Source organism: Dermacentor silvarum, chromosome 1 (assembly GCF_013339745.2).
Source record: "Dermacentor silvarum isolate Dsil-2018 chromosome 1, BIME_Dsil_1.4, whole genome shotgun sequence".
Lineage (NCBI taxonomy): Eukaryota > Metazoa > Arthropoda > Arachnida > Ixodida > Ixodidae > Dermacentor > Dermacentor silvarum.
In genome coordinates, this window is record NC_051154.1 from 310920945 (window position 1) to 310993033 (window position 72089).

Sequence of the window (72089 nt, forward strand, 5' to 3'; positions counted from 1 at the left end):
CATAGTTGGGGCCTCGGGAATAATCTGAACCACCTGAGCTTCTTTAATGTGCACCCAAATTTAAGTACACTGGTGTTTTCGCACCCCCCGCCCCATAGAAATGCGGCCGCTGCGGCCGGGATTCGATCCCGCGACCTCGGCCACACCATTCCTCCCCGAAAGGAGCCATCACCCACCAAAACGCAGCGACCGCGGTAAGTTACCGTGGCCGAGAACATATATACGGCAGCGCCTACATAGATAACACGGAACTAGAGCTATAACCTACTGCGTAGGCAATCGACGGCACAACACGATCTATCGAGGGCGCCATGACGGCCTTTATTTACACAAATTCGAAAGAAGCATACCGCGCCTGCTAGCACCACTATAGCACAAGTTCGACAGTTTACAACATCAACACAATCTGCGAAGCAGCTATTGCTGTGCCTGATGAACTCAAAGGAAAAAAAAAGAAAATAGTCATCCACTGGGATACCGGGCAACGCCAGCATTCCAAGGGCCGAGATGGCTTCCAAGGCAGCGCGAGTCCTTGTTTCCATGTCCTCTCTCTTTCCCCACTGCTTTCTTGTCTCTAACCGTTACCGCTGGAGGCACAACCACGGATATGATCCTCGGAGAACTTGTCCCACATCGAAGCGGAGAGGAAGCAGTGCCTCCGGGAAGTCACGCCGCAGAACTCGTACTCCCAGCGACTCGGTTTTCCACGTGCTGATCCAACCATACTCCAGAGATTGCAGTCTCGCTTTGCTCTAACTCGGGACGTAGTAGAAAAAAAGAGCAGTTGTGCTCAAATATACAAGGAGATGGCGAAGATGACCTTCAGAAAATCATACTACAGACTGCAACCATGGCTAGAAAACATCAAGCATTGATGGGACTTCAAGCCACACGGTATGGCATAGGCAAGAATAATTCGGCAGAAAGAGTATCGCAGGCTACGAAGAGCAAATTCGGCTCAGGAATTCCTTTTGACATTCGCCAGGAAGCCGAGGCTACTAATCCAGTTGCAGATCATCATCATCATCATCGTCATTATCAGCCTACTTTTATATCCACTGCAGGATAAAGGCCTCTCTCAGCGGTGTCCAATTACCCCTGTCCTGCGCTAGTTGATTTCAACTGGAGCCTGCAAATTTCGTTATTTCAATACCCCACCTAATTTTCTTGCATCCTCGACTGCGCTTCCCTTTACTTGGGTCCCATTCTGTAACGGTAATGGTCCACTTGATAACTACCGAACGCATAACATGGCCCTGGCCAGCTCGATTATTCAGGGTGCAGCTCTTAGGTGGCCGTTCCTGCGGTGAGCGTCGGCGTCAGCGTTGTCCCTCGTAACCGAGCGAACTAACACAGTGAAGAATGAAAGTGAACGTGGAGCATCGAGGGAGATGAAAGACGGCGATAGCGAAGAGAGCGCGAAGAGGAAAGCGGAGGAAGAGGGTATGGCGAAAGTGCGAGAATAAATCGCGGTGCCGCGCAAGACGGGCTTTCCGGCGACGATTGCTACGAGATGGCGCCAGAGTAGCGCGCGTCGTCTGTATGGAAGCAAAGCGATGCATGAGCGGACATTTGTCTGCGGTGGCTGCGTTGAATCGCGCCCGGGCATCACCCACGCGCTGCTTCTCGTGATCTGCCGATTAGCGAGGCAGTCGAGCCACACTTCGCTCCGTTTTCAACGCGCCGCACGAGACAGATTGTCCGCGCCAGCCAATATATCGCGAAATGAAAACACGTATGCAGCTGTGCTCAAATTTTGCAATAAGGAGTATCGTAATCATCGCGGAACTTTTTCACCTAATGTCAACTGGAATATCGGCTATCCCTGTTTGCTTCCTGATCCACACCGCTCTCTTTTTGTCTGTTAATGTTACGCCTAACATTTTTCATCTCATCGCTCTTTGCGTGGTTCTTAATTTGTTATCGAGGTTCTTTATTAAACTCAAAGTTTCTGCCCGATATGTTAGCACCGGTCGAATCCAATGAGTCAGGATTTGGTTATGCAACCTACTTTTATTCTTCTGTAAATTTCCTTCTCATGATCAGGTCTTCTGTAAGAGATTGACCTACATAAACTTACTCCTGCACAGACCCTATGGGCTGATTGGCGATCATGAATACTTGCTTCCTTGCAAGGCTATTGAAAATTACTTTTGTATTCTGCATCATCGTCATCATCAGCCTATATTTATGTACACTGCAGGATGAAGGCCTCTCCCTGCGATATCCAATTACCCCTGTCTTGCGCCTGCAAATTTACTAAGTTCATCACCCCACCTAGTTTTATGCCGTCCTCGACTGCGCTTCCCTTCTCTTGGTATCCATTCTGTAACTGTAATGGCCCACCGGTTATGCATCCTACGCATTACATGGCCTGCACAGCACAATTTTCCCCTCTTAATTTCCACTATAACATCCGCTATCCCCGTTTTCTCTCTGATCCCTGTCTCTTAACATTAGGCCGAACATTTTTCGTTCCATTGTTCTTTGTGTGGTCCTTAACTTGTTCTCGAGCTTCTTTGTTAACCTCCAAGTTTTTCCCCACATGTTAGCACCGGTAGAATGCAATGATTGTGCACTTTTCTTTTCAACAACAGTGGTAAGCTCCCAGTCAGGATTTGGTAACGACTGCCATATGCACTCGAACCCAATTGTATTCTTCAGTAAATTTCTTTCTAATGATCAGGGTCTCCTGTGTGTAACTGACCTAGATAAACGTACTTCTTTACAGACTCTAGAGACTTTGGCGATCCTGAATATGTTGTTCCCTTGCCAGGCTATTGAACATTATCTTTGTCTTCTGCATAATAATCTTGAACACTTGCTCGGTTAAGGTCTACAATCATTTGCTGTAATTCGGCCCTAGTGTTGCTGAACAGGACAATGTCATCTGCAAAACGAAGGTTGCTGAGATATTCACCATTGATCCTAACTCCTAAGCCCTCCCAGTCTAAGAGCTTGAATACTTCTTCTAAACATGCAGTGAATAGCATGGGAGAGATTGGGTCTCCTTGCGTGACCCCTTTCTTAATGGGTATATTTCTACTTTTCTTGTGGGAAACCAAGGTAGCTGTGGAATCCTTGTAGATATTTGCGAAGATATTCACGTATGCGATCCTGTACTTCTTCATTACACAATACCTGTATGATTTCTGGAATTTCTATTGAATTAAATGCCTTTTAAAATCTACGAAAGCCATATAGACAGGTTGATTGTACTCCGCAGATTTCTCGATTACCTGATTGATGACATGGATATGGTTCATCGTAGAATATCCCTTCCTGAAGCCAGCCTGTTCTCTTGGTTGGCTGAATTCAAGTGTTGCCCTGATTCTATTTGAAATTACCTTGGTGAATATTTTATACAATACTGAAAGAAAGCTAATGGGTCTATAATTATTCAATTCTTTAACGTCTGCCTTCTTATGAATGAATACAATGTTAGCGTTCTTCCAGCTTTTCGGTACACTTGAAGTCATGGGGCATTGCGTATAAAGGGCCTCAGGGTTTTCGAGTATATCTCCTCCATCTTTGATTCAATCAACTGTTATTCCATCATCTTCCTCTTTTTCCCGGGACACACCTTTCAAGGCCCTTCTAACTTCATCGCTAGTTATAGAAGGAGCGTTTGTATCCTCTTCATTACTACTTTCAATGAATGTTGCATGACTTCTCTTGATACTGTACAGCTTAGTATAGAACTACTGTGCTTCCTATACTATAACATCGAAACTGCTGATGACATTAGCGAGCTTATCTTTCTCTGTATACATCTTGTCCGGTCCCATGCCAAACTTTCTTCTCCCCATTTCATGCTGCAGCAATTTCATACTGCGTCCTGAAACTTTCCGATATTATAATGTCGAATATCGCTTACTTTCTTCTTGTTTTTCAGCTTTGGCAGTTCATAAAATTCTGTATGAACTCTTGAGTTAGACACTTTCACGCTTTGTCGTATCTTCATTAGGTAAATTGTTACTTGGGAGAGCTTACCTACTCGCTGCCTTGGTGCCTCACCCCCCCCCCCCTCGCCCTCCTTTCAATTGCTGCTTCTGAAATTCGCCTAGTTACAATTTCATTCATTACCTCGATGTTATCTTCATCTTCCTGTTCTAAAGCTGCGCTTTTGTTTGCGAGCACCAGCCTGAATTAGTCTGCTTTTAGCCTTACTGCGTCTAGTTTTATCTCTTTCGTCTTGGCTAATTTTGTTCTTTCTCTCTTTGAATTGAGAGCAACCCTAGACCTCACTAACTTAAGGTCACTGTGCTTTACCCTACCTAACGCTTCTATATACGTCCTCCACTATGTTGGGATTGACAGAGAGTATGCAATATATATTTCATTTCTTGTTCCTCAATTACAACTTTTCCAGGTTGACTTCCTATTACTGCGCTTCCTGAATAAGGTAATCATCCTGCGAAGTCGATTCCTGTCGCGAATTCTGCAAACATTTCTCCTCGCCTATTCCTAGAGTCGACCCTATGGTTGATAACTGCTTGTTGTCCAGCCTTTTTCCACTCCCTTTTCTATTTGTGTCGCCCACGACTGCAGTATACTTAGTTTGCACCTTTCTCGTTGCTAGTTCGACATCTTCATTAAACTTCTATTTCTTCATTATCATGACTAGAGCATGAAGCGTAGGCTTGTGCTACCTTTAATGTACCTATATCTCCTATATATCTTCATTACGACGACCGCTACCCCCTCATTAATGCTGTAGAATATCCCAATGTTGCCCGCTATGCCCTTATGAATTAGAAATTCCACCCCGTGTTCTCTATTATCAGGAAGTCCTCTGTACCAAAGGACGTTACCGTTAGTCAGCACTGTATAATCCTTACCAGTTATTCTAACCTCACCACGAGGAATACGTCTAATACGAATTAGGTCTATTTAAAGGAAGTACCTCATTGAAGAAATGAAGACACACACCGAATTACCACCACCGAAACTCTTGATACTTGAGCTGTGTTCTGCAGGCGGACTCCTCTCTCGTGTTTCTCTCTGGACGCGCTACGCCATCTAGCAGTGCCGTCGCGAAGTCTGCGCGTGGCGCGTGTATGAATAAATATTCAAACATTGCCTCAATATACATGACGCGGGTTCAGTCCCCCCAGCACCGGGGAAAGTTGCAAATATTTTTGATGCGATTGGGTCAAATGGCTCATTGAGCGAAAAAGTCAGCGTCTGTAGCAGCGAAACGGCACCTAGATTCCCATTGGCTGCGACGCCACGTCACGAGCGTCCCTCTACGGAGCCTGCTGAAACGGTAGCGCCAGGTATTGCGTGAGAGGAGAGGGCATCGCCTTGGCATCACATCACCCTCGCTCTCACTCTCGGAAGCTGTTTTATCCGCGGGTTCCTTGTCCGTGCAAGTTTTCGCCTGCGTTCTAATGGCGCCACGGCAAGGCCAAATCGAAAGGCGCCAATCATATCAACGCGCTTGCTTGCCCTCGATGAGTTCCTAACTCAAAGGACTGCTCAGCGGCGTTCAGTTGGACAGTAATGCTTTCGCATTCCCGACTCATAAGAAGCGCTTAGGTGTCCTCAGAATTCTTTGTCATTGAAGAGGCGGCGATACCCCGTGGCACACATCGAGTGGCACATACCCCGTGACCTAAGTTGGCTTGAAATACGTTAATTGAAGAGCGGCACACGCCCAGTGCCACGCACCAGTTTAACCAAGTTGACGTCACAGATGTTCATTAATGTGTGGCACACAGAAGTTGATCCGATGCCTGGTTTTCAACACAGTTCCCTCAGTACAGCAGGTCGATACTCTAACCATCCATGAATTAATCAGCGACCCAAGATGGCGAGAAAGAGTTTAGCTGAGGACGTCCACACCTACTGTAAACTGGTTAAAGTTCCAAAAGAAGGCTAATCGCAAAAAATATAGTTCCCGTCGTTGAAGTCCCGTCGTTCAGCGCTCCTCCAAATAAGTTTCAAAAAGTATGCGGTGCGTCCACCTGCACATTGAGCAAGAAAAGCGCCGAGGCCAATACCGCTGGCGTCTGTGTGCACTTGGGTAGTTGCACGAGGGTCGAAGTGACATAATATAGGCAGCGATGTTATATTACGACGAGGGGTGGTAAAGGCAGTGTCGCATTCTGGGAACCACGATGACAGGTTTCCGAAGCTCACCCTGAGGAGTTTAACGACGGGAGATACGATTTTTACAAAGTTGCGAAGAGATCATTGGAAATGGGATCATAGTCCATAAACACTTGAAAGTTCCCGCACATCGTCGTCAACATAGGGAACTCAGTGAGGGCAGGAAGTTTAGCAGAGTCAGGAAGAATTTTCTTCTGTGATGGGACATGGCCTGAAATAGCTTCCACGTCGGACTGGTATTTCTTAAATTTGAGTTGTTGACCAGCGTCTTCTAGGGATGTGAGCACCTCTTTTAAGCGAAGGAGGTGTGTCGTAAACTCTTGTGTGAGCACAGTGACGTCGTGAAAATAAGAGACATGTATGCCAATTAAGCTCTCAAGATGCCGATCATTTGTTCCAATGGAACAGAGACATAGCAAGGTTCCAAGGCCATGACATTGAATTCGTTTGATCCATATCGAATGAAGAATTCGGTATTTGAAGAATCTTCCGGCATTCGGACCTGACATTTACCGGATCGCAAGTCTAATGACGAAGCGAAAAAAGTTGCAGTTTCGCCCGAAAGGCGAAGCATCGATTGTGATAACAAATTAGTGGACGGCTACGCAAAGTAAGGATAGTAGTTTAATGGCCGTATTAACTTGTAAACATAGGCATACTAACTAAATGAACAAGCATGGTGTCACGCCTGCACAAGCAAACATGAACACATCTCACGCAATGACCGCGGAAATTCGCTGTCAAAACACTGGAGTGAGCAAGCGCAGCAGCAGCAGCGAACAAATTGACCTTGGTACTGCGTCTCGCATCAACACGAACTAAGCAGCCGCGAACATACAGACCATGGCGGACTGTGTCCCCGACGCGGATGGCTTTCAAGATACAGCAGCCCGGTCGGGCGCGGGCGGCCGCCCGGGCCGGTGGAGTAGAACGCTTTCACTCGCACATACAGAACTTTATACGGAACCACACGGCGACGTAAAATTTGCGCCTGGAGTGTCTATATAATTGCTATAGCAATAACATGCACACTGCAAGCTGTCTAGAGCATCGTCATTGCAGTTTTTTTGCGGGTGACCTTTTTCAATCGGCTGTAGTGTCCACAGATATCATGGATACATCTTTTGATGCGAAATCATCAAATGGACCATTGAGCGAGAAAGCCGGCGTCTGTAGCAGTAAAACTGCACCTAAAGTTTAATTGGCTGCGACGCCACGTCACGTGCGTGCCTCGACAGAGCAGAGCGGGCGAAAGGGTTTACCTGATGCAGCTCTGGCGGGCCAGGTGTCGCGTGAGGGGAGAGGGCATCGCCACGACGCGACGTCATCCTCGCTCTCAAAAGCCTGTTATTCACGTGTTCCTGTCTGCGCAAGCTCTCGCCTGCGTTCTAACTTCACCTCTGTAATCGCTATAAAGAAATAAATTTTTACAAAACCAGAATAGATTCGAAAGGAACAACGAGTAGCGTGTTTCGAACCTACGACCCCACGCTGAGAAGCATAATATCTTAACCACTGCGCCAAACCAGCGGCTCCTATATATAATGCCTGTGCATTCTGCTTAACGACATTATGCTACTTGGACCAAAATTTTCATTGGCAAGCCCGGCGTGCCGAAAGCGGTGACGTCCAAATCACCGCGGCTTACACGGGAGCACCCCATTAGATTCAGTGGCAGTAGGGCAAGGTAACATGACGTGACGGATCCAAGTGCACCGGCCTTGTGCTATCTAGGACGCGTTGGGCAAGCCCCTGAACGCGCTCGCTTGCCCTAGAGGAGTTCGTAACTTGAAGGATCGCTCAGCGGCGTTAAAATGGGCATTAATGCTTTCGCCTTCACTGCTCAAAAGAAATACTTATGTATCCTAAGTTTTTTTTACTAGGACGACGGGAAAGGTCCAGAGGCTGTGGGAAAGTCGAATGACGCCACAGTAAAGCATATCAGCGACCTGCTCGGTAATGACTTCGTTTTCGGCGCAAGAAACTAGGTACGTACGTTGGCGCAAAGGCAGTTGTGAACCAATGCCGATGCCTTGTCGTACAGCGCAAGTTCGTTCCAGAGAAGACTGCGCGATGTTGAAACGACTGCTCAAGCAGCTGAAGCAGTGGTGAGCTCTGTAGAGCTGGAAAGTGATCTGTAATAGGGGAACTGAAGGCAACCATGGATGAAGTGTCTTCAGTGTTAATCAGAGGCCTTCTTTATTTGTTCCTATTTGTCGGATTCTTGTTTTTACGTGTTTGCAGAGGTCTACGACGTCTTCTATGTAGCTTATCAGTTCTCATCGAATGACTGTGCCAGTTCACGAAAACGTTGTTCTGCGCGTAGTTTGCGGACAGCCAGATGACCAAATACATCAGCGAAGGCTGCCTCGAAGGCTCACCATGTGGGAAAGCCCGCCTTGTGGTTCTTAAACCACAGATTCGCAATATACGCAAGGAAAATAACTAGATTGTTTAGCTTGGTGGCGTCATCCCACAGTTTGCGTGTCCTCAGCTTCTCGCATGAAGAGAGCCAGTCTTCGACGTCACTGCCGTCTGTAGGGCTGAATGTGGGTGTATATCTCTGGTGAAGAGCACCAGAGATGATGATAGACTGTGGCGAGGACGTCTGCTTGTCTGCATCTAGCATTGAAGCTCACAGTGTCCGGGAGTGGATTTATAGGTTGGTAGTTGTGATGGATATCCAGAAGCTTCACCAATTATAAAGAGGTTTATTCCTCGGCATTAGTAGTCACTGCTACGACGCACAAAAGCTACTCAGAGTCCATTCTGGAGTGCTTCCATATTGAGCTGCACTTTTGCGATTCCGTTGATTGTCGTGTTGGTGCCCTTCCTTACACTACCTATAACGAGCCATCGGTCATGATAAGGGGGTTCAGTATAGCGCGATGTGCTGCAGCGAAATGCAAGGTGCCACCAAGTGGGGATTGTGCATATATGGTTTAAAAAAGAACACGCCGTCCTTTTTATAAAAAAAAAACGACATGATAGCTTATCTCGCCACGCACTCATATACGAGTAATTTTAACTTGCATAAAAAAATGAACCGAAGCAAGCTTCTGGTTGCCAAACGAGAACCGTTAGAAGACATGAACAAGTGCCTTCAAATGTCGAATGCTTTTAATATAAAGCGATGGTAGATGTGAATATCAGCAATCAAAATGCTTAGATATTTTGACTGCTACAGGCATTAAGAGAATTCCTGCCAGCATCAGTTGATGCGTTTGTTGTGGAAAGTGTAACTTTTTGCACATGCCGTACAAATGCAGCAGGGCTGCATTTATCATAATCAATGACATTCCCATCAACTAAGCGGGTACTTTTACTTGATAATTGTAATTTTAATTTCCTTAAAATCAGCTTTCTCAATGTAACAAACACGGTTTGGATCGACGCATCGGGAAAAGGTATCCAGTGCAATACGGTATAATGCTGTGAATTCCGCTACGATGACCCGGATGTTTCGAAACAGCTCACATTGTCGTAACGGTTATCATTTCCAGACGCCTTCCCCCGGAATCGCACCCACCATGACGAAACCGGGTGCTTTCGGTTTCCGTCACTGTGCATCAGAGGGGCTCGATAAGCCTACTGGCCTTCAGTCTACACGTGTCGGAAGCAGCGTTGAAATACGGCGGTCTACAAACACAATGCGGATGCTTAAAGGCATGGATGCCCCCCCCCCCTTCCACGAAGATATCCCAAAAAACGCTGAACAATATCTTCTTGCACCCAAAGTGGTTACAGGTAAAATCTTACGAAAATGATGCCGCACGACTAGAGGCGCGGCACGTTTTTGTGTTTTGCGGGCTTTCTTTCAGACTGACTGACTGAATAAACTTTATTAAAACCAGCAAGCGGTGGTGGCAGGGCCTAGGCCTCCCACGTGGGGACGTCGAGGTGTTGGAAAAAACATTTATGTGGCATGTTTGGAGCAACAGAATGCCGGATCGCGAGTTTTTCAGGATAGCCTACAATTTTCTCATTCACACTTTTTATCTGAACTTAATATTTGAGCGGTTGATTAGTTTATAATAGCTTATTATGTAACTTAACGAAATACAAAATATAGCTTGACTTGCTCCAAGCGATCGCGAACAACATTACCTTCGTTCTGTCCACCAGCTACGTGGCACTTGCATACGTTTACCCGCCACCGTGGCATAGTAGCTATGGTCTTGCGCTGCTAAGCACAAGGCCGCGGGATCCAATCCCGGCCGTGGCGACCGCATTTCGATGGGGAGGAAATGCAAAAACACCCGCTTCTCGTGCACTGGAGGCACGTTAACGAACCCCTGGTGGTCCAAGTTAATCCGTAGTCCCCCAGTACGGCGTGCCTCATAATCAAATCGTGGTTTTGGCAACTAAAGCCCCAGAATTCAATTCAAAAACTTGCATACTTCTCGATTTTGGCACAAGTTACGTGGGACACCCAATAACTGACAGAGATCAACCAGTAGAATAAATTACAGCATCTAGCGGATCAACCAGTGGAAACCACCAACGGAAATTCCATTTCTGATGGTTGATTTCAAACCCGTTTCCCCCAACAAAGTGTCACCATGCTCTAAATATCAGGCCATGGATGTATGCTCTAAAAAGTCAAAATAAAACACCTGTGCAAATTTACCCCATGCAAGCCATCTGAACGACATCACGATGGAACCACTCAAGCAAGCCCCTCTTCTGGACGTCATCCCTGCCGTACAGCATCATCCACCAGCCCAAAGGCCGTACGACTGCCTGCGCTCGGCTGTGCAGTCCCATTAAGGCACCCGGTAGTCACTGCTCCAAAAGATCGACTATGAGGTATACGGTTCCACCTCGCCCTGTGATGTCCCGCCCCGCGACCAGCAGAAAACCCGTCCCTGCCGGCTTCTTCCGACATTCAAGAGAAGGTAGGTGATCTAGCCGCCCTTGGGCTTTTCTTGCAACGAACAACGGACAGCGACAGCGGAGAAATGTAGACTCAATGGTGCCGGGTTCGGTGCATGTGTCTTCGGGTCTGCACCGATCACTTTGTCGCATACTGTGCCTGATGGCCGTCCGCAGATTCACCCTGCACTCTATCAAGGCATTATCTTGTTGTGAGACAGCACCACCAGTCACCAGCCGGCTCTGCCACTGTCATCTATGCCCACCATAACCATCGGAAACTTATGCCGCGATTTTTATTTCGAAAACAATTATATGAACACTCCAAGCGAATTTTCGCCGTCGTAGTTGCCGTACGCGTCGCCGTCGGCGTGGGTTTCCGCATAAATTTAGGTAATGTATGCTATATGTTTATCCATGCCGTATAGGCGGGGGGGGGGGTATATTGCTACACTACTCTATTGCTAAAATAGCTGATGCCAGTTCTTACATTCTTGACTGACGTATTCCTTATAATTTTGGGAATGATACACTGTAAAAAATTTCTTCAGTTTACGGTGAAAGTTGAAGGTAAAACGTTGCCGGACACTTTTCCGTAAATGAAAAACAGCGTTTCCGTCAAACGGATAGTCTGTAAAATTTTTTTCCGTTGAATGGAAAACGGAGAGTTCCGTCAAATGGAAAACGGTGATTTCCGTCGAATGGAAAACGGAGAGTTCCGTCAAATGAAAAATGGTTATTTCCGTAGTTGTGATCACGGAATTGTCTGTATTTTCCAAATACAAAACGGTGAGCTCCGTAGAACGGATATTCTGTAAATTGAGCACCGTACTTTCCTAATTAAAAACGGACAGACCGTAGTGAGGAAAGGTATGCACATAAAACACACAAAAAGAACAGAAAGGAAGACAGAAACACCTTTTTTTGTTCTTCTTGTGTCCATGTCTTCTATGCTTGCGTGCCTGTACCATGAATCCGTACGAACTTGTTCAGCTTTATCTTGCTTCGTATCAACAGGTGCAAAATTTGGTTTGTAAATGATGATGCGGGTGTATATCTCCAGCAAATGAGAAAATTGTTTGTTTCATTGAAATAAGTTATGCCAAGTTCTACATTACAACATGGCTAACTCACATCAGATATAGCTTGAAATGGGGCAGAAATCAATGCACATAAGTGGACATACACCACACTGAAAATGCTGTGTGCACGTTTCCTCCTTGTGTAACTGTCTTCTACACCGCTTCATCTTCGTGTCAGTGTTGCCATGTTGCATTTGAGTTCTGTACATGACGTGTACAAAGCATACATACAAATTCGTGCCCAAAAAGCAACAAGCCACCTGAATCTGAACGAAACTGCGTGTTTATTGTGCTTTACTGAAAAAAACTGGCAAGATAAGACACTAGAAATGGGCTGACTAGAAGGATTGGTTGAGAATCGGAATGATTGGTTGCTTGCAGATGCCTCCTGCCTTTGCCTGAAAAGGAAAAAAAAACAATCAATTAAGACTCTTTATTAGTAGTAAAATCTCATTACAAGAGACACTCGGTTATGAGAGACATTTCAAAATGGTTTGGTTGGTTTTCCTATGTTCGCCATGTTAACAACATTGCATACAAGAGACATGGTTACAAGAGACACTCGGTTACTAAGGACAACTTTTTTTATGTCGCTAGAACAAATTCTTCACTATTTATAAGAGACACAACCCAGACACGCTCACGTAATGCGCCTAACGTCGTACTAACCGGTATGCGCTGCAATTTTCACTTCCTTGGCTCTATTTTGTTTCGTTCCGCAGCTGGCTGTCATTCCTCACATGGTTGAGACTACCAATTTCACTGAATTTTCTGCCATTATGCTTCTATAATCGTCGCGCTCCCACACCGACTCTGTGACAGAGTACCATTTAGTTGGATTTCTGTCACAGCGTATACGGTGCTGGTCGCTTTGTATGTCGGTAATCAAACTCCGGAGCCATAGCCATGTTTCCATGAGACAGCTCTGTTCGCATCAAAGATGAGTTTAAACACACTTTGGTGCTCATGTATAATAAAGTGGTCTAGTCCGACTCCTCAGTGTTTTTAGAATTTTGGTTACAAGAGACCTTGGTTACAAGAGACATGTTTCCCGAGTCCCTTGGGTGCCTCTTGTAACAAGGTTTACTGTACCACCATCATCACCGTTTTTAGTCAGATACATCAACAATAAATGATTTCCAAGTCACAAATGTAACTACCAGTGCTCTAAAAAAAATGTCATACTCTGCCTTGTTGGTATATGTTCCTAGCCTTATAACATGAACAACTTCAGATGAAATCTACCCAAGTTATTTGATGGCTCACTTGGAACAGGCAAAACTCTCACGTGCACATTGACAGTCAGAGATTACATTTTCTGCATGTAGGTAGAGCTACCACGACTCCCACCATACTGCGGACCATGGCTTTCAACTTTCACTGCTCTAATAGAAAACCTTGCAGATTCCACTGTTTTCCCAAAACAATGAAGCACTCTTAAAACAAGCTCAAACCACTCATGTTGTACAATTCCGATGCAAAACAACCAAGCCAGAGGTACTGTCCAGATGACCAGCTTATAAATTAGCAACGATATGAAGAAAGCATGCCTTGCAATACAACATGTGTGCCTTTCAGCCTCTTTCAGATTTGGTTGGTTTTTGTCATGAAAGTATCAATGTGCAATATACTTTTTACTTAAGCAATGATAATTGAAAGTTATAGTCGTCAGTGCGTCAACATACTATCTCCACTCCCTTAAAAAGTTATAATTATAGTCACACCACCCCAAGGTCAATCCACATAAGTCGCTGTGTTCCCCCAAAAATTTGCCGTTTTGTCAGTCTGTGCTTTTCGAAGTAACCTGTAGCACTTTCGCGACGTAAATGAACCTGCAACAAGTACACATGGACCCCATATGTGGCAGCTACAGGCAGTACCGTTTATTCTGTCCATTCCTTGACTGGCAACCCCAGAACCAAACAAATAATGCAACACGTCGTTCCAGACAGCATTACTTGGGTGACTTGCTTAATTTGGGAATTCCGCCTCTCCTAAAGAAATTTTAAAGTAAAGCTCAAACTAAAGCAATGTCCAAATATGAGCGCTTCTCGTGGATATTGAGAGTCAACGAGGGCAGAGCTATTTGCCCAAATGTCTGCGACTTCAATGGCAACAGGATGGCCAAATTCCGTGCTGTTAATAGATGCAGAGAAAAACACACTGAACTTAAAACATGTGCAATGATGTGTTTTCAAAGTTTTACTTTATATCGTAGCAGGGATACTCCGTGGTAATTAGTTGGAATTCATGCTATTTGCCTGCAGTCTGTGGCAAAATATTCTTAGAGCCATAGCCACAACACTTTTTCTTTGGGATTAATCAAAATACGAATTTGGCAGAATCCAGAAAAAAATGCTTCCAACTGAACAGGTGTTTCTATAATTTATTTTCAAAGACAATTCTTTTTCTTGCGAAACTAACAATGAGGGTAGCTATAGGGGCTTGTTTGTATGGCATCTTTTATTTTATTGCAGCGCAAGGCTGAACAACAGGTACAACAGAAAGGCACATTTGACATGCACAGTGTTAACTTCCAACATCAGATTTATTTCCTGTTCTCGTCACTATATATACCCTCAAAACGTCATACAACACGTGTGAAGGCACGGTAAACATGAACTAAAGAAAACCAGGAACCACACGCATGCAGTTTTTTTAGCCACACAGATTGACACATGTACACGTTTAACGCGAACAAAGATAATCAAGCTCTTTCGAGGATAATGAAATTGAAGGCTTACTGATGCATGCGTCACCAAATGTTGATATGTTTGTAGTGTCTATATAGTTCAGCGCATTATCTTGCACCTGCTTCTATTCATGATGACTGCTTTTTTGAATCTAGGTTTGCACTTATCTTTGGCAATGAAGGGCAAGAAAACCGTCAGCAGCCAGGGTATTTAATTTGTTATTGTTTTCTCATAGCCTGTCATTTATACATCTAACAGTTTGGCCAATGTAGGACCCTCCACACCCAAGAGGAATGCGGTATACAACACACGCGATATAATCAATGAATTTGCTTTTATGTTCCTTCTCGCATGCAGTATCCAAAATTCTTTCTGGCCTTGACTTCCCACACAGGCTCATTAATTTAGTAGGCGTCGAAAAAACAACATTGATGTCACTCCTTCCAGCAATCTTTAATCTGTGGGAGAAACTATATATGTAGGGCATGGCAGCAATCTTTTTCTTTATATCGGTACTTGTACCATATACCTGCTCAGAACCTTTTTGCTGTGCCTTTTTAAGCAGTCTGCTGTGACTGACATGAGCACGTGGCTCGGGTAAACAAAGCCGCTTAAACGTGAGACTTGCCGTTCGAAGCAATCGTGCATTAGGTGCAGGATAGCCATGTGACGGGAAGTTTGGATTCCTTCACATAAATTTTGTGCTCACCGATAACAAAACCTGCTGGGGTTAAGAACCTAGGGCAAGTAAGTCACTTTTACCATTTCATTCCGTGCATACAAAACTTGAAGAGGGGGAATCATGAAGGTGTGTTTCAGTGAAGCGCTCAAGAAGCCATGCCGGCACCTAATGCACAATAGCTTCAGATGGCAAGTCTCACGTTTAAGCGGCGCTGGTTACCCGAGCCAAGTGAAAAAAGGTTCCGAGCAAGGTGAATGGTACAAACACCGACATAAAGAAAAGAAAGGTTGCTGTCATCCCCTACATACATAGTTTCTTCCACAGAATAAAGATTGCTGGAAGGTCTGATATCAACATAGTTTTTTCAGCTCCTAATAAATTGGAGAGCCTGTGCAGGAAGACAAAGCCAGAAAGAATTGCGGATACTGCATGCGAAAATGAACATAAAACAAATTCATTGATTGCATCACGTGTGTTTTATACGACATTCCTTTGAGTGTGGACGGTCCTACATTGGTCAAACTGGTAGATGTATAAATGACAGGCTACGAGAACACAATAACAAAGTAAATACCTGGCTGCTGATGGTTTTCTTGCCCTTCATTTCCAAAGATGCAAGCGCAAACCTAGATTAAAAAAAACAGTTATCATGAGTAGAAGCAGGTGGAAGATGATGCGATCTTTCTTCGCGTTAAACGTCTACATGTCTGTCAATCTATGTGGCTAAAAACTGCATGCGTGTGGTTCCCGTTTTTTTTATACAGAATTATAGCAGGTACTACTACACGAAAGAAAACCTGTAATAGAACCTACCAAATACCGTATCAGTGTAGTGGCAGGTCAAATGGCTCCTCAATGCTTGTGTCCTTCCTGGGAGAAGGAAAGAAATGTTAAGCTTACACTGACAGCACCAAACCACACAAACGTAACTGCCACAGGGCATGAGGAGTTGTAACTAGATACAGTCAACCTGCTTAACCATCTCATAGACATTCAACGACAGAATGTACCTTCATGGAGCCTCTAATCTATGAAATTCATGCTTTAATACAAACATGCTAGCAGACAGAATCAAAATTGCATGCATGGAAATTCTCAGGAAAACTATATTTCCTAGCTACCACAGTCCACTCCTTGTGAAGTACAAGTGACGGTCTAAGCTACAATCAGAAGGTGGAAAATTCGGGATCCTTTCTAGTAAACAACTAACCATATCTCTACCTGTACTCAGCAATACAAAGGTGAATCACAAGTACTATACTGATAAAGAAAAGTTCAGAACTGCTGCTAAGTGAGTGCTATAAATAAATGATTTCGAATTTATCTTCATGTAAGACTAGGCGTGTTAACTTTCTTTACATTACATGAAAGACTGGTCAGAAAAATATTGCATTCAGTCAATATTGTGATTTGCAAAACAGTAGTAAGAGGTTAAGGTTGGAGACCCTCAGGTGGTATGTTGCGATGTTTCGAGAAATTGTTTCAAGGCGCCTCTTTCCTTAACCCTTTCACATGCCAATTAGTTGTGTTGATTGAAAACTTAGGTTCACCGCATTTCTTACATCTTCATATTCATAAAATGCTTACAGAAGTACAATAGATTAGGAGTTTTCAGTTCTTTAGTGAGTTTGTCAAGTTTATGGAATGTGCACTCCATGCAAAAAATCAGTGCAAGTACATCAGATTTGCAAACATCAACTATTTCATGTCTACCAGGCTTGAATAGCACCTATCCAGCCATTCGAAAATTATGACTGGTGCAACACACTGTGAAAAACGATGAAAGAAGTGACATACATACAATTACATACACCAAGCAAAGTACCCAACCATCTACCTTCATACTTCCTTTACTAAAACAATTTGCCTGTGTAATTCAAACATGCAGCACTATTTCAATTAGAAGAGTTTGAAGATGTACGGGACACATTTTAAATATCCTTACTTTAATCAATGCCATTGCTATTAATGCACTATCTTGGTGTATTGAATTGTGTGCATAGCGTCGGAAAGGATTAATCATATTCATATAATCTTTACTGAAACTCAAGGCATAATACTCATATTTGTTTACAGTTTTGTGATGAGACAACACGACAGATGCGGGAGTTAAAAAAGCATCTTTATAAAATGCTGTAGAAAGCAAGTTGAAGCAAGTTTCTACAACCTCTCACAATACCGAGCTATTTCCCATGAGTGTTCCAACAGTTCCTTGTAACATGATGCACTGTTTTCACAGACATAGCTTGAATATTTGTATCTCAAGTTTTGGAAGCAACTTATGAATTGCTATAACAAGCCGATTTGAAGCCCCTACCCAGACTGCACAGCCACTTTAACACCACGTGTAATGAATTATGTCATCCATATGGCACAGTTTCCGATTATATTCCCAAGCATGAATCTTATAATTGCAAGTTATGTAAGAGTGTACCTATGCGATTACTTGGGGACAGCACGAAAAGACGGGAGAAGGCTAGACAACATGAATGCAGGCAAAGAATTTTGTTTACAGACAAACATATATATATACTAGGCTTGTTGTCCTGCGTAGTTGCAGCTGCTGGATAGCGGGATAATGTAAACAACAACCGCACAGTTGAACTGCTGTTCTGCCTTTTGCTACACTTTGCGTCAAGGCTCGGTCCGAGTCACCCTTTTCGCACAATGTACCCAGATTGCTCGACGTGAAAAGTAAAAGGAAAGTTCCAGCTTTCCCAACAGTCTCTTTGACACTATGACTGACCTTGTGAATATGATATAACAGTGGCCACTACACTTTAAGGAAATGTTAGACATGGGTTCAGAAGCTCTCCTCCACTTGGTGATGCCTCGATTTCTTGAGGACGCCTTTTGGTGTTCCTGTGATGAGCTTCACAGCGAAAGAGTGTGCCGATGCGGAAGGCAGAATACCCTCCTCCAAACATTGGGCATAGCTCCAGCATACATAACCAAAGAAAACCCTGTGGTCCAGAAATGGAAGATCACTGTCTAGTGGTAGTTTTTCCCCGTACGTGAACTCATCTAGCACTGCAGAGAAGACAGGAAGAAAATCACTCTACCCATTTAGTAGCCTTACTTCACCTAATATAGAGGAGAAAGTTGCCAATGAAGCAAAATAACTTTACTACACTGGTGCCCACAATAGCTAGTGTTTTACGGTTACCTGACAGTGTTTTTGTCTGTGAGAAGTTGCCAAGCAAGGCTACTCAAGAAGTTCAGCCATTTTTTAATGTCTCCTCCACAGTGCCAGGTGTGCTCATGGAAGTAAAACTGCTGGAAGGCAAGCTCCAATATCTGGCTTGAAGGTTTTCTGTGGTGAGCGTCGTCCTGGATCTATGCCCCACACTCAAAAGTGTCTTGGCCTTTCCTATTAGCGCACTTGAACACTGAAGCGTGTTGTTGCTACAGGAACACAAGGACCATCACGAAGTGGAGGGGAGCTTCCAGACCCAAGTACGGTTGCTTTTAACAGTGTGTTCGCACTGCCTTTCGCCATGCGTTGCCAAGAAGCATTTAACGGAGCTGAACATAGGTGAAGTCTCCAGTCGGAGTACTTCAAGGAAGCCAAGGCCTACCATTGCTATACAATATGTACACAAAGGAAGCTTTCAATTCAAGCAAATTGCTGGGGAGAGTTGGAACTACCTCTTTATTTTCAGGGCCAAACAAACTGGGCAGGTACGAAAATGTCAACCGGACCAGGCCAATACGTGAAGTTTGCATCAAGAAGTATGTGCTGGAGATCATAGGAAGTGCAGTTGGTGCTGTTTACAACATCCTACTGTCCTGCAGCAGCAATTATGTAGGACAAACAGGACGACGACACAAGGACTATCTTAGGAAACACGCAAAGACCCTCGACACAAGATGGGGAAGCAACGTAGCTATTGATGCTGCTTTGTGCAGTTGTATATCAAGTTTTGAGCAATTAAGAATCCTCATGGCACATGTTCAAAACATACAAAACTCGCAGAATAGCCCCCACAGTGTATACACTAGTGTGTATACACTTAATCTTCTAGACAAATTAAGGTATTTCAGATGAACTGCTAGAGCGTTCTGAACTGGGCTGGTTGGTGCATGTATAGGAAGGAACTGATGGTGCGCCATAGACAGGATAAAGGGAATGTGTTGCTGTGCCCTTCACCTTCACTTCATTCTGGCAGTAGTGCTGTTCATTCCCTTCAAAATATTCATATATTTTGGTCATCTGACCACGTGACACAGCTGTGTGCTGAAGCTGTATTTTACCTTGTTATAATACCTTCCAATGTCACACGCAAATCCGTCGAGGCATCTTCACCTATTATAGTAAGCTGAGCAGTGGCTAACAGTGAGCTTAACTGTGGCTACACTTAGTTACCATGGAGCCCATGCATGACAGTGTTAGAGGTCAGTATGCAGGTGTTTTTGCATACTCATAGAGGCAAACTAAACGAAGAATTTTTATTGGTGCATGTTTTATCTGTTGCCTCATATCCCGAAATCTGGTGCTATTAGCGTTTTTTGAACACAACTCATGTGCAACCGAGACAAGTATGAAACAATCCCACTTTCAAGTCGACGTCCTCATGCTGAACCAATTGGTTGCCCCAGGAAGAACAAAACATCATTTATCTTTTGGATGCATCTGCAACAATTATTATACTTGTATAGGCATTGTCATTCAACCAACATTTGCAATCAATGTCCATTAGGACTGTATATGCATGACTGATATACGATAGAATGGCACAGCTTACCAGAACAAATAGCACAATGCAAGACTGCTTTGCCACTGGTGTTGCAAGCAGGCCCCCATGACTGAGAAACTGAATGCAAGGCGGCACACAGACATCCTTCACTGGTGCAACAGCTGCAAATGAAATACTGATATCAGTTACTTTCTGACCGGTCATCCAAAGCAAAGCACAAACATCTTTATATACAATTACACTATTGCATATAAGCTCGTCACTGAGTTACTGTTATTGCTGTGAGATAGCTCACAGTATTTTATAAAGTGCTAATGGCCTCGTTTAACTTTTTGCAAAAAAAACTTTATGAAGCACTTTCTATTAGAAAAATGAGCTGACAAAAATTTTGCCCTGCATAACTTACAACACATGCACACATTTTAGAATTATTGCAGTGATGCGTGTAAGCTGAAAATTAGGCTATGCAACTCGAGACAGTAAGTGTGAACCTCCCTTCAACATCAGTGTTGACATATAGTTTGGTTTGTTTTTACACTTGTTAGGAATATATATAACTTTGGAACGTCCGTAATGCACGTTTGGCCACCACTATTCTATGTCAAGGTTAAGTTAAAAATTACTGTTCGCATGCATTTGTTTTACAATTACGGCCGCATATGGGCAGAACTTAAGCGGCAATCCTCCCTCCCAGAATACGTGATATGCTGAAGTACTGCATCAGAACGTTAATCGTCAGCCTGGTAGCTGTCAAAAAAAAACGAATACAGATTGCCAGGTAGAAAATAATCCGTTTCCTTTGCAATGACTCTTAACGGGTATCACGCGGACAACTTTCAATTGCGATCGTGCACGATTGCTCGGGCTCTACAACAAACGAAAGGGCACCGTGTGACACCCGTGTTCCCTACCACTGCAGGTGGCACAAGGTTATGGCAGTAAGCACGCTCCACCGTCATTTGATTGTAATGAAGGGGCATGCACATCGAACATGCTCAATGAGGTCTTCATACATGAGCAATCTTCCAATCCCGGGCGTGAACACTGCGATTATGCACGCCCAGCCAAGGCACTGCGTCCGAAGCTTATAATAATTGCTAAAAATTTCACTGTGATGCAATGCGTCACCGAATATTGGTAACATAACGTTGCACCGCGTCGAGAGAGATACTAACGGGTACAACGCCTTCACTTAATTTTGGAACGCCGAGCACACAGCACAACACAGTACTAACTGGAATGCTAACGTCCGTAAACCAGCGGCCACATTAGATGACAAAGGAGCTACTAGAGGCGTCAACGCCGCTAATATTGCCTACACGTCTCAGTTGTAGTGAGTATGCATTCAACACAACAAATGAAACACCCCTTTATCACAGACTCGCAATGTCGCTTTGTCAATCCTCATGGCGGCCAAGGAATCTCGTTAAAGAGCGTGCTCACACAACACAATTGAGCCCATCACCGGCCATCGCGGAGCATTTCGCACGCGCGACGTGCACCAACAACGAAAAAAGGACACTTAAATCACTTACTTGTGTAACAATCCAGCGCCGATTCCTTCCTATTTACTGTGAAATCACAAATGCGACAGGAACACCACCTTCACCGTCCGCCATTAGCGAGTACTCGTACAGTTGTTTGTGCTGGAGGAATCCAACGCAGCGTGTAGGCGCGACGAAGGGGTGGTAAGCAGCGCCACCGCTCAAACCCTACCTGCTTCTTTTTGTGTGTTTACTATGCTCGCACGCGAATAATGTTCAAACAGCGTTATCTATGGTGATATATGTAACTGGCAGTGAGAGTAGACAGTGTCTTTTCGTTATATTCTTTGCGTGTTCATTTTTCACTAGTAACATGTTCAGTTGCCCTCCTCATGAAATTATGGACGGCTCTCCGTATTTCAAAAACGGAGCTCACGTCCGTCTTTTTTACGTAGAATCCCGCCGTTTTTCATAAACGGAGCTCACGTCCGTCTTTTTTACGTAGAATCCCGCCGTTTTTCATAAAACAGAATGCTCTACGTAAATTTTACGTAGGTTTTTGCTGTAAAATTACGGAAATTTTTTACAGTGTAGCCCACAAGCAAATTACGTGAAATATAACATTCACAGTGGCTGCATTTTATCTTAAGTCTTCGAAAACACTATTCATAAATGTAGAAAAGAAATATTAGTGCTCACAATCTGAAAGTGATGTAATTTCACTGGTGGTGAAATTTATGGGCAGCACAGTGGTGCCTGTGCGATGTTATTACAGGTCCTACCCGGCATAATAAAAGGGTGCGATAAAATTTGCCGCACCAGCGTACGGTCGCGTCCATGTTAGTCGGACCCAGGTATAGTTCGAACAGCGTCCCAGCAGTTCAAGCGCAAGGCTAAACGTTGCTGTCGCAGTCAGTGCTTCGACCTTCGAGCGAGACTACTAATTTTTTACTATAGTCTCGACATTGATTACGCCATATTTTGGGCGACCAGTGCCATTTTCTGTGTCTTAATCACAGGATGTCCCACCGAGCTAACTGTTCCCGGTTAACTATAGCCACCGCTTCACTCGCCGTTCGCCGAAGAAATATGAGGACCGAGGCGCGGTAAGTCGGCAGCCCTCACATCAACCCAACAAAAATTTCTCTGAACCAGCTACTTTTCGGTTACCTGATATCGCGTCAACTTCCTTGTTTTTATCGTTTGAGTGTATGTCGCGATAAATATTCGACAGAGTTAAACTGAGAAACATATATTTGGACGTAAATGAGATACACACTCTACTGTTTAGAGCACGTACGCATATAGCCCTAGTATATAGTAAGTGTATAGGGGCCCGATTAATAAAAATCGGGCCCCTCGGTTCCTTTTCTTCTCACTCATCTATATATATATATATATATATATATATATATAAATTGATGAGCGAGAAGAAAAGGAACCGAGGGGCCCGATTTTTATTAATCATATCATAAGAAGAAAACAAACAATGACACCAAGGACAACATAGGGGAAATTACTTGTACTTACTAATTGAATTAAAGAAATGATAAATTAATGCAAATGAAAATGGATGAAAAAACAACTGGCCGCAGGTGGGGAACGATCCCGCGTGTTGGTATTACGGGTGCGATGCTGGCTTCTTATAATATATATATATGTCTGAGACTAATCTGTGTGCCAAAAAACGCGTCATTTTATTCCAGCAGCCATGTATCCTGTGTCGTTTTTCACATGAAAACGAAGATTTTTACTAAGTCATGTTCTAATCGAAGGTTGGGCCCGAAATTATGCGTTTTGGTGTTTCTTACGGCAAAACAAGGTGGTGTTTTGCCGTAAGAAAGAAATGTTTGCGGAAGGGAGTCCCAGATAGCATACTTCCCGGTAGTTACAACGTCCGCGTCGACTCTGGTGTCTCGAAATTTCCGTGTTTTCTTGTTGCAACAGGATGTCGCTACGTATAAATTCCGGCAGCGCAGCATGAATGCGTTGACTGCACTTTGAGACGACAAAGAAGGTCTACCATCATAAAGGTAAGAGTTGTTATGGTCCAGGAGAAGCGGTACGTGTCGTGCAGATGCCTGAGCATTAAAATTAGACCGCGAAATTTTACGCATTTGCATCTGAGTACACTATGTCATCGTTATAAACACACAGCGAAAAGAATGAACAGGCAGTGGCGCACACATAAAAAAAGGAAAGTAAGGACAGACCTCTCAGACGCAACCAATAAGAACTGATTTTATCTTGCAATGCCATTAACGCTGCACGCTCACTCGGGAGCTCCGCGGCGTCATATGCGCAGTGTTTCTAAAAAATGTGTTGAAACGTCATATGCGCGTCCTGTAGTTGGTAGTCGGTGATCGTGTTCTTACGTACGCTTCTGCATTCTCCATGTTATACACATAGAAAGTAGCTCATTACTATATTTTCTGTTGGTGTTATTTCTGTCCTCTTTCTTTTGTTGTTTGCACTTGAAGCAGACATTTATCTTTATTATAAAATCGCGCAATAATACTTTATATGGCGGTCTCTGTGCTAAAATTTGTTTTTGCATGTAATTTGTGCAATTTGCATGTAGTTTACAGAATGTTTTGCAGCTATTTCATTGTGCTTCGCATAGTTAACTAGCTGTAGCACATATACAGGTTGTCCCACGTAATTTGTGCCAAAATTTTCAAATATGCGAGGGCCACGTACAGAACCTAGGTAATGTCGTTTGTGGTCGCTTAGAGGAAGTCCGACTATTTTTGTATTTAACTGAATTACATAATTAGCTATTATTCATAAATGAACTTATCAGTTATTATAATCACAGCAATGTCAATAAGAAAACTGTGGGCCATCACGGGAAATTCCCGGTCCATTTTTCTGTGTAGAATCGAACCCGTGACATCTTACTCCGCACCGCAATGTCGGGCAAAAGCGTTGTTGCCGAATGGTTACGAAAACATTTTAGATCCTGTCGCTAGCATCTTAAGTTTTATTGAACTAGCTGAATCTAGTGAAGTCGCAGAGTTAGAGCAGTGTCTTTTTATAACTGTAGAGAGAACGATGCAGTAAAAATTATTGCCTTCTGATACATCCTCACCGTCCCCAGGCGAATGAGGCACCATCGTTACTTTTGCGTCTTATTTTTTTATGCAGCTGAATCGCCCTTTGGGACTCGGTGAAACTTGCGAAAATGCGTGGACTTTGCATCTGCCTTGTCTTTATCCTTGTCTGTGGTAAGTGACCGCTTACATATCACTGTTATGGCGTGTTTTTCATAAAGGCATTTTATCTAATACGTCATACATACAGAAACGCGATACCTTTTAAGACGCATGTAATTTGTAATAATGCCACTAAGTTTTTTTTTATTTCTAGGCGTATATTGAAATAAATATTGGCTCAGTTCTACTCACTTTCATCTATTTTGTTCATTAGTGGATAGCCTGGTGATTTCGAGTTAAACTGACACAAAGGCGATTGTGAGTGCAAAGCACAAGATACATAAACCTGTCATCACGATCATTTTGTCTCTACTGCACGCTTTTAACTGCGATGCATAAGAAGGACTTGATGGTCTCTTAGAGAAACTCTTAACCCGAGTACCAGGGATTTTTTCATGCACAGAAAATGATAGCTTGGTCTCTCTTAAACTATAGGCACGCTTGCATGGTGATGAAAAAAAGCAAAAATAAAAAAAAGGATTGATGCAGAAAAAAATGCTAACAGACAAGTCGTTTTTGATGTTCGTGCCCGTACAAAGGAAAAAACGTTGTTTTTTTGCATGAATGACAGCTGCTGTTGCACCATGACATGCCGAAACGAATTGTAGAAGCTGCTAGCTTATGGTGGAGATAGACAGACAGACATGCAGACGGACGGACAAAGATAGACAAAGATAGACAGAAAGACAGACACAGAAAGACAAACAAAGACAGAGAGACAGACACAGACAGGCAAAGACGGACAGACAGACACAGATAGACAGACAGACAAAGACGGACGGACAGACAGACAGACAGACACAGACAGATACAGACAGACCGACAAAAACAGACACAGACAGACAGGCACACACAGACAGACAGAGAGACAAAGACGAAGGCAGACAGACAGACAGATAGATACAGACACACAGGCAGACAGATCCAGACAGACAGACAGACAGACAGACAGACAGGAAACCTAACAACGCTGATGTTAGCGATGGCGGCTTTATGCATGAATTTACTTTCGATGCTCAAGAATTTCGTATGTAGCAAGCATGTTCGATGCTCAAGTGATCCAGCACATGTATTATGGGATGAAGCTACATTGTCGATAAGGAATTATCTCGGTGGAGCAGCGAAACATCTGAAAGCCGGTGGCAACGCCGGCAGTTTTCAATGTTTCAATTTATGTTCTCTCTTTGTCGGATCCGGTGTCAACATACACGCGAGCTAGAAAGCGATTTTTTCTCTTGCTAATGCGAGGGCCGTGGTACAATTTAACCAACGAAGGTGCTATCCCATCCCTTGTGAATGCAGGCTGGAGTTTGAGGGTAATCAGCCCTTCGAGTGGGCAGTTTCTTTGTTCCTGTCTGCCTTATTCCGCGCTGGAACTTAGATCATGTCGTACATACTTGATTAAACCTGTACCTTGTCTGAATGCTGCTTCCCGTGGTTGTCCTAACAGGCCTGGCTTCAGCGAATTTTATCATGAGGTTTAGCATTTCAGAAAGGTGGGCCGATCCCATTTGCGTTTCACACTTTACACTTATAAAGAGTTTAGAAGACAGTAGAGCCGGCAAATGGTGTGCTTATTTATAGAATGGGCCGTTGGCGCCGTGCTTCGTCCCTTCATTTCCATACCCCTGCTGGCGCCATACTTATTTCCTACCGGCAAAGTGTGTGCGACTGCACTGTGTCCAGTTGTCGACTATGCAAATGCACACCTGATCTCACTTATTGATTTGTACGACGCGAATATTACTGATTGTTTGGCTCTAAAAAGTATTTTCTTTTGAATGGTTCTCAAATATTGCCATGAAATCTGTCTACAATCATTCTGTTTGGGTTGCACTTCGAGTGGTTATTTTCAGGAATTATTGTCTAGTTGCACTATCGACACTCAAGTCAATCACCCTTGTTCATCCTTGCAGGTCTTGTAACTGCCACGGCTGCCGCCCCGGCTGAAAGCGAGGTGGCTCACCTCCGTGTTCGTAAGTCACACATGCAACCAGCTCCTTGATGTCCGGCATTGCGCTGTAACATGTGCACACCGTATAGCGGTGAATAGTGTAATATATCTTACGCGCGTAGTGGTGCTGAAAGTGACTTGTATAAGCGGGCGCCATCCGACAGCAGTGCCTTCTTCATTGCGTTAAAGAAAATGTTACGCTTCCTGATATGGGGGCAACACGTGGAGGAGGTAGAGGAGATTATTTTGCGTGGTCGTAGTGTACAGGCAAGGTATTCTAACTTGAATGTTTTCGGATTGTTATCTCAGTTTTTGCCCGCAAAGTTACGTAGTTCACTTGAACTGGAGTTCCATTTAAGCGAAACACTTAATTCAAGTTCCCTTGAACTGGAGTTCCAGTGAACCGGAATTAAGTATTTGGCTGGAATTCGACTGGAAATTGTGGAGCAGGAGAAAATTTCCGCAGCAATGCAGCGGGTCTGTGATTGTGAAGTGTCTTGTGTACGTGCATAAAAAGATAATGAAGCATTTTGTACATAGTGAAAGGTTTGCATGAGGCACTAGGTATACTTAAGCCATTGAAAATGCTAGGGAACACGTTGCGAACATTTCGGCTAGTTAAATAAAGACACAAAAAAAACAAGCACAGAAGACAATTTGCGAACTCTGCAGTTTTCAAAGTGCCTGGCCGAATGTTGAAGCATTCGTTTCCAATACAAGATGTACTTTTCGGCAGGCTAGTTGGTTCTTAATGAATTCTGTAGTGTACTGCGTGAAGTGCACACCGCAAAGTGCGGAAATAAGGCTGGCCTCTTTCCTATCCCGTCTCTCCTTTTTTCCGCACTTTGGGGTAAACATTTCGTGCAGTACAATATAGAATTCCCCATGCCGTTGGGAAATACAATTTTTCTATCTTTAATACAGGAGTTTCACGGACTCAAATACATCGTATTTCTTTCTAGCGCTGTCAGTCGAACTCATTTCTTAACAACGGCATGCCCCTAAGCTTCATAAAAGCTTTGAATCGTACCTGCCGCGGTAGTTCAGTCAGCAAAGGCGTTGCGCTGCTGAGCACGAGGTCACGGGATTGAATCCCGGCCGTGGTGGCTGCATTTCGATGCAGGCGAAATACAAAAACGCCCGTGTGCTTGCGCTGTAGTGTACGTTAAAGAACCCCAGGTTGTCAAAATTAATCCAGAACCCTGCACTACGGTGGGCCTCATAATCAGAACTCATTTTGGCACGTGAAATCCCAGAAAGAAGAAGAAATTTTTGAATCGTGAAATGTGCGAAAATAAACAACCACCAACTAAAATAAGATCACCAGCTAACGTAAGCAAAAATAAAAAAATAAAAACATGCAGCAGTTGGGGACATCAGGACCGATTTTTGTGACATCGTATCATCTACCCTAGTGATCGGTTCATTTTCTCATAGGTTATAATGGTAATTATTCTCAAGGACATTTGGCACTGGTGTGAGCGCGCGCCTCCACTACAGCGCATCATCCAGCATTGGAATGTTGGAATTACAACTTCGCACTTTGATTTTAAGCAACGTTCTGATTTTACCGTAATCTGTGAACTTCTTCGTAACTAATTTCTGCACTAGAGTACACGTGATAGACAAATTAGTTGTTAAAATGAAGTGCTCATCTTATCTAAAGACATACTGAGCGGCTAGCATGCAACATACCTGAACAGCACAGGTCAGTAAGAGAAACCGCAGTTTATCTTTTCGATGACGCAACGCCAAATCGTCGGAAAATCAATGTACCTTCCACAATTCATGCGCTGGTTGAAATGATGCATCGTCCGATCTCTTTCTAATAACCTTAAACCTTTTTTCCCACAGAAAATGTATTGTCATGTTGAGCAAATGCCCTTCGCCACACCGAATGTGACTTTGGCGGTTCGATGCCTGCTACATACGAAAAGAAAGTGTTGTTTGAACTTTATGTTAATGTCAGTGTGGTAATCAGGGGCCGAATTCACGAAGATTTTCTTTCGTAAGTAGTCTGTGCAATTAGCCAACCGCCTTCGATAATATGTCCAGCATCAGGATTGGCTGAAATTTTCTCTTACGAACAATTTTAGCGTAAGAAGGTTTTGTGAATTCGGGCCCAGAAGTCACAGGATTCATTTTAGGCAGTGTTTGAAAGGTAACACTGCACTTTAGCCAAACCACTATTTAGCAATAATTGTAGCGAAAATAAAGCATTTGGGTCTGATCAATTGTCAAGGTCGATAGGTCGCGAAGATTCCGGCGAAAAGCGGTTCAGAACCAATTGTCACCGCCATCAGAAGGGTGGTTATGGGAGCAGTGATTGAAGTGCGACTATGTTTGGAGGGAACAAACATTGGAAAAGAAAAAAGCGTTTCTTTTTTTAAATTAAAGTGAGACACAATTAGATTCATTCAACGAAAACAAAATTACTAATCAATTTTACATACGCATGGTGAAAAAAGAAGAGACAACTCTATTTTACTTGATCATTATCAATAAATAGCCTTTTTCACCGCCCACCGTGAGAGCGCCCATCGATAGCGGCGGGCGTTGACGCCGCTGTCACTTGCAATGCAGTGCAGCTTTTGGAGTGCGTGGAAAGGTGCGCTCGGAAAGTTCCCCTGTTACGATACGCCCCCATCACATGTGTTGTTTTGCATGTCGACGTTTGTCTGAATTGGATGACGCGGGTAGTTTTATTGTTTCTTAACCTGTGCAGTCAAAAGTAGTGAGTTGAGACTGTCAGATACTTGTTTACTTTAGTTGTTTTCGTGCGACAGCGCTGGCCGACGGGCTTGGCGTCCGACGAAAGGACGAGCACTCTACGTAATCTACGCCCAAAGGGTTCGCCGGCCTATATACAAGAAAGTATGTTCTGTGCAGCGATGCGATTTGGACACCCGTACGGCTGACCTTTTCCTGCATCGCTTTCCGTTTTGAAAGCGAACAAAGGTGACCTCCTATAAACGAGGATAGTGTTTGATTGGGCTGTTCAGACAACGCTACGGGTCACCGCCCGATGCTTGCGTCGGTGGTTACGTAATTATGACGTCAGGAGTTTGGAATCAAAACAGTTTGGAATCATTTTACGTTATAGCACCCCAACCTTACGAGAGATATTTGCATATTTTTGTGGTCAGTTTTTTTCTGTTTTTACGTGAAATTGTTGAGGCTTACTCAGAATTGCATGTTAACGATCCAGTCACTTGCGTTTTTTAGCCACAATAAACGGACAACCACAGATCAGGTAATGAACGCCCTTGTGCGCAATTTGGGGCAAACAAGCTATTCAATCCAGCCCACATTGCCTATTTGATTAAATAAGATGGGCCACCGAACGAATAAAATCATCTATCAGGAAACTGATTCGACAGAGAAGGTACATCACAATTCTTGTGAATTTTAAGGCGAAAGCCTTAAATTTGTATGTTTCAAGTTCGCTGTGAAGTGCAGAAAAAGTGAGCGAGCTCGCCTCGAGCCTCGCGCCAGTGCCATAGCTCGTGCGTTTGTCGTCTACTTCCGCAGCTGGCTCCGACGCCGCTCATCATAAAATAAAGGGGACTGTTGCGACGCCGGTTCCTTCAAGCTCGACTGGCGTTACTGCTGGGTAGCGTGGCGTTCTCGGCAGACTGCAGGCGTCCGGTAGACCATAGCGACCAGGCAGGGGCAAGACGATTTCTTAGTGCGAAACTTGGACAGTTTATTTCATGTTGATGAAGGATTGAAAAGGAGAGAATGAATGATTCGAAAATACGTGGTGGGGCGGCTTAAATAGGCCTGCTAACATTGTAGGTGAGACTTCGCTCACGTCAACGGCACGTGACAGGTACTGGGTGCTGTCGGGTGTGCGGCAACAGCTCCCTCTCTCCTAGGCGACGTTTCGGGGGCTTGAGGCTTCTATCGTGCATCGTTCGCTATCTGCGCGCTCTCTGGGCTTTGTCTGGGTGCAAGTACGCAAAGGGTGGTAAACAATGCGACAGGAGGCCTCGGAGGTACACAGTTCGGGGAAGGCGGAACCCCTCGCCATCAAGGCGCACACACACACACACACACACACACACAAAGGGGCCTATAAATCACTGCGACTCGCCCGCCAGATTGAGGATCACTCGAGACAACCATAGCATATCGGGGATTCACGCTCTGCTTGTTTAGGCATGGGCCTCCGATAATCCCCCCTGCAGGGCGTCACATTTCAATCGTAATGAAAGGGCTGTCATCCGTCCATCGTAATCCTTTTTGACACGGGGCGTGACATGTCAAGCGTAACAGCATCTCCGGCGGGGGAGGAAGATCCCGACGCGTATGGGCCAGCAGCCACTAGGCGAGGGATCGGCGTTTCAGCAGCAGAATTTCCCTCCTTGGTGACGAACCCTTGGTTCGTGGCTGGTATATTCCCTGGAGTCATTCATCTGTTCTCGAGCCGCTCTTGAGTGCCTTTTCTCCCTGGTCCGGTCCGGTGAAACACGACTTGCAAACAGGTCTCGCAACTTTTCGTGTCCTGTTTAGGCACGCAATCACTCCAGAACAGTGCCGGACCCACAGTCAGAAACAAGCGAGCACGAGGCCACTCTCCCCCAAGACACACCAGGCTTTACAAAAAAAAAAGAAAAACTGCTACTGCTTTCTCATCCATTTTGCGCGTCCTCCCCCCTAAACACTAAAAACAGCCATTTCCCGAAAGCGTTTAAGACGTGATTACTAAATCCGCTAACAATCACCTACAACTACGCGATAATAAAGAAACGTAAGAAAAGAATACCAACGTAAAAATGGCACGGAAACCAGAGTGGACATGAGGCTAGCGATACACTAGGGGCAACGACGACTCAGACCGTCTGCATTTCCATTGAGTTTACCATTCTTGTAGCGAATGTCAGAATTGTACTGCTGAAGTGCAAAGATCCAGCGCAAGAGACGGCCGTTTTGGGGGGACATTGATTGCAGCCACGTAAGAGGACAGTGGTCTGTCTCGATGGCGAACCTCGAACCCGCAATGTAACAGGCTAGCTTCTGCATCGCCCACACAACGCAGCCACATTCTTTTTCAGAAGCACTCTATGCTTCCTCGCGAGCAGTGAGCTTCCTACTGGCAAAGAGTACAAGGTGCTCCTCGTCATTATCTCCCTTTTGACAAAGCACAACACCCATTCCACGATCACTCGCGTCGCACTGAACAATGAACGGCTTAGAATAATCCGGCGCACTTAACACTGGTTGACTCGTCAGAGCCCTCTTCAGGTTACAGAAAGCCCTATCCTTGGCTTCGTCCCACTGTATGGTTTGTGGTTCTGTTTTGCTCAGCGCATCTGTCAGAGCGCTTGCAACATCGGAGTAACGCGGAATATATCTTTGGTAATATCCTGCTACTGCGAGAAATGACCGAATATCCCGTTTAGTGCGAGGTTGTGGAAAACTTTCGATCGCAGCTAGTTTGACCTCGGAAGGCCGGCGGCGGCCTTGACCAATCACATGTCCCAGGTAGGCCACTTCGGCACGTCCCAATTGGCACTTTGTCGCTTTGGCAGTTAAGTTAGCTTGGCGCAGCCGGGCCAGTACGGCTCGCAGATGCGTCAGATGTTCTTCCAATGATGCCGAAAAGATCGCGATATCATCGAGATACGGCCGCGCAAAATTCTCCATACTACGCAACACCCGGTCCATAAGGCTAGAGAAACAGTAGGGAGCGTTTTTCAAGCCAAAGCTCAGGACCTTTGGTCGAAACGTTCCCAATGGAGAAATAAATGCGGCATACCTACTGGCCTGGTCTGTCAACCGTACCTGCCAATAACCCCTAAGTCTAGTGTAGAGATAAAATTGGCGCTGCTCACTTTCTCAAGCCTTTCTTCGATATGAGGTATTGGATTGGTTTGACCCTTCGTGATCAGGTTAAGCATCCGGTAATCAATACAAGGGCGCGGTTCCTTCCCGGGGACCTCAACTAAGATAAGAGGTGAAGTATAATCACCCTCTCCTGGTTCTATTACGCCTAGCTCCAACAACTTTGTTATTTCCGCAGCCATGACCTCACGCTGGTGTGGTGAAACGCGATACGCCTTCGAACGCACAGACTCTGATGAGGTTAATTCAATATCATAGACAACTGCGGTTGTCAGTCCCGGTTTGTCCGAAAACCTATCTCTATACTCATACATGAGTTCCCGCAGCTCCGCCTTCTGATGGAGGTCGAGCTCGGCTTGCTGTGCGAGGTTATCTATGGTTTCGCCTACGCCTGGTTGTTGCTGGTGCTAACTATGGAAAGTCAATCGGCATTTCCTCTGGCATGTTAAGGGACATGTTTTTCTTAGCGGTCCCCGCCTCACCGTTGTGCTTAAGGTTCCGAAGAGTGGGGTCCCTTTGTTGCTCGGTAACCAAAGAGTAAGTTGTTACGTTTAGCAACTTTCGCCTGCATTCCGTTTCCCGAGATACTACAGGTTACCCGTTCACTCTCAAAACTGCCGCCTATTCCTGACTCAGTGCGGTGGCCTGTTCTTTAGCCGACACGCTTTCAACCACCTCGCTTTCACTGGTAACCTCATTAGTGCTCTCTGAGGGTTCCTTGTGTAGGGCTGTGTCCTCCTGTGCTCGGCTTGCGCATGCTACCTTTGCCGCGAGTTGTCGTCCCTTTGATCTGGTCAGAGCTTGCGTTATTGCTTCGCCGAAAACGTCTCCCCTGCTCCGCAACAAGTCGTGGGATTTGTTTGAAAACAAATATGGATATTGCGGTGGAAGGTGCGCTGACACGGCGGCTTCGGTGTCAAGTGTTCCGAAAGGACCCTCAACGCGGACGCTGGCTACTGGTAGACAAAGACTGTTAGCCTCTGCTGCTTGCTTTATCCAAGCGCATTCGCCTGTAAGCTGACTTTGTTCTACGTATGAGGGACGAACGACATCCATCGTGGCGGCCGAGTCCCATAGTATGCGACAAGGCTTGTCATTCACTACGAGATCCCGAATGTACGGTTCTAACAATCTCATATTGTCACCGGTGTTGCCCACTGACAAAAAGACAACTTTTGGATTTCTGCAACAGAGGGCAATATGTCCTGTCTTTTGGCAGTTAAAGCACACAACTGGCTTTCTAGCTTCTTTTGTTGCGCAGCCTTGAGTTATTGTGGCTCCTCCTTTCCCTCTCTGTTCTTCTCGTCATTACTGGTCGCTGACTCCGTGGTCTCCTTTCCTTTATACGGTATCGACCTTGACCAACGATCCTGCTTATCGTATTTGAATATATTCTCATTCCTGAGCGTCTCTTTGCTTTCGGGGCCCCGGCGCGATACGTATTCCTCAGCAAGCTCTGCCACACTTGCGACTGCATCTACGCCTGGCCTATCCTGCACCCAATACCTAATGTTTTCAGGCAGTCGGCGAAAGAATTGTTCCAGCCCAAAACACTCTACCACTTTGTCGTGGTCACCAAAAGCTCCGGATCCTTTTAGCCACTCCTTCATGTTGGCCACCAACGAGAACGCGAAATCGACATAGGACTCGTTTCTGGCCTTTTCGGCCTCCCTGAACTTTCTTCGGGATGCTTCCGCCGATAACGTGCACTTTTTCAGAAGACTAGACTTTACATTGTCATAGTCTTCTGATTCTTCTTTGTCCATGCGAGCTGTCACGTCTGCAACCTCACAAGGCAGAAACGTCAGCAGACGCTGCGGCCACGTGTCTTTCAGAAATCCAGCCTTCTCACATGTACGCTCAAAGTTCACCAAGAACAGGCCCACATTCTCCCCGACTTGGTATGACTACATCAACTCCTTCATTTTTTTCTCGCGTTCTCTCGAGATGGGAGTCGCTTCTCCGGTATTCTGAGCCTTCAAAATCTCAAGCTCAATGTGCTTCATCTCGAGGGCATAACGTCTTTCGCGTTCTTCTCTGGCCTCACGTGCTACGCGTTCCTCTCTGGCCTCACGTGCTATGCGTTCCTCTTTCTCGAGCGCATCACGTGCTATTCGGCCTTCTTCTTTTTTCTTAATACTAATTAAGCATTCTTCTAGTTCCTCGTCGTCTGTCCCGAGCGCCTCAATCGCCTCAATTATCTCTGGCTTGCTCTGTCGCTCTGAAATTTCTATGTTGAGCTCATTGGCCAATTCTAGCAATTCCGGCTTCTTTAACGCCTTCAGGTTCATGGCTGTCCTTAGTGCTTCTATTTCCTCACTTTTACACAACCGTGACGTACTCTAAAAACCCTGGTCAACGGTTTCTACTATCAGTGCTTTTCTATACTTTCCCCAAAATTAGAAAAAGCCTGGCGATATCTCAGTGAAGAAAGGCCGTGCACTCACCAGCTGCGATCATGAATCCTGCTACGATCGTCCCGAAGTTGCTATCCAGAGACCTTCTTTCCAGGATGAAGCGTTGTCGATCCCACCGCTGCCACCACTTGTTGCGACGCCAGTTCCTTCAAGCTCTACCGGCGTTACTGCTGGGTAGCGTGGCGTTCTCGGCAGACTGCAGGCGTCCGGTAGACCATAGCGACCAGGCAGGGGCAAGACGATTTCTTAGTGCGAAACTTGCACAGTTTATTTCACGTTGATGAAGGATTGAAAAGAAGAGAATGAATGATCCGAAAGTGCATGGTGGGGCCGCTTAAATAGGCCTGATAACATTGTAGGTGAGACTTCGCTCACGTCAACGTCACGTGACAGTTACTGAGTCCAGTCGGAGGTGCGGCAGCTGCTCCTTCTCTCCTAGGCGACGTTTCGGGGGCATGAGGCTTTTGTCGTGCATCGTTCGCTCTCTGGGCGCTCTCTGGGCTTTGTCTGGGCGCAAATAGGCAAAGGGTGATAAACAATGCGCCACGAGGCCTTGGTGGTACACAGTTCGGGGAAGGCGGAACCCCTCGCCTGCAAGGCGCGCAAACACAGAGAGGGGCCCTTAAATCACTGCGACTCACCCGCCAGATTGAGGATTACTCGAGACAACCATAGCAAATCAGGGATTCACCCTCTGTTGGTTTAGGAATGGGCCTCCGATAATCATTCTTGCAGGGCGTCACATGTCAATCGTAATGAACGAAGTGTCATCCGTCCATCGTAATCATTTTTGACACAGGGCGTGACATGTCAATCGTAACAGGACGCGGAATGAAGCAATATTGCCGCATTGACGACTTTGGGGGCTACAGTAAATATGAGGCGGAACGAAAGGAGTAGTGGGGCCAGCACTAACGTTTCCAAATGCAATTCTGTGTTAGCGTTCCTATACTGGCCCTCGCGCTCAATGCCGGAGGGTGTTGAGAGAAAGGGCAACAGTGGTGCTCCATAGGAGGAGGGAAATAACAGCGGTGGCACGGGAGGGCGTTGAGGGAAAGGGCAACAGTTGCTCTGGGGAGGAGGAGAGAAACGTCAGCGGAGGCGCCCGTTGAACGTTCTGGAAACGGCGGCAGGACGCTCGCAGCCGGGTCTCTCCACGAGCTGGGTGTCACCGGCTGGCTCCTGCAGTACATTCGTGCTTTCCTGAATGACCACACGCTCCGAGTGCGGGTCGGCGGGGCGTTGAGTGGTCCTCGCGGCGTGTTTTTGGGTGTCCCGCAGGGCAGTGTTTGGAGCCCCTTTTTATTTAATTTGGCTCTTCCGCGGCTCCCAGACTTCATCCCGAGGACAACGTCGCACGAGGTGCGTTCGGCCATCTACGCGGACGACATCGCTAATTTTTCGTGTGGTTCCATGGAGGTAGGCTACCTTGTGCGGGCATCGATCCAGACGGCGGTTGACGCAGTCGACGAGTACCTCACCAGCATCGGGCTACAGCTGTCAACTGCGAAAACAGAGGAGCTGATGGTTCACCCCCGAGCCACGTGCGCGCGCTTCGATGTCCCGCCGCTAACCCTGCGGGGCCGCCCTCTTCCGTGGCGCAAGAGCTACCTGGGGCTGCAGATCGACTGCCGCCTCAATTTCAACGCGGCAGTCTCTCATCTCTGCAGGGAGTCCCGCAAAGTACGTGGCGAGCGCTGCGCGCTCTCTTCTCGCGCGAGGACGGGGTTGTACGCCGCATCTTGCGCTTCGAGTGTATACAACTGGGTGGCGACCACGCGTGCACTCTATGCCCTGCCCCTGACTAACGCCAGAGCTGCCAACTGGAGTGCCATAGACACGGAGCATCGCAATGTCGTTCGCATGCTGTATGTACTGGCTCGCTCCTCGCAGATTTGAGCGACTCTCGCTGAGGCGGGCAACTGGCCGCCCTCACTGCGTGCGAAAAAACAAGCGCTGCACCACATTGAACGCTTGCAGCGCTCGCTGCAGGGCCAGCGCCTTGTGTGCCGCCTCCACTTGTTGCCTAATTCGGGCATGGGCAGGCGGGCCTCCGAGTACACCCTGCTCGTCGATTCGTCTCCGCGGCACGTCGCCCTGCCGCAATTGCCGCACGCTTCCAGCCTTCTCAATGTGAACATCAAAGCGCCAGACGGCTGTTTGCGCCATGCGGCAGGAGACAGATGCGCTAATGCACAAACAGCTGGGAGGCCGCCTGCTCGTCTTCACCGATGGCTCGGTGGCAAGGAACGGATCCGGCGCTGCAGCCTGCACGGCACCGGACATCGGTGAAACGCGCCAGTGTCGCCTTCGCTTTGCCGTGTCGTCAACGGTGGCCGAGCTCGCTGCGATCGACCTCGCAGCCGACCTGCTTCTGCAGCAGCCTGACGTTGCGGCGGCGGCTATCCTCAGCTACTCTAGTGCGGCTGTTTCTATGCTGGCGAGGGACTTCGTCTGAGGGCCGCTTGTTCAACGAGTCAGCGCTAAGCTCCACCACGTCGGCCACCGAGGCTGCGACCTGATCCTGCAGTGGGTTCCGGCCCACATCGAATTAGAGCGCAACGAGCACGCCGACTCTCTCGCCAAGGAGGCACACGCTGAGCGCTTCCTCCTCTCCCCTCTGGTCATGAGTTTCGACTCGGCCAAAACGACGATACTGCGCAGCCACCCCCGTCTCCTCCCGCGCACCAGCCTGTCTCGCGCGGACCGCGGCTTTCTCCTTCGTTTGCGCATCGGCTCCCACCGAGCTGATGCGCGAACTCAAGAGACTCAGGGGAATCGGCAGCGGGGTGTGTGCCAACTGTGCCGACATGGAAACGCTGGAGCATCTCCTTCTACACTGCCCTGCTTTCGGTGTTGAGAGAGCGATGCTCAGAGACTCCTATCGCCGATACGGTCTCCCGGCCAACTCACTCAAGGACCTACTTTTCCGGGATGCCCACAGCTCCCTGGTCAAACGGGTCCTTTCAGCACTGCTAGACTTTTGCAGTGCCACAAATCTCAGAGCGCGGCTCTAAGCCCCGCATCCGCTTCTTCATTACTTGTCCTTTTTTTTCTGCTGCCGGCCGTCTTCTTCCTGCCTCACCCCTCGTCTCTACCTCTCTCATCTCTTGCATACCCCACCTCCCCTTCCCCCGTGCAGTGCTGTTGAGGTGTCCTCCTAGAGAGAGACAGTTACGGCACTGCACTTATTACTTCACTATCCCCCCTATAAACACATACTACTACTACTACCGCTCGCGTGCCTGGTATACGTCGCCGCGTGGGCTCAGAGCTTCAAACCACATCGGTATGGGTCCAGCTAGGCTTTCGCCTTCACAATCTTAGAATGTTCTCAACATCCCCCGTAATTTTGATTTATCACATGTGCCCTTGACAATGTAAACGGCTGATCGGTCATTGACTGCGGTGGCAACTCTGAATGCGTCCTCGCCATTCCGCAGGTCGAGGCTTCGGGTGCCCCCTGAACCAAGGCGCCTGTCACAACCACTGCCGCAGCATTCGGCGCCGAGGCGGCTACTGCTCTGGCATAATCAAGCAGACCTGCACCTGCTACAGGAATTAATGCCTCCGCAGCGGTGACCCGTTTTCCCCACATGGTTTCCTCAAAGAATATTTGCTAGTCGCGTTTACTGTCGCGGTTCTTGTGCTAAGGAAATTTCAACCCCGGACTACTTACAGAATGTAAGGTCTACAGTCGGCAGTAACAATTATTTCGAATATCCTGTTACTTACTTTGAGGCATTAAACATTAGGAGAACCTTACACGCGTGTTTATTTTAGCAAGCTTACAATAAAACTACGACTTGATGCTTTGGAAACGCTTTGCTGGTGTATACGCTTTCAAGAAAGACAATATGCATAATAAAGTTCGTTATGCTTTCATTGCACTGGCTCGACTATTTTTTATAATGTTGTCCTGCTTGTCTAAGGCTGCACTGCCGTTAACGCTACGTAAGAGTGGTAACAGCAGTGGGAAACATTGACTTCTTGCCGTCGTGCACAATGCTTCGTAGAACCTTTCGCTTTTTAGCTCAATGAAATATCACGTTGACTGATCTAGCCTGGAAGCTTGGCGGTGTTGGCGATTCATTAAAAAAAATAAAGAACACAGCGCAAAATAGGCAGGGATACGGAAGAGCGACACGCACACAGCGCTGACTTGCAACAGTTTATTTATGAAGACATGAAGGAATAAATACACATCGTACTACCATGCGCAACATGTGAATAATCAGCAAAAAACCTAGGGCATAATTTCCAATGCTGATAATGAAAGCTACATGCTGACAGTGCACACTGAATGTTTGCGATTCAAACCTTGTTGAAATATGCAATTCCATAACAATGTGTACAACACGGTACCGGGCCTTCTGGGTATTTATTGCCCTGCTCACGTGTGTAAGCCCTACTTTGAAAAAAATGTGGTTGATCCCTCTTATATAGGAATCGGTATAGAACACGAAAGTGAAACGTGTCTTCACAGAAGTAGTGTAATGTTTATTGCACATTGATATATAATGTCTATTGGTGTTTTGTGGCTAAAGCGCCCTTAGGCGTTGATGCACCCACGCTGACGCCTGGTGGCACGTCTCCTCCATCACGACTACCAACGTCGATGACCATGAGCAACCGTCGTGCATATGGAAGCTGCACTACGCTGCACACGCTAGCACAACGCGAAAGACGAAGCACGTAACTGACACACTAATACAACGCGCAAGACAAAGCACGTAACTGAATCGTCACCGAGTCAAATCAGCGCGTACAGCGCGTCGTAATTGCAGCCTCCGCGATCAACTTCAGAAACATTTTCAGAGCTAATTGCAGAGGCCACGCTCCGCTGTGCTGAGTACGGTGAACGCCACCTAGGTGGCGTTGGTAGTGCTTCTTGATGCCAGCGTCCCTTCGAATGCTGGCATCGAGGCGTCGTAGTACTGAGACCACCGAAGCGTTCACTGTCGGTGCGCGTTAGTGTCATAATGCAGTACTTCTCTTTTCTGCTCGTAGGCGGCGGCACCGCCCCGAGCAAGAGCGCGGGTACACGGAGGAGTGTTAGATATATCAGGCGCGTCTGTGTAGCTCTCTGCAAATGCGTTTGTGGCGCAATGGGTTAAACGCTCGGCGTTCTATCGTCGCGGACCAAGAGGTCGTGGGTTCGATTTCCAAATCTTGCATGTTTGTGGAACTTTTTCTTCTGGTTTCTTTCTTTGTATTATGACGTATTTCCGTGACGGAAATACGTCAGTGAAGTCTTGGTGGATCCCGGCATAAAACACTTTCGTGTTAAAAAGCGAAGTGCTGGCTAAACGTAGTTCACAGCTGACATGTGAAATTATTGAGGCAGATTTGATCAGGAAGTTTGGTAGCTTGATCGTGCGTTAGTTATCCTTCGATTGCACTTTCATCTCAGGAAATATCATATATTTTAACAAGATTTGAATGGCAAACATTCAGTGTGCACTGTCAACATGTGGCTATCATTGTCAGCATTGGAAATGATGCTCTAGGTGTTTTGCTGATTATTCACATGTTGTGCATGGTATTTATTCATTCATGTCTTCATGAACAGACTGATTGAGACATTTTGCAGTAAACTTACTTCAAGTTCAAAGTTAACACGAATACACGTACTGAGTTTTAGCGGTAATTGGTCTCATGCTAAGCGATTCACATGTGAATGCCTAACATAACGTGTCAACGGCACATTTGACTAGGATTAGTTGTGTCCGTGCCCACTTGATTAACGTCCTACGTGCGTAACTTTTCAGATTTTGTAGACGCCCCTAACTTATATTTTAGAAATTAGCATGCCACACTGAGCTACACCTATCGCCTTCACTTCCTTGAGAAAACATTAGCTTGCGCTTCCAGCTTTCTGAGCGTTATCAACTTTGTGGGGATTTTCACTTGTCACTGTGCGCGAACACTCACAAAAAAATCTAAAATTTCGCCTGGTTGGTATAAGATGAAAATAGCGTTTTTTCTTTTGCAAATGGCTCTGTTTTGAAAAATACGACCGAATTTACAAATTATTTACGAATCACCTTTTTAGGCAACAAGCTCTCTTAACAGTTAATGCGTCGATATTATGAAGAAATGAAAGACAGGGCTCTGCAGCTCGTGCTGCTGCTTGAGCACTTTGTATTTTTTTTTTCAGCGTCATTCCTTTGTTCCTTCACTAAAGAGAGACCTTGCCAGGAGAAAACCAGAAGTGTAGTAAGTTTTCGAGGAGCAGGGTGAGAGCCAACTCGGTACGTCTTCAAGATTACTCCTGCTTTTTCCGTCAAGTGGATTTTTCTTAGGTTAGAGTTGCCATCATCTTGTCAGGATGCCTCTGTATGCGGAATGGAGTGCATTAGCAAATAAATAATTTTAACTGCTTGAATAATATGTCGTTCGGGGGATAAAGATTACGCAATAAAACAGGATTAGAAAGTGGTACCTCTTACATCGCTTAACAACCGCGACAAATGTATGCTAAAGATGGTTTAGGCAACGTCAGGCGAGGGTACAGTGGTTTCAGTGTGTGGCGTGATGAAAATTATTGGCTGAGGTTTGGATCGAGGGAAAACCCACTGGGAAATATGAAATCTAAGTGACATTCTTACTCACATTTTATGGCCAAACTCACCGATGTTACTGTGAGCAGTTATGCGCACTGTGGAAAAAACGAAACGCTGCTAATGGTAACTTAAACATCAATGCATTTAACCGCAGCTTTTGACGACTTATCTTTTACAAGCTCGTGCTTAGTATGAAGATTTCTACTAAATGTATTTGTCTTCCTTACTGCTCATCTTCATTTGCAAAATTGGAGCTCGTGTCATGCAGCGAATATCTAACTAATTGGCGAAACGTTTTTATTGGCTAACATGACGCTTTCATTTTTCAGGCAAATAGCGTCGTTCTCTTCAAATATACCAGCAATTATGGCAGAAGGAAGCGATCTGGCACTGAAGGTTTGTACAAACATTTGCCTCAAAAAGAGATCACCCGGCATATAGAAAGGCAGGAGCAATGACGATTACGCTCCTCTCAGGCAAACATCACTGCCAGGCCAGTCCCTGAGGGCTTTGTCGAGATGTTTTGCATTACAGTACGGGCCATGAAAGTAAATCTGTTGAGGCATTTCGTTTGGTTTCACAAACCTCTTGTAATGCTTAAATACCGCAGTTACTTGTTTACACTGACATGCATGGGTGCTGTTCTAGCAGGACCCAGAAAAAAGCTCCGTTGAGACAGGGACCGATAGCAGCAACTCTCAGACTGACGCCACAAACAAGTAGAATTTTAATATTTCCGTCCTGTTTTGTCTTACACAACAAACATTTTGACCATGAGTCTGCAAAGAAGAAAGAAAACTTATATTTTGGTGGTTTCTTTTCAAACAGCGTGACCGCCAACTGCTTCATTATCCTGCTGGCTCACGGCACATATATAGAGTACAGACAGACGGCAACAAGAGATAGAAAAAGTGGTAACACAATAGAGAACGTGTGTGCGTGTGCGTGGTTTTGCGTGCACGTCTGTCGTCTTTTCGACCTTTTATCTTCCCATTTTCTTCAAGATTTGGCACGCGCACACCACACTACTTTGATTGTAGTGGCTGAACGTTCGCGGTGTGTACTTTGCCTGTGCATGAACGCTTGTTATAAGCGCTTAATAATAAGGAGGATCACAAGGATCAATAGCGCTGCGTGGTGTTGTTCTTCACTCTGTACCCGTCTGTGTGCGCTGTTACCTCTTTAATAAAGAGGAGGCAGGATGAGAGGGAATGAAAGAGTGGGATTAGCAGCTTCGAACTTTACAGGAGTCTTTTAGGTTCTGAATGGCACCGCGGAGCATGAAGTTTCATTTTTGTTTCCTGACAATAGAGAGAGAGGGAGGAGAGGATAAAATTGTTTTTAAAATAAGCAGAAAGGTGCGCCTGAGCTTAGCTAGCTTGCTCTGGCCTGCTACTTTGCACTGGGTAAAAGTAGACGGTAATGAAGTGGAGTAAGGAGTTATAATGAGGAAAACAAGAAAGACCATTGCTGTATCTCTAAAGGCGTAGCTCAAACCCAGAGGCTTGAAGAAAAGGTAAAGCTGCTAGAATAAGTAAAATTGCGCTATTTGCATTAGGCGAAGGACTGCAAACAATATAATCGGATAATGGTCTGTTATAGACATGGGTAATCCAGCAGACCAGATTATATCGCTCTAGCGTGCACTCCTGGCAAATGCGAAACAATTATTTAAGTGTTTCTGGCTCTTGACATTGTTCATGATTTTCACCAGTGTCACTACATAACGCTTGGCGAACGTGGTACTAAGGCGAATAAGATGCACGACACTTGTTTGGTTCTTTAACTTATCAGGGGGGCATAGGGAACTTCATTGCTGGGTACCACTTGTGCAGTCGTCTATGGTGTTGATCTTATTGGGTCTAGTCTAGTTGCGTATCACGCAACTAAGCACGGCGTTCGTGACCGTTCACGAGTACACAACGTGTACTTCAGAGACATCGTTCAAGGCTATCATTGCTTCTGTGTCTGCCTGAAAATTCCTAGCCACGCCCCACCGTGCACATATTCGTTGAAATATAATACTGCGGCCATTTCTTTGCACAAGGTCGAGAAGCTTTGTGAATTATAGAGCTAATATACAAAAGGGCCTCGCCTCATGACTCAGTCAATAACTCGAAGAGCTTGCTTAGCATTGTAGAATACCGTCCAGGAACGAAGGTGCTCCCCGGAGACAAATCAACTTGCCTCCCGCAAGTATTAATGCGATACAACTTATGTCGTACCGCTTGTCATCCAAGGGCTCTGTATAGTCGAGCTTAGAATGCTGTCTACATGGATGTCGGTGGACAGGTACGCGTGTCTGTTACGTTTAATTTGGGAGAATTAGCATCGCATCTATATGCTATTTAGGCTTTACAATAAAGGCAAGGCACAGTGATTAAACTGACGAGTAAAAAGATGTGTAGACCATCAACTGAACAGGAAACATTGTCAGTTTCAACTGCGTGATGAAGCGCGGTTTTTATGACCTTTCAAAAGTTTCGCTCGCGCGACGGCTGTGTGCGGCTTTTCAAACCACCCGTAAGACTGAACGTAGCAAGTGAATGCTAAAATGCCTTGGTGTAGTTCACCCCCTTGCTATGATGTACGGCCTCTCTATTTGTCCATTTGATAACGCGAGGGAACTGGGAGCCACGCAACCGTCGCAGTCAAAGGGTGTGCCAGCCGTGTCGAGTTATCCCATAACTCAACTCTCGCATGATAGGGAAGGAGCGACAAAAGGTTTTATAAATGCGTACAACAGACAGACTAACGACAGTGACGTGCTCGACACTTCTGTAGTGCCTGGTGCACATCGAGATTTGTGCAACGAAACGTGCCTGCGCAGAGTGCCTTGTTCGTGCTTGCGTGAATTCACTCACGCAGCTTCACTCTTCATCAGCAGCAGCACCAGCTATCAAAATGTCATCGTATGAGACGGTTTGTGTTAGAGCGGCGACGAGAATGTGGCCAAAAGAAATTGCGAGGATATAGTCATATATAGATGCATGAACTAACCAATTCGTATTCTCCTCGCGGCAGCTTCAAGATAGAAGCATGCACTTCGTGGGGAAAACAGTTTTTCTCACTGCGGTCTTCGTGCTTTTCTTCATGACCGATCTTTCGAGTAGCAGAAAGCGACGCAAGTAAGTTGGGCATTTCTTCGAACGATTCTGGATAGTCGGTTTTGCATTGGTGCCGTGGTGTATACTGTCGGATTTTGTATAGCCTCATATTACTTAATCTGGTGGGCCACGCTGTGACATTTTCTCATTCTGACGTACCCTGCTAAACACTACAGGGGACGTATTCTCGGACTATCACTTTCGTCGGTACTGTCCTTTTCGTAATGCCCAACAAGCCAAACAGCTCATCCAGTTTGGCTCAATAAGCCAATCAACACGCACTGAAAGTGATATCGCCGAAAGTCATCATTGGAGAGTGCGTCCTCAGCTTACAGGGACTTAGTACAACAAGATTGTTTTTCATGGTGAAAAATGAGCGACAAAAATAATGGAAGCCGATGGGGGCTCGAGCTTTCGCTAGTGCTAACCATACAAAACAAAAATGATATTCCTCGGACACCCCCTCTCCAAAAAAATTACATGAAATCACGAAAATTGCACTGCAGCATATATGACTACGGTGACTATATTCCTCACAACTGCCTTGGATGCACACATCAGTAACCCACAAAAATTTGATGAGTAAGCGTGTTCTTTTACGACATTGTAAGATATCCATCCAGATAACAAGTGAAACATTATAGTATGCGCTAGATGCTAAGCTAGGTCTTATGCACAATTTTCACTAATAACTAGGCACTCACTCACCGGGCATTACCTCCAAGATAGGGCGCCGGTGGTGCACTGCCATGGCCTGGCTTGAGGAGGAGACGCGCGATCACCTGCCCGCCGTAGTACGCGCTTGATCACGGCGCCGCGCTCTCAAGCTGAGCAGGTACGTGACTCAGCCCTAATTACCTTGAATGACAGCTGCAATATTCTGCGGGAACACCTTGGACCGAATCTGTGGTTTATGTGCAACTTCGGCCGTTCGCCCTGTGCGATCGCTAGGCAAGCGCCATTTGGGCTTCATTTCGGCTATGGTACGTTCCCTGCGGTCACTGGCACCGGCGCAATACGGAGCCTGCGGCCCATGCGTGCGGCTCACATTGCAGCGTGCGCAGCTCGTAGAATCATGCAGGGCTCGAGGAACGAGCTCCTCCTGACCAGGCTTAGGCATCTCTCAGCTGCGGCATCCGAGATGTGCGGTCGCTTTCGTGCCGCACATTTTACCTTTGGTGCCCTCGTATATCGGACTGGTCGGACTGACCTGCCTGCGGTCTCATGCCCCATTGAGCGTCGTTTAATACAAATGTAATGACAGAAGCTCAATACCTCACCAGTTCGGTAGCCGTTTTCGCCCGGGACTCGAGACTCCGGCAGCAGGTGTGGGCGAGCCCCGCGGTACTCCAGACTCTGCTGCTACAAAACCGGCTGTTTGTGGTGCTTTTTCGGCCAGCGAAATCTGCAGAGCTCGTAGCGAGGCCCGATCTTCCGAACCGAACGCCGCACCAGCAGATCACATTTCAAATAGTCCTACATTTCGCAAGCACCGTGCAGCGGAACAAAGCATCCTCCGCTGCCTTTGCCTGGCAGTTTTTCAGAACATGATACACGTTACTCAATGCACCAAGCGTACTAACAGTGCGCGAGGAGCTGGCACCTCGCACCTTCGTCTGGTACTTCTCTCTTGCAGCATCCGAGCTACGCGAGTACTTTACCCTGACCGCCTTTATCGTGACTGCTCTTTACTATTAGACGTTGGGTCGCTGTTGACTATTGAACGTTGGGTTCCACATGGTCCGGCATCACTATGAGCAATGCTCTGGCCGCCCTGTTTGGCCCAGTGTGGGACAGCAGTCTTCCCAGAAGCTTGCAGACTGTTGATCACCTGTAGACTCTGACTTCCATTATACTGCCGTAGTGTTTGAATGTACTTCCCTTTTGTACCTGCGGGAGCGGAAGTCCGGAAACCACGGCATCAATAAAAAAATAAGTACATTTTTTAGCACAGCAGCCCAATGTGAAATTGCCAGTCGGCGTTGTATTCGTCGGAGCAGACACACTAAGTTATACCACTTGACTTATGTCTAGCTTATGACTTATATATAGCCCCGATAAGCCTTATAAATGTTTCATACCAAAAACATGATTTCAGGGCGCTAAAAAGACACACGCAAGGGAGAAACACACAGACGTACAGAGCGCCAGTGTGTGTCTTTCATACTTATATATTAAAACTTACGTGCCTAATCAGATTGCCAGAGCGAAACGAATGGCGCTGTCTATCTAGTTAGCAAGCACCATCGGTTGCTCTGGAATGTACAGTGACGCATGTAAATATAACCGACAGATATGAGAATCTTGATTTTCAGGCTATGAAAGATTACTTTGCTTGTCATTTGTCTTTCTTTCTCGGCACCAATTCGTCCCTCAGAGAGTTCAATTTCATTAATGAATTTTCTAGTAGTACTTATGCTTCGCCGGTAATACACAATGATGATCAATGATCATAACCGACATAGTGCCGATAAGCTTAAATAAATCTTTCAACGCACATATTCTGTTTTATTTGTCAGTGGTAATCTTGTTTGTGTTGTCTCTATTGCAGGTCACAAACAATAAAGCTAAAAGCTGCCAGGAAGACCGCCCAAATGGAATTGAACATCACATGTAAGGAAGTCTCCACAAGACATATACTAAAATGCTACTTTCCAGTGTTTTTAAAGGGCGGCCCCGCAATGAGCCCTGTATGAAATTTTCGCTATATGTTGAATGTTCTAAAGCGCTGTCGAGAGAAAGTTCTGCTGCAAGAATTTTGAAAAGGGCGTAGTAGGCGGGGCGATAGGGGATCAAATGAACTTGTTGCGAGGCAGTAGTGCTACGAGGCGTGCCAACCTCTGCCGCCCACGGCAGAAGCTCTTCCTCATTGCATCGACGACTAGCGACTGCAAGCAATATACCTGCTTTGCCTTTTAGCATGTTGAAGTTGACAACCCTTATTAATGTTACATGACGTCTCGGTCTCATTTTTTTTAATTTGAAGCATTCTTTGCTTCATACCAGGACCTCGGCGGTATAGCTAGGTAGGTTCCTGTCTCGCATTGTTTCGGGCCTGATAAATATGCAAAAAAAGTGTGTATGGTGGGATAGAGCCTTGATATACTTCCACAACCACGCGATGCTCAGTTTCTTCGGGTAGATATTTTACGCACAATTATCTCGTGCCAACGCGAACTAGCTCTTTGAGGCCACTGGCGCGTGTGTAACATCACATGACACCAGCGGGCGCACCAGTTCGAAATTCGCAGTTGAGTTCCCGACCTGCGGCCCCCGGCACTCCCCCCCCCCCCCCCCATCTCGTTATCCCCAAATTCACTCGCACACAACGCCATTGAATCGCAGTCACGTGCAGTCATGTCCAATTGTTTTTCTGAAAGAAATTTCTATTCAACAAGTCTGAAACAACGCCACAAGCAACATACCTACCAACCTACCCAGAATGCCTGGAACGAAGCAGAGAATGCTTCGAAGTAAAACTTCCGTGAAGCTATTTCGAGCTGTACAAAATACTTCGACGACTTGGCGCACAGGATGCGAAGTCTCACTGCATAGCGTCACGCATTCACAGCGGGGCCTTGCATCACCAGAAGCTGTTCATATAGCGTACTTCAGACGCTTCTACGCCAGCTCTGGAACTTTGTTTCTGTTATTATTCATATTTTTTGTTTGGTAAGACGCTCACGCGTTGAGAGTTCTTTTTTCATTATCTGAACGGAGGCTTTTTTAAGAAGCGGGCCTTGCCAGAAACATCGCTTTACTTGTTGCCAGTTTTAGTTTTTACCAAGCGATCGCTCCTATCAAGCTTGGTGAAACACTTGTACTAATAGAGTAAGAGATGCTCAGGTGGAACAATTTCCGGCTGAGCATGCCAGGCTAAGCAGGCCTGTCAGCTCCACCCTGTGCAACACCACCGACATCGCCATCAGGATACTGGGACGCTATAACGTAAACCTATTTCAATTTGTTCCTATTCCATTTTTGTCATTAGCCCAGTTGGTTGGAAATTTTCTGACGCCGCCCACTTCGCCTGCCTATCACACGACGTCACGAAAACTGCGAAAATTCATGATATGATATGACATGTACACACTGATATGTATGATTGGGCAGAAAAAAAGGAAAAAAAGAACACGTTCTTCCTAATTTTAAGCCTATTTTTTTCGTCATTAGCCCTATAGACGTTATCAGTCATAATTTTTCGAACTGTTCCCACTTCGCCTGCTTGTCACGCGACGTCCGTAAACTGCAAAATTTCACAACGTCAAAAAGACGTATACGCAATAAAGATTCATTATTGTGCCGAACAAAACTATTTTTTTTGTATAGCCGGAGACTGACCCGTTCCGGAGTAATAGAAAATGGCTGCCCACCAATCGCTCTAGCACTGGCTACTCGGAGCTGCCGGCGAGCATGGGTTTCTTTGCGTATACCTAAAATTTTCTTGGCAGTATAACGTTAACGAATTCTTTCGGCCCTTATTATGACATTTTGCTTCCTATATTTTTTTCGGCCATTTCTGTTTATTTTTGCGGCCTTTGTATTTTCGACTATTTCTGTTTATTTTTTCCGCCTTGATTTTTTCGGCGTTTTCTGTTAATTTTTTTGTTATAATATTTCTGATATATTTGCGTTGTTTGGATTTTTCTCTTGTTTTACTAATGCCTTTTTAATGCTTATATCTCTATGTACATCTCCCCTTACCCATGCCTTTCTGGAAGGCCTGTAAGGTAATTAAATAAAAAATTAAATAAAAAAATAATTTATACCACATCGCTCTGCCAACTCTTATTCGCTTACGACCCTTTTTTCTTAGCGTAATTTTTACTTCCCCGTTGCACGCCGCGGGGAAGTAAAAATTGCGTTGGGTGGCCGGTCATCCGAACAGCCACCCCAAACAAAGCCAGGGGAAGCGGACCAGTCGCAGACGCCGACACCACTCTTCTTAGCCAGTTTCACTGCACTAGCTCGGTACCACCGAAGCTTTCTCCACATCTGTTCGCTCCTCGCCTCGTGTCAGCCAATTATATAAAAAAATCTGCCAAGGTATGCAATGCTATTCGTTTTGAAAGCACGCAAAATGTCATCCTATAAACGAAGAGAGGGTTTGAGTAGACTTTTCAAACAGCTCCGCGGGTCGCCGCCCGATGCTTAAGTCGGTGGTTACGTAAATTTGACGTCTCGAGATTGGATTAAAGTCAAAATGGAATAATTTTACGTTATACGACCTCTGTAAACGCAAGATGCGCAGACAGCATCCTATATTTCTCGAACGTTGCCGCCAACTTCATAACACTGAAGGCGTGTCTGACCCGATTAGGTGTGCGTCATGAGCGGTGTTGTATATTCGCGAATGTGTGCAAGTGCCAGCTATTAATCTGTAATGGAGAACGAGACATGTATAATAGCGGACGCACTTCACTACGTGATCCATGAGTTCAGAAGCGATGACCGACGGCTACGTGCAACGCTATCGTGTTGCTTGTCTTTCTGGGCCCATGTTTGCCCAATGAAGAGCTACATTCTAAACGCAAACATATGATTGTTTAAGAAAATTCCAGGTTTTTACGTGCCAAACCCACGATTTGCTTATGAGGCACGCCGTAGTGGGGAACTCCGGATTAATTTAGACCACCTGGGACTATTTAAAGGGACACTAAAGCAAATATTATTTCAACGTGTACTGTTAAAATATCATACCAGAAACCTCGAAATGGTTGTTTCGTGCCAAGAAAAGATTTATTTGAAGAGAAAATTGCGTGGAAAGCGTCCGCTTAGCTTTAACGCAATTCAAATCGCCCGCCCGAATGAGGAGTGGTGACGTCATGGCCATATAGTGACGTTGTGCCGCCGGTGTATAAAACGGCGCCCGCAGACGGCGCTACGGCTTTTTTCTTTTTGAGGAAAGCCCGAACGCGCGGCCAGAAACAGAGCCACGACAGAGCCGACGGCAGTGCGAAAACGGAATCATGGTGGCTAGCCATACCACCATAGAGAAAGGTAAAGCGCGCGCCGAATTGTGAACACGGTGATCGTCGATGCTCGTCGCAATGGACCAACTAGATGACGACCCTGACAACAACACGTTGGCTCGCGATGCTGGGCTCGATTTTAGCGATTGAAGCTCCGATGAGCGTGACATACTGCTGAGGGCTCGCGCTGCCGGCGTCGTTGCGTACTACGACGGCGGCCTCGACACCGGCACTTCCGAGCGCGAAAGCAGCGAGTACTACAACAATGCGACGGCGGGCGACGAATCTGGTCACCGTCTGGATGTGCCGTCGCGATTCTCAAGCTGCTAGCACATTCAAGTGCGAGTTCAGCGAGCCAGTAACGCCAGCGCAGCACTACGCAATAACGAAACTTCTGAAACTCGAAAGCGCGCGCGGCGCAGAGTCGAGCGAAAACGAAACCTTTTGACCGCCAGCATCGTTATCAAGTGTAATGCCAAAAAGGTATTTTTTCTATAGAAGTAGACAAGTAGCATTTTTTTCCCGTCCTATAATCCAACGAAACAATCTTTTTAATATGAGTGGTTGAGTACTAGTGACAATTTTTTTAGGAGTGCCTTCGTCATGGGGTAAGTACCGGAATGTCCCTGGGGAGTCTCTTATCGTGTCCTGCATTTACCTCAATTTCTCGATTGCTAAAGCTCTGTTCGCGATTATATTGCCGCCTTAGACGTTCTAGAGCATTGCTCTATCACTTTAGCCTGAATTTTTATTTGACTTTCTGTCCCTTTAACGTACACCCAATGCACGGTACCGGGACGTTCTTCCATTTCGCCCCTATTTAAATGCGGCCGCCGTGGCCTGCATTGGATCCCGTGAATTAGCGTTCAGCAGCACAACGTTAAAGCCAATAAGCAACCATGGCGGGTCATATGTTTTCTTATCCATAGTAACCACAACGTGGTAATACTGTGCTATGTGATTTTAGTGGTAACTTTAATAAAGACATGCACATTCTCTTCTATAACGCATGCGAAATATATACAGAAATAAACAGGTGCGCATAATAGACACAAAGAAGAAGACACCCGTCTTGTTCATTGTGGTGTCCACACCGCGCGCAATATGTTTTTTGCTGAAGATTGGCAACGAGCCCAACGCCACGTTGCTTTGAAATATGTAAATTTGTATGTATTGAGTGACAGAGAGGACGAGTTGATACCGTCATACAGCGTGTGAAGCAGTGGTGACCAGTATAACAGCGCCAATGACATCGAAGCCTGGTTGGCTCGAAATGTGGTTAGTTTTCTTCCTAGGAACATGGCACGCGCTTTGTAAACGAAGTTCTAACGCAACGGGGAAAGAAAAGACAACTTTAGTTCGCCTTCTGAGTATACAAAAAACTTGGAGCGCTATAACGTAAAGCTATTCCGAACTGTTTACATTCATTTCTGCAATCAGCCCTCCACGAGTGGTCAAAAAGTTTTCAGGCCACCCCCACTTTACCTGTCTGCCACGAGACGTCACAAAAACCGCGAAGATTGGCCATCTAAAATGACGTGTACACACTGATTATGCATGATTAAACTGAACAACAGAAAAATAATCATTTTCGACTCCTCGTTCTTTTTTTTTTTGCCATTAGCCCTCCGCTATTGTTCAAAAGTTTTCGGACTGCACTCACTTCGCATGTCTGCCACGCGACGTCACAAAACTGCGAGAACTAAGCACGTCAAATTCACATGTATGCATTGCACTAATATGCTGAACAAAACGGAGGCTACCCCGTTCCGAAAGGTATAGAACAGGTCGGCCTACGAATCACTCGAACACTGGCTACTCGAAGCTGCGGGGAGCATATATTTATTTGCGTGTAATAAACATTTCTGCGTGGAAGTATAACGTGGTCGAGCCCTTTCGGCACGTTTACAACATCGCTCTGCCAACTATTCTTTGCTGAGCATGCGTTTTAGCGGAATTTTCAGGCTACCGTTGCACACCACCGCGATTTTCGACCAGCCACCGCAAATTAAGCAAGGAGAGGCGGGACAATCGCAGGCGCTGGCACAACCCTCCAGATCCAGTATCTACTTTCACTGCGCTAGCTCGGCCCCACCGAAGACCTCTCCACTGCTGCGTGCTCCTCGCCTCTTGTCAACCAATAAGATAAGAGAAACCTGCAAAGATAGGCAATGCTATTCATTTGGAAAGTAAACAAAACTGACCTCCTATGAACGAGGAGAGCGTTTGATTGCGCTATTCAGACAACGCTGCGGGTCACCGCCCGATGCTTGCGTCGGTGGTTGCGTAAATTTGACTCGAGGAGATTGGAATAAAAATACATTAGGATTTTTTTGTTATAGGGCCCTTCTTGTACATGCTTTTCAATTTATTCCTTCACCTAACCTCCATGTTTTTTTCTCCTACGCAGCATGCAGAGATTTCGAATGCAAAGCAACCTGCGAGGCCCAGTTGAACCAGGAATTTGTGGATGTTATAGGGCACTGCGAAGGGGCCTCATGCAAATGCAACTACAAAGAAGGTAAAATGCGCTATACATTTATTGACTTTCTCAGACAATTTTTGTGCGTGTGTGTTACTGTAGCGACAATGACATTCCTTCGGTACAGCATGTACATAAAAGTTCCACCGCATTTGTGTGTCAAGGTAAAATTAATGCTGCCAAAGACCACTCACTAACCCATAAAAATACAACTATAAGAGCAGTGAAGAACTGTTTAGCTGTTGTTTCACGCAAATAGTGCCACCATAAATGATTTTTACAGTAGTTTCACGCACAATTGCCCATATCATCCAGTGGTGACACGGAAGGAGCCACACACACACACACACACACACACACACACACATACACAAAAGGGACATAAAAGACTCGTGAATCCCACCAGTCTAAGAAGTGCGACCAGCAGTTATTTACTGTATTATAGAAAATACCTTCGGAGAAAGATGAAATGACAAGCAAAGTGACTACTGATTCAACAGCAGGGTCTTCACGTCGCAATATTAATATTTCTGAAGAAAACAAAGCTATGGAGTAAAGGTCCAGGACTATATCTCAGTTGTAGAAAATACCCAGTAACCCACAAAAAATAAGAATGCTACAAAAAGTAGTCAAGGGGTGATCTGAGTTGCAATGTATACCATATGCAAGCTATATGCTTTTAAATTTATCAATACGGTAGCGCAAGTTGAAGTGATTAAGAACGTTGCGTTGTGGTATGCTTGCCTTTTAGGGTACTTTACTCATCACGATGAGTAAGTGAATTCATGGACGATAACTGAATATGTGAAAACTCAGTTTAACTGTTAATATCAGTAGGAACATAGCTTCCAAACCTGTTCAGAATAAACGGAACAAAATCGTGTGCGATATTGAGCTCATTCCCATGGATACTGCATTTAGAGCTTCGTATGCGCCAGCGAACATTGCACAAGCGGGCGCTTTCATTATTATGTGAATCACACGAGTGATTAAGCGGGAAATCTGCGGTTTCTCCTATTAAATAAAGCAATAATTTTACTTGGAGAACACGAGTATTTTCCTACAATTGCCTACAAAATGCAGCAGTTTCATCTTGCCACTCACTTCTGCTTAGATGTTTCTGTCTTATTTATATTGTACAAACTATTTCCATGAAGACAAAAAATCTGTTTCAGATTAATATTTCATAGCCATATATGTAGCCACATTTAAGTGCGGGTCTGTAGCATGAGAGAGAAATAAATTTTCTTCAAGGAAAGTTGGAGAGGTGAGCGTCAGCCAGTGTGCTCTAGCTTGATACTCTGCATAGAGGTAAGAGGAGAAGTGGAAGCAAAGACGGCATTGACGATGATGACATATGGATGATTGAAAGTTTACGTGCTGCTTGCAGCAACTTCCTTGGCTGTTGCAATGACCACCGGTAGATTTAGAATGGCGCTCTCAAATAGCGCCTCAATCAATGCAAGAGTGGAGATCTGGGCATGTTATATCTTGAGTAAAGGTGGTTGAGCGCAAGGAAACACGAAGACAAAAGAAGGCACAAGGCGCATAGGTGCCCTTGCGTCCCATGTACCTTTTTTTGCCATTATGTTTCTTTACGCTCGACCACCTTTAGTCGATCTATGCCACGTGACTTCACCCGTCGACCGCTGAACGTGGAGTCGTTATCAGCCACTACGGCTACTATATACAAAAAGCCTACGCTGTTCTCAAACGGGTTTCTCTTCAACTTCTCAGAGCGTTCTCTTGTACCATTTCCGCAAAATTTGAATTCAAATATCGAAGACGAATTCGAAAATTCAAACAGCTTCAGCGCCTTTATTGTGCTTCAATGTATCTCCTCTTGGTGGTCGCGGAATTGGAGACATGTGTGAGACTATGGTTGTGGTCACCGACTTCGGGCTTCTTTTTTGTTTTCTTGCAGCATGCATTACGCGGAAATGCCAAAGACTTTGTCGCCAAGAAGCAGACAGGAGGCGTGTGCCGAACGCAAATGGCGAATGCCAACGAACGAACTGTATTTGCACTCTCGAAGATGGTAAGCCTCTCATCCTCACTCGAAGACAAAAAGAGACGATAGATTTCCTTACCTTTATAATGAGGATAAACGCTTTCTGAACAATTAAGACAGAACACTAAGCGCTTCCGTTTTCCCCTAATGACCCTAAATGAATTCCGGGTTTTATGGGGCAGGCTATAGTGGGGGACTGAAGATAAATTTTGACCGCCTAGGGTTCTTTAACGCACGCCTCAATCTAAGTACAAGAGCGTTTTCGCATTTCGCCTTAATCGGAATGCGGCCGCCATGGCGGGGATGGAACTCACAACCTCGAGCTTAGCCACTGGGCTACCGCCGCTGGTGTGAAGCCAGAAAATAAGCTAAAAATAAATGAAAGCCATGTGGACACGTCGCATTGAACTTGAACCATGTAGCCATGACGACTCAAAATTTGGCTGAATCTGCTAGGGCGTAGATTATCGGTGAAGAAGAACTACATTGAATACTAAAGAAGTCAAAGACAAATTTCGATAATTTCTACTGTGCCGCAAAAAACTAAAGGAGAAAAATACTACGAAATCATTCACGTCACACTGACGTGCCGGAGCTGAGGTTTCGGAGCAAGAAAATACAACAAAACATTTGTTCTGCCATTTCTAATAAACCTGTCACCACGAAATGAACAAACATAGAGTTCTGAAAGGACGCTGTGTCAGTCTAAACTACTATATCACTTCTCTCCAGTGTCGCTTTATTGCAGTGCCATAAATTGCAAGCAAATGTTTTAGTGCTGCGTTTAGGACAGCATGCTAGTGCGCAACAGAATGCCTTGTGAAAGAGGCTGACGATAGGCATCTCCTGTGCATCTTTTAAGCTGTTGACATAGAATTTGACATTTGTTAATAGCCATTCTGACTTTCCGCAAAAAAAGAAATAAAAAACATGTGCCATTCTTCCTACAGATTGCGATAAAGATAAGTGTAGAAAAATCTGCACCGCTAAATACCCGGGAAGACCAAGCTCCGCCAGGGGAATATGCATCGATGGAGAGTGCACCTGCAGGCATTTGTAATAAACCAAGCACATGCACGAAGTTTCTCGAGAAGGTGCACGGGTGCTCTGATACTGCCATGGTGGTGGTTCTGCGAGCAACAACAACACTAGCGTAAATATTCAAAATAAAGAATATTCGCTTCATTGCATCATGTGGGCGCTGACGGAACGCTAATACCAAACGCAATTCATAGAGTATGGCTTCACATTGCTTCCATACATATATAGCGTGTGGTTGCTTTCACTCAGGGGCACATGCAGAGTTGGAAACTTTGATCTGACTTTCTTTTATTCTCCATGCACATGCCTCGTGGCAAATCCTCCCGAAAAAAAAGAAGAAAAAAAAGCTCTTGATCATGGACAATCGGCTATTGGCTAGCGTCTACGGGCTCTTGCGCTTTCTATGATGTCATTGGTGGTAGCAAAAGAGAGGGCACTTCGATAAACGCTGCATTGAGGTCCTTTATCTCAGAACCTGGCGAAGCAGAGAGCCAGCAATCTATTATGCGAGATTGTGTGCTCCCCGCAGCGTGCAGCGAAATGATTCTTGGTGCGCATATGTTCACGGTAACATTGTCTACAGATCACTTACGCATTCTCACCGTTTTCGAGAAGTGTTGAAGTATTCCTTTAATAAAATGTGAATAAAAAAGGCATTGAAATAGCAATGCATGACGGAGCAATCACCATGGTGGTAAGTGGCCTGCTTTGACACTAATACAATGACACGTGTCTTTACTGGTGACGAGAGTTACCCGGAATATAATGTGCTACTATTAGCTTAATTGGCCCCCAACGTTACAACCTGACTTCCTTCCAGCAGAGCTGAACTCAGAGCAGAGAGCGATGACGTATTGTCATGATGACAGTTTTTTTAGCCACGTAACACCGAGGGAGAAACAGCAGATCGGGGGAAAAATACGCCAGCACAAGGACTCCTGCTTAATTTCTCGTTGGGGCGTTGGCGAATCGCTTCGTAGCCTGTGCATATACTTCATTTAGCCCCCAAAAGTATACACAGCATGGAAGAAAACGTGTTTTAGAAAATAAAGCCCTACAATTTCACACAACATAGATGACGTTCCCATCGACAATGGGGAGGGAAGATTAATTATGTTTGGTGTATGTTGGGCGAAGCAAATTAAAGGTGTTCAAATTGCGATGTCGTTTACAAGGCTGAACGGTTTATAAAACTGCACTGTAAGACTGCGGAGCTACACGAACACTGTTTGCATAAATTTCAGGAATCATACCAAATATAGCAAGAATTATCCAATTTCTGATCCAAACCGAAACCAATTGGCTGGCACACACTTAACAATATGGCTGTTTCCTTGTCATCGATCCAATCACAAGTCGGTGCGAGCAATGGTATACATACCAACGCTTTTAGCAGGACCATAATCTGCTCCGTTACGTTGAACGTGAAAAAACGTTACACTGAGCGTGAACGATACTGTGTTGGCCACCGCGTGGGTCTGTTTCAGTGTCTCGACAATGGCACTGAGCCAGCAAATACACTGGAACCTCATTATAAGAAAATAGGATGCAACGAAGTAATGGATGCAATGACCTAAATGAAATTCCCCTTGAAATCCCCATAGAGATCCATCTATTTAAAACATCGCTTTAAAGAAGTGAAATTGTCCTGCCAATGGATACAACGAACTTGATCCGTCTCCGAAACCAAAAGAAGTCGCAGTTTCGCCCGAAAGGCGAAGCATCGATTGCGATCGCAAATTATTACACAGCTCTACGAAGTATAGCTGCGTAATATAGCAGCTATACGAGCCACAGTCCGCGGCTCGCGTTCACACGCTTTCACTCGCACACACAGCATTACGGCGTCCTCCCGCGTCGAACACGTCGTCGAGCAACACTGGTCTTTCTCGCCGCCGCGCGTAGCTGCGCACCTGCGCACAAGCAACAGGTCACTATAGCAGTTGTCCACTGACCTCTCTTTGTCTTGCGCATGCATAGCTGCGCGAGCTGCGCCACGATGCGCGGCTACAGTGGCTAGAATGGGGAAGTGTGCTGAACGCGCCGGCTCGCGCGTGCCCCTTTGGGAGGAAACCGCCAGGTGGCGCTGACACACGCTTACACGTGTAACTACAGAATGGGTTCAGGCCAGGCAGACGCTTAGAAGACAATATGTTTGTACTAACTCAGTGCATAGAGATTTCAGTAGCTCAGAAAAGACCTTTATGGGTAGCATTTCTAGATATTAAAGGAGCTTATGACAACGTAGACAGGGAATTGTTGTGGGATATTCTTCAATACGAAGGCATGGATGACGATTTCGTGGAGCTGCTGAGGGAGATATATCGAGACAACCAAGTACAAGTGGCATGGGAAGGCCGAAAAGGAAATGAAATGGTGGGAATTCACCAAGGATTGAAGCAAGGATGCCCTCTGTCACCATTGTTGTTCACGCTTTACGTCAAGGGCATAGAAAGACGACTGGAAAACAGCGAATTAGGTTTTGATTTATCCTACATGCGTAATGGACAAATGGTGCAACAGAAGGTCCCTGGATTGATGTACGCAGACGACATTGTGCTACTAGCGGACAATAAAAAAGATTTACAGATACTTGCGAATATCTGTGGGAACGCAGCGACAAATCTAGGCCTTAAGTTTAGCACAGAGAAATCAGGGATTATGATCTTTAATGAACACACGAGTAACTTCGTGGTGTCAATTCAACAGCAAGTAATACCCATAGTGAAGCAATATAAGTACCTCGGCGTACACATAAACGAAGGAAAGAACTACTCAAGCAACCACCAAGATAATCTGAAAATAAAGGGGAAGCGGAATGCAGCATTAATGAAACACAGAGCACTGTGGGGCCACAATAAGTATGAGGTGGTGCGTGGAATCTGGAAAGGAGTAATGGTGCCAGCGCTAACATTCGCAAATGCCATTATATGCTTAAAATCGGATATATTGGCGGGTTTGGAAGTTAACCAAAGATCAGTAGGCCGGTTGGCTTTGGGAGCACACGGTAATACGACAAATGAGGCAGTGCATGGAGACATGGGTTGGGCCTCTTTTGAAGTCAGAGAAGCACAAAGCAAAATTAGTTTTGAAGAAAGGCTCAGGAACATGGATGAAAATAAATGGGCGGCTAAAGTGCACAAGTATCTCTACATGAAAAGCGTGGACACAGAATGGAGGAAGAGGTCAAGGAAGTTGGCAACCAAGTACAGGATAATCGAAACTGTAAATAGACAACCAGGGGTCATCAGAAAGAAAGTGAGAGAAATAGAGACCGTGAATTGGATGCAAAGAATGGAAACGAAAAGGACAATGGAGATTTACAAGAATGAGAAGAAAGAAATTAGAAGGGAAAATCTGTACGATAACACAAAGGGCAGTGCCTTGCTATTTGAGGCTCGAGCCGGTTGCCTAAGGACGAAAACATATCGGAACAAATATTCGGAACTAGATGAGACATGTGTATGCTGCAGTAAAGATCCAGAGACCACTCAGCACATCCTAATGGAATGCGACGGGATCCACCCAGCGAGAACCGTAGGTAACGTGCAACTCCCAGAAGCTCTTGGGTTTAAAGTGGAAGGAAACATAAACAGATCAGCCGTAGAGATCAGCAAGAGACGATTAGAGTACTGGTGGAAAAAAAGCAGGGAAAAGATGGATGCGACCTGATCTCTTAAAATCATAGGCAGCGGTACAAGCTAAATTTTTGAAAAAGAAAGATAATGAGAGGTATACAAAAATGCTAGATAAAGAACATGTGTAGTATACCTGATTAAATCAAGCAGGCTAGGTGACTATTTGTCGCCACCCCGTTTCAAAGGGGATGCCAATAAATCATCATCATCATCATCACGTCGGCCGCGACGGCGGCTAGCAGCCGCAGTGCAAGGGCGCTGCGTGGAAGGCGATCGTCCGCGCGCGCAGCCGAATATGCAATAACAAAAAAAAGAAAGCTTCGTAATATATATTCTCGCTCGTGCATGGCGGCAAATGGCGATAGAGTGGCTATGCTAGCCCTTTCGTAATTGAAAGGCGCCAAGGTAACAATCCGATTGAGCGCGTGTCGATGGTGGAATGTAGCTTGCTTTAGACGATTTACTCCGGCTGGCACCTTATCGAACGCAAAGAAAGAAAATTCCCAGTGGTAACTCGCAAGCAAACACTTTATTTTTTGACGCATGCACTGTTTACGCAAACAACTAATTTTTGAAGAGTGGCTCACAATCCGTTTAAAACAAAGCATTCTACGTCATCGATCATTTTTTGCTACGCGATGCACCTGAGCTGGTGCTTTTTTTCTCATGAGGAAAAAAATGTTTTAAATTGTTCACAAACAGTTCAAACAGAACGCTGTCAGCCTTATGTTATTCTCCGCTAAGTGATGCGACCGAGCATTAGGTGCTTCTTCTTTTCACGGGAAGACTCTCTCTGTTGAGTGCCTTCGTGTAGAAGGAAAAACGGATGGCCAAAAAAATTTTGTAACTTGGTTGGTAAAGCTGGGGCCATGTGGTGCACAGCCCAATATGACGTAATTTTTGTGCAGGCAGTAGACAAGCGCTTCCAAGCTGTCACTGTGCGGCTTGTGGCTTCAAGGGCGTCTATACAAATGAGAAGAGTTTCTCCGAAGGGTGAATGAGCCCCCCCCCCCCCCCCCCCCCTTTGACGCAGTACTTGGTGAACATCGCCACCTGTTCGATGGCTCTGCCGGTGGCAACAAGGAGCTCGTCAAAACATTTCTTGCACACAGACTACAGGTTATTTACCCTGTCATGCAGAAAACTAGCCGCGAGTCGCTCATCTATTCAGGGTAATCATGGTCGAGTAGCATTGCGGATTCAAAACGACAGACTGGTGGGCTGGTTGGTATGACATTTAGCACACGGACGGCGAAAGAAACATACGGGGCACAGCGCTAAGAACTGAGTGTTTGTCGCGTTAGGCGCCTGTGTCAGGTGAACTTGCTGGGTTGATTTGTTTGTGTCTTCCTTGTACATTCCTATTGTGTGGCGATATATATATATATATATATATATATATATCTGCTGTCGTCCCATAAGCACTCAGTTAGCGCTGTGTTCCGTCTGGTACTTTGGTTTACATTTTTCTTTTTAACCCCACAGTATTATATGTTGCTTTCACCGTCCGTGCGCTTCTGCGCTATATACTGCGTAAATAAAGCATGGTGGACTTCTTCATCATGTGAGAAGCTTCTTCAACCTTCCCACTATTCAGCAGTGCGTCCAGTTCATGGTCTGCATCCCCAATGCTGAGGAGAAGTGTCATATCGCCCGTTTCACAGTTGCCACTTCTGGGAGCTTTGACCATATCGGAGAAACTAAGACAGTTCACGGTGAGCAAAAATTGGGCAGAAGAATGATAGTAGCATTCAGACACGAAACAATGTTTTCGCACCATTAGTACACATATAGACTTGCTGCAGCACAAAAAGAAACGAACGTAACTTTCCACAGGTCAGGGCGGACGGCGTCACTCAAGCAACAGAGCCGGCGCGACTCGCATGGGGCGACGTGATGATGATGATTGATTGGCATCCCCTTTGAAACGGGGCGGCGACAAATAGTCACCTAGCCTGCTTGATTTAATCAGGCATACTCTACATGTTCTTTATCTAGCATTTTTGTATACCTCTCGTTATTCTTTTTCTTTTTCAAAAATTTGCCTTGTAGGGCTACCTATGATTTTAAGAGATCAGGTCGTATCCATCTTTTCCCTGCTTTTTTTCCACCAGTACTCTGATCGTCTCTTGCTTATATCTACGGCTGATCTGTTGATGTTTCCTACCACTTTAAGTCCAAGCGCTTCTGGGAGTTGCACGTTACCTACGGTTCTCGCTGGGTGGATCCCGTCGCATTTCATTAGGATGTGCTGAGTGGTCTCTGGATCTTTACTGCAGCATACCCATGCGTCATCTAGTTCCGAATATATGCTCCGGATATTTGCTACGAATACGAAGTTCCGAATATTTGCTACGTGTCAACGACAGCACGCGCCCCCTCGCGGTTCACTACCGGCTGCTTCAATGCGCCCCGTAGGCGCTGCGTGCCGCTCGTCACACTTCCCCATTCTAGCCACTCTAGCGCGGCTACGCGCGGTGGTGCGAAAGATTAGAGATTTAGATTAGGGGGATGCAAGCGTTGGGGCCCCCTAGCGCTGGGGGTCATGGTATTGCGCATGCGCTGACCCTTCCGCGCATGCACAATAGCGTGGCCCCGACCGCTAGGGGGCACAACGCTTGCGTCGCTCTAATATAAAAATCTCTATTAGTACATTCACTTCTGCGCGGTGCTCCGCGCAGCCAGGCGCAACTGGGCGTGGCCTCCGAGGCCTCCTCACGCAATCTCGGGGTTCACGCGCAAGCCTGCGCGAGTCGCGCCATGCTGCGCGCGGGGGTGCGAAAGCTTAATGCATTCACTTCCATCGTTCTCTACGGCGCGCAGCGAAGGCAGCCGAAGCTGGGCCTGGCCCACGGTGTAAGTTATATACTCTTTAGGTGGGGACACTCGCGAGACGCGATCGACCAGATAAAGTAGCAACAGCGCACGTCAGTCGGCCCGGTGCCGGCAGCGGATACCTATCGGCGGTACGAGGCAACTTCAAGACAGAAAAGGTTTTGTCTATCTTTGGTATAGACCTTTTCATCGGGCGAGGAGGAAACGGCGCGCGACGAGCCTTTCCTCCTCTCTGGCTTGTGCGAGTGGCGCGGCGCGCCTTGAATGTGTGGCCGGTCGCGCGCTGCGGAACGATTTGGAGGTCTTTTAGCTAGTTCTGAGTGCAATTTACGGGATGTCAGTTCTTACGATGTCGTCGAACAACCACTGTGTAGCCTTTAGGTGCAGCAGTCGCTGCAGTATCTGGAAATTTGTCTTGGATGTGCAAAAATGCGGCGCGCATCATCAGCCGTGGTGTGTGTATGTATTGTTAACTATGTTGGATGTATCGGTTTTCACTCGACGAAGAGTTGCTGTAAAACATTTGCGTCAGCCACCGGCATCGTTCTCACGCATTTTAAGTCTAGTAGACTTCAAATCACTATCTCTGCGTTGGCCTCCTGCAAGAGGCCGAAGGCTTTGCTCAATACAGCGAGCACTGCGATTGGCAAACCAACATGATATACACAATTGCTTCGTGCTTAGATCGGTATTACCTTTTTGCCCTCTAAGGCACAATATACAAAGGGGATCGCATAAAGAGAATCCAACAGCTATTTGCAAGGACAGAATTTCCGTAAAATGGGTGAATGCGTCATATAGATGACAGAACTTATGAGACTGAAAAAAAAAAGGGTTCATATCTCCTCTTTTTGCAGCAAAATAAAACAGAACACGGGATAACGACGCAATAAGACTTCTGACGGTCGTGCCGCATGCTTGGACCATACGCTATATAGAACCAACAGATCTATAACACAGCATTTAGTACTGCCTCGGACGCTCGCGCAGTCTGCAGTTGGTCGTTCGACCACTCGAAAAGTGTGATTCACACTGTACGGTATGCATATATTATTAACCAAACTATTTTATTTGTGGGCGGAAACCTTGCGCAGCAAACAAGGTAGTCGCCTAATGTATCTACAGATAACAAGTTGAACGCTTGTCAAAGTAAACAGCACGACTTATTCTCCAGCAGAACGGCACTCACGCTGTTACGATCGTCAAATGTTTCGCACATAGTCGTTGCAGCAAAACCAGAGCTTTGAATTAAAGTGCTGAGAATGCTGCAGTAAGGTAACATTCGTGAAACGAATTTTCAGAAATACCTAACTTATATCCGAGGCTGATTGTAAGCTCAAACATACGCGCACACCTCGCGCTGGGTGCTCCGTCCGCCCTAACGCCAGCAGAAACTTCAGCCGCTTAATTACTTCACACCTAAATTAATTCACTACGTCTCACAGGACCATTCCCCACGTAGAAGACGCCATTTCATACTAAATAGACCGCGCGAGTGCGAAAAAATCCACCACAAACTGCCGCCGAGCGCATACCATACATAGCATACAACACGGGCGTTCGCCCAATCCAGCATGCATGCCAACTGCCCATAGATGGCGCCACTGCCTACGCAATGGCGGCGCCCATGAAAAAAACGGTCTATAGCAACCGGTGATTCGCGGGAAATCCGAAATGGTTGCGTAATTCGCGAGGTCACCGTGGTGAGGGGCTCGAGGGAAGAGGGCATCACCTCGACGGAGCCGATACGATCTCTGCTTGCTTCTGTTATCCGCGCGCTCCTTGTCCGTGCAAACTTTTGCCTGCGTTCTAAATGCGCCTCGGTAAGGCCCACCGTGACGAGACCAAATCAAAACGCGCCAAGCGGCGTTCAAACTCGTAAGGCGAGATTCACAGCACGGGACGGATCGCCGGTTTAGTCTTCGGACGAGCGTGACGTGGCTCAGTGCAGCCGAATCACGGCGCACAAAAGGAAGCCGCTGACGAAATGCTCGTGGCATGATTTGTTGATGCTCAGCCATGTCTCTGATGGTATCTTCGGCTGGTCGCATCTATCCCCCGAGACAGAGTCGTGCTGATACGGCGTTCCCCAAATTCAGAGGTAGAGGACACGCGCGCAAGCCGAACGTGTGACTCGCTCTCGGAGAAGCAAATGGCAGATGCGAAACCACGTGACTACTGCTAACGTCCTATGTTTCGCCTATCCAAAGCTATACCTGCGGACGCGCCGTGGGACGACCGTCCGTTGAGACGCCAGCATGCTGTGGCTTAGGTTGCCTAGGCTACGGTGGACCGTCGCCAAGAAGGGCGACGCTGTGCTGTGATGACGTTGCTGGAAAAGCTTTCATCTCGACGACTGCTCCGACAACAGGGCGCGGAGCGCCTCAGAGCGCTCGAAGATGGAGGAGAGCGATCGAAAAAGACCAGCCGAACGCAAGCCGCGCACCCTCTTTCAACCAGCCGAAGACAACGCCGCTCACGAGAGCGGTCTAGAGTGCTCCGAAACGGCCAGCCGAAGATGCCATGAGTAAGTCGTCTAATACCCGTGCCACACGGGCAAAGTAAAGTGCACTTTGAGCGAGTGCACTTCAGCGCGCTGAGTGTCACTGTGGCGGGGCGCTGCTACACGAGAAAGAAAAGTGTTCTTTCAAACTGATGGCCATGGCGACCGGGAGTCAGACGGGAAAGCATATATTTATTAATAGAAAAACATGTGCACGAAAACAGTTTACTATTGTTAGAAACAACATTTAGAAACCACCTTTATAAGCGCCGGCAAAGACGACAACTTGACCAGCAACAGTCAAAACAACTCGATCTGTCAAACAACTGCGCAGTCATTATCCGGCGTGGTCGTGAACAGCCCGACAGCGAGAGTAGTTATTTTGCTGTTCTTGCTGGTTTTTTTTTGCGGTGTGGCACATTTTGTTATCAGGTAACGTTAGCAATTTAAAACAATGTTATTAAAAATTACTCCTGACTTTCTTTCAATATCACTTTATGCATCTTCTAAGCATTGCTAACGAGGCTACACACTTCGCCGAACACACTCGCCGGCGAGTGCGCTCTGCAGTGAGTGTCACTAAGCGTTCCCGTGTGGCAGCCTGCGAATGACACTAGCCGCGAAGTGCACTCGCTCAAAGTGCACTTTACTTTGCCCGCGTGGCACGGGTATAATACCCCTGACACACGGGCAAAAGTAAAGTCCTTTGCTGGAAACCCCTTTTGTTACTCCGAAGGACCCTTTTCAGAAAGGAGTTGCGCCCATGACACACGGCACCCCACTAACTTCTTTAGATGGTTGCTCAGATGAACGCGGGAAAAAAAGCGTTGTTTGTTAAAGCAGCAAGAGCGAAAACATTTAGAAAAAGCTTCGCATGTAGACTACATTTAGTGATTGTAGAACCTAAAAACATTTTTTCCCATATTTGATGGTAATGCGCATATTCGGAATTCAACATGGCGGCGCTAGCGACGTGGTGCGAGCGTTTGAGAGTATAACTAGAGTAAATCGTTACCGTTACACAAATCGCATTACCGATAAACAATATTACATTTTCCAAGGTAAAAAAAATACGGGGCACCGTAGTAACGCAACACGTTTTCGTCTATTGATGAGTTGTGTGCGCTGTATGCGAGAGTACACCTTTCCGCTCGAAAAGTAGATGTCCGATCTTGTTTCCCACAAAGGAACTTTGCCGGGAGGGAAATACTCCTTTGTTGTGTGTCACTGCACTTGAACGCCTTTCCGGTAGATGTCCCCTTGCCTAAAAGACGTTAGAGTGCCCGTGTGTCAAGGGTATAACCCGTCGAGTGAATCCGGCTTAAGAAATGCTTAGAGGCCCTCGGATTTTGGGCTGTTGAAATATTTGTAGCTGTTCTTCGCTCGCCATCCGTCACATTATGTTAGTTGCTTGCGTGCTGAGCCGCGTTCGCTGACCAGGAAATCGACATATTTTGAACATTGCCGTCTGCAAAATGAACTTAAGTGGTGAGCAGCCATGTGTGAAATCTGACGTAACAACAGGACTACACAACAAGCGACGATAGGCAGGAAATTCATTAGAGGTTGCAAGTCAGGTTACAAGACCTGCACAGAAAAATCAATTTTGTTCGATGTTGCTTCTTATCCAGAACGCCTCAAAGCCTGGGCTCAAGCGATTCCTAGGAAGGACCGTACGCTCAGCACAAAGGATGTAGTTTGCAGCAAACATTTCACAGACGATATGATTTTGAAGAAAAGATACTTCTCAGAGCGAGGAGGAGAGCTCCTGCTTGACGTGTCAAAAAGAAGCATTCTTTCGGAAGATGCATTTCCTTGCGTTTTTCAGTCTTCTCCCGCACATCCTTTGCCTGACCACCTTGCATAGCACGTTGTTCATCCCACTGTTCTCCCCAGAGTGCTGAACTTTCCACCATGTATTAACCATTTGAACCACAAGAATGTAATTCGGGACAACACGAAACGGTACCTAGTTTATGTACGCACAACAATTGGTCTCGGTACCGTAAGTGGTTGATTCGCAAAAGAGGAGCCATGCTTCTCGTTTACGAACAGTCACGCGCTCTCGTTAAAAGTTCTGCTTTGCTGCCAATCAAAAGCCGGCGTTTCCCTCTCCCTGTTAGTGCGCTCGGAGACCCCGCAGCGAGATCGCCGATGCGAGAACACCGAGTACCGACAGCGAGCGCGCGTAAACCAAACTCCTTAAGAAATGGAGCCGCAAAACACGAAATTCTTAAAAATCTTCGGATCACGCACGTGTCTGTTACACGCGAACAAATAGTAAGTTGGCAGGGAGCGCGAGAACCAGATTCTAATGCCAGCATGTTTCCCATAAATAAGCAGAGAGAAAACGCCTGTCTCAGAGCCATGCATGCCGCATCCGTAGCAGTAAGAGCGCCCCCTCATTGAATCCAGATTTCCCGCGAAGCGCTGGTTGCTATAGCAACATTAGATAAAACCTTTTCTGTCTTTAAGTTGCATCGCACCGCCGATAGGTATCCTCAGCTGGCACCGGGCCGATCGGCGCGCGCCTTTGCTACTTTATCTGGTCGATCTCGCCTCGCAAGCAAGCCGAGAAGTGTCCCCACCGAAAGAGTATATATCTTACACCGTGGCCTGGCCTCAGAGACCTCCCCGGAGAGACCTCCCCAGAGACCTCCTCGGGGGCAACGTTCCGGCCGTGCATGCACGAGTCTCCCTCCCTGCGTTGCGCCGCGTGGGCTTTCAGCTGGGCGTGGCCTCAGAGGTCTCGTTGGCGTCGGTGTAATCTCGCAGGCCACGACCGGTCGAGCCAAGGCGGCGCGGTAAAGTTCGCTTGCCTCCTCGACAGCGGAACGCTGTGATGTGTGCCACTTGCTGCTCGACCGCGACGAGCCAAGTGGACAGCGGACGCGAAAGACCATCACAATGGAAGAAATAGCAGCTTTCTAAAGGCTGTTGCGTCAGGTGCTAAGTCGCGCGTTGCTCATGCTAAAGATTATTGTGTTGTTTTATTCAAATTTCATTGCATGCGTGGTCATGCAGCCGTTCCGCGGGCCGCAAAGCAATCTTCTTATTTTCATGGTACAATTTTACACCCCATTGGGCATGTAGTAACGAATATAACGAAATAATTTCGGCTTCCCCTTCCATTGCGTTATAACGCGGTTGGAGAATATTGCTAGGCTTGTTGAATCATCTCAACAGCTTACAATATAAGTTAAACTGACGAGCGCTGAAATCTTGATGATTTTCGCATGAAGAACAACTTTCGTACCCTATACAGAACCGTAAAGGATATAGGCGCCGATTACAGGGGGGATTTGCCTCTCCCTCCGCCGAACTTTCCTAGAGGAGGCAGCGGCGATGCCGAAGTCCCCTGCTGCCCCCCCGCCTTCCTTATTTATCAGCCGCTGGTTATCAGCTATGTTTCCTAGTGTCCGGATATAACTCTAAGTACCACCGAGTTTATTTTTGGCGAAAACAGGCACATGCTAAGTGTATTGTGCGGCGAAACGTTAGGGTTTCTGGCATAATTATGATATTAGCATTGCAAATATAGACTCAACTCTAATTTTCTCCACACTTTTATGTGTTATACGAGGTTAGTGGTCGGTTTCCCCGGTGTCTTCAGTGAATTAAACGAGATACACCTTGTTTATAGTTTCTAAAAATACAGGGCATGTTTATGGGTAATGCGTAAGAGAAGTACAAATTACGTGGGCTAATTACATCCTTGTCAGTAAATTACGAATCCAAGCACTCCGGAGCGTTTTACGAATGGTGCAATATTTAGCCCACTTTACCGAGAGAACCGTAGCTGGCAGCAAGATCGAATTTGGTGAAAGTGGGAGGAACGTTGTGGCCGATGAGGATGCGAAGTTAAATGTGTGTTGTTAAATTAAAGACATTGTAAATATTGTTTCAGCAGGTGCTTGAAAGCTTGAGTAGGCCGTTATTCACTGCTTACCAGTGTTTTAGGAACATTGTGCATGGCACCAAGTTCACATGCAGGGGAATGGGTGCCATATGTGTGAAAATGGTGTTGAACGTTTCTGGTCTAATTATAGTAATCGCAAGTAATTGCTGAATACTCCATAGCGTTCTTCTTATTTTTATACATTTCACGAGGCACGATATGTTTACCTGATGGCTTCGGCGAACTGATCGAGGGACTTGCTTTCTAATTGGTGAAAATAAGGGTGAAAATGAGTAGGCAAAGTTCAGCGTGTCTGGATAAATTGCGGCATTTCGAGTAAAATTACATATGCAAGTGCTTCGGAATGTATTGTACGTTTTACGACCGACGCAGAATTAAGCCTGCCGTCCTATAACCGCCACGGAGAAATTTGTTAAAAGGGGGAGGGGGGGGGCATTATAGCCAACGTGCATGCGTAGTTAAATGTGTGCTCATAAATTACAGACTTTGCAATTACCGCCGGCGTAATTCACCGAGTGCGGAACTGCATTATGCGGCTGTTATTCGCTTTGTTTCCCAATGTTCCGAGAACACTCTACGTCTCACCATATTCATACTTCGTGAATATTTGCGGCGTATTATGTAGAATGTGTGGCGAAACGTATAAGTTTCTGGAATGAGTAGGATATTCGCCAATAATTACTGTACCGTCGTTTTCTCCCTATTATTATGCTTTAGGTGAGACGACTGTGGCGTCCTTGATCAACTACACAAGTAACCTTAATTGTTTATACTTCGTGGAATTAAGGTGAAGGTTATGGGTGACGTTTAGGCAAATTTCAAAGTGTCTTTCAATTACAGCGGAGAATTTAGCCCCTATCCTGGGATAACTATGAGCCACCGAAATCAAATAAAGTTGGATTGGGGGACAATATGGCTGATGTGCATGCCAAGTTAAAGGTGCATTGGTGAAATGCAGACTTGGCTGAAAATTCTTTAAAAGGAGCCCTGAACCACTTTTTTTGAAGTCGCGGAACACATTTGAAGTTAAAATAGGCTATTTCAAATATACTTTGCAGCAAAAAGTACTTCAATGCGTTCAGCAGAAGTGGAGTTACTGGCAAAAAAGATCGCCTGTGATCTCCTTCGCGGTGCTCCCGCTCTTTCTTCAATGCCTCGCACTGCGAAGGCTACAGTGATCCGGGGCTTGCCCACAACGCTCCGCCTACGGAACGTCACCATGGCGCGTAGTTCAAATTTGATTTTGTATGTTGACGAAGACGCCACTACCGATTTGGGCGCCTACGACGCGCTATTACTCGGAGGCTATCCACAAAGCACCTATAACAAGCTTAGAGAAGGGAAACTATGCTTTCCACAGTGCAACGAAAATAAGAGTAGCAGTGGCGTCGTGAAGTAACGTATGCGACCGAGGGATGGCACTGTCAAAAATCAGAACTACTGTCATCACCATTGCGTTGTGCGCAATATGGCCGCTGCGGTGGTGGCTGGTGAGGCAAAGGTTATATAAAACTTCTGGAGTGGCAGTCCCTGCAGCCGCGTACGGAAACGAGTGAAGCCGTGGTGGCCATATTGCTAGAGGCAAAAAGATAACGCGTCGGCAGCTTAGGCGGCCGCGGAATACGCACATAATTCGGTAGAATTTGTAGTTCCACGATAAAAACTTGCGAAGAAACATCTTTACGATGTATATCAGTTCACAATCGTGCGTTGTCAAAAATTTTTTTTTGCTTCCGGCTCTTGCCACAGGCTTCGAGAAAAGCAACCGGTGAGACACCTCGCCAATCAAACTTCTTCACTGTATTAAATTACGCATGGCCTCTGATGCAATGTGACTGTTTAATATTCACCACTGATTACACGCTCGTGGGCGAGAAACATTTTCAGTGACTTTTTGTAAAGACCTTGTACGCTTTCCGCCAGCAATGTCTGGCTAAACGGCACGACCACGTTCTTTATTTATTGGTTTGTTGTACCTCGCGTGAGTGCTATTACATGGCTCTGGACTTGTGGAGAAACTGCACTTGATATTTTTTATCTGCTCCCGGTAGTTCCAAAATGGCGTTCACGCAATTGGGGACCTTATATTAATCGGAGTACTTTATTATGAGCGCTTTTTAGTAATAAGAATGCCAATCTCATTTTCTCAAGAAAAGCACTGCAAATCATGCATTTAGCACCCTGAAACCCTTCATATATGTATACTAAATTCAGAGGTAGCGTCATTGAACCGCAACCTCCGTGGACGTTCTCTTATAATTTATGCGCACGTAAAGAAATTCACGCCACTCATCAATTGCGTCGAGAACATTTGTTAACCCTTTATTGAACACAACGAGGAAACAACTGTTATCTTGTGTAAGAGATTCTTATCGAGCTATTGATCCCTTCTTAATTCCTTAAAAACCAATCCGAAGGCCGAGAAGTGTTTTATTACGAAAAAAAAGTGCTGTCCAGTTAGGTCACTTTGATCAAGTGGGACTCATATGTCCCGCTGTCTACTTGAGGCAGTTCGCATATTTTGTGAAATGGTGCGAAGCAAGTTGCACACAGCGGAACGTTGCACACATTGCACGTGTACTTTGTGCGGACTTCTTTTTTGCTAGTTGAGCACAAGCGGCACCGCCATCACGTGCCTGTCAAGTTTGGGTGGTGAGTGTTTCCGGAGAATCGATGCTTCCGGAGAACCATCGGGAAGGTTCCACGAACGATGCTGATCATCACTGTTATAGTTCTCTGGCAAGCTCCAGAATAATTAAAGTGCTCCTTCAGCAGTGAGATGTTTCTTCTTATTTTTAGGACAAGAAAGAAGCAATCAGTAGGGACCGAACAGCCCGCACGCTATACGCTAAGCCTAACCTGGAACAGGTGAATCACATTGGTTTTCGTAAAAAAAACGTTCCGTTTATCTATGCACGCTAAACATCACAAATTATAGCTGATAGTTTGTTTGTG

At 45.9% G+C, this 72089-nt stretch overlaps 2 protein-coding genes and 1 long non-coding RNA gene across 4 annotated transcripts; 2 read left to right on the forward strand and 1 right to left on the reverse strand.

The window, feature by feature from the left end:
* Positions 1-12336: 12336 nt before the first annotated feature.
* LOC125942750 (uncharacterized) lies at positions 12337-21772 on the reverse strand. The gene is made up of 4 exons (XR_007465332.1): positions 21679-21772; positions 20192-20304; positions 16260-16316; positions 12337-12469 (listed from the first exon to the last, which is right to left on the reverse strand). It is a non-coding gene; the product is annotated as an uncharacterized LOC125942750 (long non-coding RNA).
* A 1833-nt stretch (positions 21773-23605) lies between these two features.
* Positions 23606-38945, forward strand: LOC119437296 (defensin). Its single transcript, XM_037704353.2, has 4 exons — positions 23606-23660; positions 24775-24854; positions 26759-26818; positions 38504-38945. The coding sequence occupies exons 2-4, from the start codon at positions 24812-24814 to the stop codon at positions 38623-38625; spliced, it is 225 nt and encodes a 74-aa protein (XP_037560281.1). The 5' UTR covers positions 23606-23660; positions 24775-24811; the 3' UTR covers positions 38626-38945.
* A 1674-nt stretch (positions 38946-40619) lies between these two features.
* Positions 40620-56417, forward strand: LOC119453193 (tenascin-R-like). 2 transcript variants are annotated; one of them, XR_005192228.2, is made up of 6 exons: positions 40620-41314; positions 41956-42022; positions 47285-47346; positions 53116-53226; positions 55112-55225; positions 56149-56417. XR_005192228.2 is itself a non-coding variant. In XM_037715214.2 (5 exons), exons 1-5 carry the CDS (start codon positions 44666-44668, stop codon positions 56256-56258), a joined length of 486 nt encoding a protein of 161 aa, XP_037571142.1. In that variant the 5' UTR covers positions 44254-44665; the 3' UTR covers positions 56259-56415. The 2 variants fall into 2 exon arrangements, 1 of the variants encoding a protein (XP_037571142.1); XM_037715214.2 differs by lacking the exons at positions 40620-41314; positions 41956-42022 and adding an exon at positions 44254-44754 and having other exon boundaries at positions 56149-56415.
* The last annotated feature ends 15672 nt before the right edge of the window (positions 56418-72089 follow it).

What these genes read in the sequence shown, in the direction of transcription:
- LOC119453193 (XM_037715214.2), top strand. Translation starts at nt 44,666, where the DNA reads ATGCACTTCGTGGGGAAAACAGTTTTTCTCACTGCGGTCTTCGTGCTT. An exon ending in AATGGAATTGAACATCACAT is followed by an intron (nt 47,347 to 53,115) that starts GTAAGGAAGTCT and finishes TCTCCTACGCAG; the next exon opens with CATGCAGAGATTTCGAATGC. An exon ending in TATTTGCACTCTCGAAGATG is followed by an intron (nt 55,226 to 56,148) that starts GTAAGCCTCTCA and finishes TTCTTCCTACAG; the next exon opens with ATTGCGATAAAGATAAGTGT.
- LOC119437296 (XM_037704353.2), top strand. Translation starts at nt 24,812, where the DNA reads ATGCGTGGACTTTGCATCTGCCTTGTCTTTATCCTTGTCTGTG. An exon ending in TGTCTTTATCCTTGTCTGTG is followed by an intron (nt 24,855 to 26,758) that starts GTAAGTGACCGC and finishes TCATCCTTGCAG; the next exon opens with GTCTTGTAACTGCCACGGCT. An exon ending in GGTGGCTCACCTCCGTGTTC is followed by an intron (nt 26,819 to 38,503) that starts GTAAGTCACACA and finishes GCCATTCCGCAG; the next exon opens with GTCGAGGCTTCGGGTGCCCC.